The sequence below is a fragment of the Epinephelus lanceolatus genome, chromosome 19 (assembly GCF_041903045.1).
Source record: "Epinephelus lanceolatus isolate andai-2023 chromosome 19, ASM4190304v1, whole genome shotgun sequence".
NCBI lineage: Eukaryota > Metazoa > Chordata > Actinopteri > Perciformes > Serranidae > Epinephelus > Epinephelus lanceolatus.
Window position 1 is genome coordinate 18,614,377 of NC_135752.1, and position 70,553 is coordinate 18,684,929.

General features: G+C 41.8%; 6 protein-coding genes across 11 annotated transcripts in view; 4 read left to right on the plus strand and 2 right to left on the minus strand.

Annotated features, from left to right (window-relative positions):
- Positions 1 to 2,179: 2,179 nt before the first annotated feature.
- tmem141 (transmembrane protein 141) lies at positions 2,180 to 5,218 on the plus strand. Its single transcript, XM_033646476.2, has 5 exons — positions 2,180 to 2,341; positions 2,546 to 2,612; positions 3,650 to 3,733; positions 3,839 to 3,949; positions 4,168 to 5,218. The coding sequence occupies exons 1-5, from the start codon at positions 2,288 to 2,290 to the stop codon at positions 4,227 to 4,229; spliced, it is 378 nt and encodes a 125-aa protein (XP_033502367.1). The 5' UTR covers positions 2,180 to 2,287; the 3' UTR covers positions 4,230 to 5,218.
- A 5,530-nt stretch (positions 5,219 to 10,748) lies between these two features.
- On the plus strand, positions 10,749 to 24,665 carry sapcd2 (suppressor APC domain containing 2). Of its 2 annotated transcripts, none has more exons than XM_033647708.2 (6): positions 10,749 to 11,756; positions 15,452 to 15,585; positions 20,360 to 20,506; positions 21,503 to 21,604; positions 22,849 to 22,959; positions 23,045 to 24,665. In XM_033647708.2, the coding sequence occupies exons 1-6, from the start codon at positions 10,973 to 10,975 to the stop codon at positions 23,171 to 23,173; spliced, it is 1,407 nt and encodes a 468-aa protein (XP_033503599.1). In that variant the 5' UTR covers positions 10,749 to 10,972; the 3' UTR covers positions 23,174 to 24,665. The 2 variants fall into 2 exon arrangements, with proteins under 2 accessions (XP_033503599.1, XP_033503600.1); XM_033647709.2 differs by having other exon boundaries at positions 22,852 to 22,959.
- Positions 24,666 to 31,555: 6,890 nt separating this feature from the next.
- hcar2 (hydroxycarboxylic acid receptor 2-) lies at positions 31,556 to 32,448 on the plus strand. The gene has a single exon (XM_033647271.2). It carries the CDS (start codon positions 31,564 to 31,566, stop codon positions 32,410 to 32,412), a length of 849 nt encoding a protein of 282 aa, XP_033503162.2. The 5' UTR covers positions 31,556 to 31,563; the 3' UTR covers positions 32,413 to 32,448.
- A 1,725-nt stretch (positions 32,449 to 34,173) lies between these two features.
- On the minus strand, positions 34,174 to 40,058 carry LOC117269226 (uncharacterized). The gene is made up of 2 exons (XM_033646114.2): positions 39,719 to 40,058; positions 34,174 to 37,947 (listed from the first exon to the last, which is right to left on the minus strand). Exons 1-2 carry the CDS (start codon positions 39,915 to 39,917, stop codon positions 36,305 to 36,307), a joined length of 1,842 nt encoding a protein of 613 aa, XP_033502005.1. The 5' UTR covers positions 39,918 to 40,058; the 3' UTR covers positions 34,174 to 36,304.
- Positions 40,059 to 41,496: 1,438 nt separating this feature from the next.
- On the plus strand, positions 41,497 to 53,712 carry LOC117270240 (uncharacterized). Of its 2 annotated transcripts, none has more exons than XM_078161857.1 (16): positions 41,497 to 41,906; positions 43,771 to 44,477; positions 44,823 to 44,904; positions 45,003 to 45,336; positions 46,315 to 47,325; positions 48,914 to 48,994; positions 49,108 to 49,220; positions 49,329 to 49,387; positions 49,493 to 49,582; positions 49,674 to 49,717; positions 49,802 to 49,974; positions 50,268 to 50,338; positions 50,455 to 50,600; positions 50,738 to 50,882; positions 52,173 to 52,319; positions 52,407 to 53,712. In XM_078161857.1, the coding sequence occupies exons 2-16, from the start codon at positions 43,953 to 43,955 to the stop codon at positions 52,692 to 52,694; spliced, it is 3,309 nt and encodes a 1,102-aa protein (XP_078017983.1). In that variant the 5' UTR covers positions 41,497 to 41,906; positions 43,771 to 43,952; the 3' UTR covers positions 52,695 to 53,712. The 2 variants fall into 2 exon arrangements, with proteins under 2 accessions (XP_078017983.1, XP_033503670.2); XM_033647779.2 differs by lacking the exon at positions 41,497 to 41,906 and adding an exon at positions 43,144 to 43,353.
- A 12,522-nt stretch (positions 53,713 to 66,234) lies between these two features.
- pax8 (paired box 8) overlaps positions 66,235 to 70,553 on the minus strand; it is a 13,945-nt gene continuing 9,626 nt past the window's right edge. For 3 of the 4 annotated variants that reach the window (XM_033645966.2, XM_033645970.2, XM_033645964.2), the window contains 3 exons: positions 70,335 to 70,436; positions 69,181 to 69,273; positions 66,235 to 67,217 (listed from right to left, as the gene is read on the minus strand). In XM_033645966.2, coding sequence (XP_033501857.1) covers positions 67,147 to 67,217; positions 69,181 to 69,273; positions 70,335 to 70,436 — 266 coding nt within the window. In that variant the 3' untranslated portion in view covers positions 66,235 to 67,146. The remainder of the gene's footprint in view (positions 67,218 to 69,180; positions 69,274 to 70,334; positions 70,437 to 70,553) is intronic. The other variant, XM_033645965.2, reaches the window with a different exon arrangement.

The window sequence follows — 70,553 nt, forward strand, 5'->3', positions numbered from 1 at the left end:
AACTTTTTCCACTTAAAGGAATAGTTCTTACATTCTGAAAAATACACATATTTGCTTTCAAGTGGGATAAAGATCTGAGAAAATCGATACCTACTACTTTCACTACTAGTGCTTCAATTTGAAAGCGAAGAAGCATATTTCCCAAAATGTCACACAGTTGCTGTTAACAAAAAAGTTTGAGGCTGAGGAAACACATGCTACACCTCTCTTCTCCCATTTCCCCCATGTATATGATTTTCCTTTCCATTTTCCAGTCTCATTAAATAGCCAAATGCAGAGTGCATTCTTTCAACATCTGAGAAGCTGTGATTAATGCCAAGTCTCCTCTGTGTATAAAAATACGAGCCTACATAGTTTCTCTGGTCGTCTCTTTTCTCGTGTCCCCTCCCTCTGTAGAGGTCAGTTGCAGTTGAGTCTATGCTTGTGTTTCTCATATTCTCAGATTCACAGTGTTTGAAAACGTCTTCAGGAGGAACACTGCATTCCCATGATCATTAATCACAAACAGGGGTGTGTCTAAGATTTGAGGACATTGGAGACTTAGCCCAGACCTCTGTGGGGGGATTTTTAAAAGAACAAGCTCTATTTTGATGCCTTTTATGCATTTTGGCAACTTACTTACCAGATTAATTATGAATTGTTGATGATTGTGATGTTAAAAATATTAGTAGTTGTCTAAACTAATCACAAAAACTGTGTGATAGTTTGTACTGACAGTAGAATACTTTGATAATTTCATCACCAGATGCAAGGATCCCAAATACACCCTGAATTCATATGTTATGAAAAAAAGTTAATCATGCACATTAAGAGGCAATTTTCCAATATTAGTCTTAAAAAGTCACAGCTATTTATGGTATTAATATACCCTTAAAATAGCCTAATAGTTCAATCTTTTGGCAAGAAAGTGAATAAGCATATTTTTTTCGTGATAAGACTTTCATAGCCTACCTGTACATGAAGCTACAGACACAAAGGCTGGAAAAAGAAAGAAACAGATAGCCTGGCTCTGCCCAAAGCTAACAAAATCCACCTTCAAGTAACTCTTAAAATAACTTATTAACATGCTGTTTTTGTTTCCCCCCTACCTCCAGTCTATATGTCAGACTAAGCTAAGCAGTTCCTGGCTGTCCTGGACAAATATCTATTCTTTCTGCTGTGTAACAAGTAACAGATGTCTGGTAACTTAAGCCTCTGTGTTATAGCTTGTGTCTCAGCAACAGTTGGATTTTCTCCATCTGCCTCTTCTTCTTCTTCCCGCTCATCTCCAGCCTCCAGCAATCTCATCCCCTCACTGAGGTCACCGTGGTGTCAAAGGTCAACAGAGGGGTCGCTGGGTTTAGCAGACTGTGCTGTTGTGGCAGGCCTGAGGTCACACTTGGCATGTAACAGACACAAAGACAGGCTACTATGATGACTTGATGTGTTAATCTGTTTACGGGGTCCTAAAATTAATGCTGTGGTAGGTAACAGTTTACATTTTTTTGCTGGTATAGCAACCAAAAAATAAGTATCCTTGTTTAATGGCCAAGGATGAGCGAGATAGGCTTATTGCAATTTCAAAATCATTCGATTCTCTCCTTGAGGTTTTCCTTGGTTAACAACTTAATTTTAGCGTTAGCCATTGGATCCCTACAAGTTTCATGAGTATACCTTTATTTTGTTGGCTTTAAGACAAAATTTAATACAAAATGTGAAATTTAAAAAAAATAAAAATCACTTTGAGAGTTAGTGCACTGAATTTTCATGAACTTAAGCTTTATTCAAAGAGCCAAACTAATTAAATGTATATATTATAACCCTCTCTGTGTGTGTGTCTTTTGTAGCATTTGTTTGACTGTTACCAGCAGTCGATACAGACTATTAAAATATTTTTATAATATTGTCTTGTCTATTTTATACTGATGTGTTTCATAATTAATTCCTTGCACTTTTAGCCTCGTTGATCTTTTTGATTTCAATTGTTATTATCTTATTTCTTTTATGTGAGATTTCTCTGAAAATCTAAGCAGAACAATCTCTCTTTTTGTTCAGTAATGTTAATATTTTTGTGTTTTGTTCCCTTTCCAAATCAACTTTTCTTTGGCGTACGCCTGCAGTACCACCTCCTCTCCATTAGGTGTCGCTACTGTTCTATACAAACGTCTGTGTCTTCTTCTCTCTGCCTCTCTTGGCTCACAGCACGGAAGTTTTATAACAGCTGAGTTATGTACACAGCAGTCTCACCATGAGCTAATGTTATTTTCCATTTAAAACTTAAAGTTTAAGCTTCACAACAGCCAACAAAATGGTAAACCTCGGTCTCACCAAAGTGGACGACGCTCTGGCAGCAAAACACCCGGTGGGTTCTTTGTTTTTAACTTTTGTTCCTCATCTCTGCATCCTGCTGATCTCTGGAGGACACTGACATTCAAATGAATGAGCTGCTGCACACATTGTAACCTTTGCAATGTGATGGAAATTGGATAGACATGTTTAATTGTTTATACAGGGTAAATCATGTAGGTAAAGCTGTTGTGGTTTGTTTTCTCATTTTGTCTTTCAGGGTTTACAGAGTTATGCTGCCTGTCAGTCTCATGCCTTCATGAAGGGGACTGGGACCTTTATACTTGGTGAGTGATGATATGTAATATTTCCACACAGCAAAATACACTTTCTTGTCTTTTTATTTATTCTATCAACATCAATGAATTGTCATACATTATAAAATAACAAAGATATTGGACTTATATCTATTTTTACACTCTCTCTTTCAGTGCTTTTAAGTAAGTAACTGAACTAATGAATCTATGAGGTAATTTTACAGAGCTAAATTCCTTCGCGTCTGTAGACAAATACTAAGTAAGAAGAAGTGAAGGAGACCAATAAAATTGCAGACACAATATTATTTTGACCAGTGTTAACCACAGGAGGGAGCTGTATTTTGCAAATGTTTCTGGTACCAATAAAGCAGTGTGTTTGGTGCACACTGAACTCACAGAGTGATGACAGTTTTATAGTACATACATTATTTGTAAACGATCTATGAAAATACACAAGACAGCCAGCTGAAAATGTGAGTTTGGCCTATTACAGTGAAGTGTAACATGATGAACTTCAGACATCTGTGATTTCACATATCGTACCCTTAGCAGGTATTATACTATTTAAAGTTTATTGACATTGGAAGAAGGACATTAGGACATGGAAATGTTTGTGTTTTTGTCCATATTGCTGTTTACTGCAATATCCTGACACTGGTTATTGTTGGCGGATACTGTCATTGCTGCTATAATCCTATTTTCCACTGCAGGATCTTTAGCTGCAATCTGGAAATTATGGACATGTACACCAATTTCATCCTGAAAAACTTCTAGGACTGTGCACACATCACATGCAGGTGCATGGGTATTGGAAATTTGTACAGATGAAAAGAGTAAAGCCTGCAGCTTAAATCCAAACCATAATAGACAAAGTTTTGATCCTAGTTGGACCCGGAGATGGAAAAGCGAAACAAAAAGTGTAGGTGCAAGAGGACGATAATGTTACAAAACCTGTGAAAAAATAAAAATGAGTGTTATTGATATGGAATAAGTCACAGAAATGTTTATGTTTATCATTGTTGCTCCTTAGATGTGCCCATGACATGTGTCCTGTGTTGCTTTTACAGGTGCTGGTGGTTTATTTGCCATTCAGAAACTTCTTCAGAAGAGGCTGCCTTATCCTCTTCAATGGAACCTGCTCATTTCAATAGGTGAGAAATAAAACATGAACTTAACATAGACTGTTAAGTCACTCATACTTCCCCCCCACCTTACCTCTCTACTCTCTTTAACCTTGCCTCCTTATTGTCTCTCAGTGGCATCCTCAGTGGGAAGCTATGCAGTGACTCGCTGGGAAACGCAGAAATGCTCAGATCTCTGGTTGCTGCTGGAAACAGGCAAAGTTCCAGACAGATCGCCACCGCAGGGTGAGTCCAGTGTGCGGCTGCAGACCTGCTCGCCACCCCTCATGGCTCAAAATTATGTAATGTGGATGTGTATGTGGCAGCAACTGTCTTCTATCATCTTTAAATAGAAAGCAAAAGTTTTATGGAGCAGATTTATCAATGTCAGCTCTGTTCCTCAGTCATGATGAACCGAATGAAGACAGATTTTAATGCTGTCCATCTGTCTGTTTGTCTTTCAGTGTCTCAACCAGAGGTACCAAAGGGACCTGAGAAGACAAAATATGGCGATGTGATGGAGTGAAGTTTTAAATGAATTGTGTATCTACTGTATATAACTACACATTTTCAGAAAATGTACCCTGGTGGAGATATTCAGACAAGCTGGGATGGTGCTGGTCGTGAGATAGTTCACACTGTTTAATTGCATCCCAGTTTTTTTTTTCCACCTCCATTTTTGCACCACATAAATGAAGTGCCATTTTTTTCCAGTTTCAGAGTTTGTGGAGCTTTTGAATTTCATAACAGCATTACTGTGTGGATAAACAGATGAGTTTCCCAAATCAGAGGTCAGTTATTAGTCGGGGTTTTTAGGAGGAATCCCATGTTAAGCTTGTGATCCGGTATTATTTTTTGGATGTGTTTGTTTGACATGCAACAGAATTAATGCGGCACTACCAAAACCAGCCACTAGTTGTCACTGTATACCTCATGGGATCAGCAAAGCTGTATGTTGTACTCATTGGTGAGTGAACCAAAGTGGTACATGACCAGTCTCTGTTTTCAAGCTATCTAACTGGCTATGACAGTTTTAATCATATGCTTTGGACAACAATAACTGATATGATTTATTTATCTTTTTAAAGAGATCAGCATTCGTAGCTATTTAATAAAATGCTCTGGGCAGCAGTGTAATCCACATGAAATCATTTACTGTTGTTGCTTTAATCACTGCATGTTCATTCATCAGTATTCAGTTCAGCGATGCTGTAATGAACCCTGCAATGTCAGGATGACTAAATATTAATCCTGTTTGGATTTATGTCAATTTTGCATCTGTGCATAAATAAATTATTTGAGGTTAGGTGCTAATTTAGAGTGCACATGAGCAGTGGGTTTGAATATGAAAAAATGGGACAAAACATGTAGATGCCATTGCAAATAGTCACTGGATTTAGTCAGAAGTAAACGTGTTCTCCTGTGAGAGTCTATCTCCATCCTGCTGAAAGCTGCCTTCTGATTATTTTACTCATGAATTTGCTTTATGAAGACATAAAAAGATTCACATACCCAGCCTTTATCATGTTTATTTTTTTGTTATTCAGAAGTAAAAAGTTATTTTAAAAAAAGAATACAGAACATATTGCCAACATACTTTATACTACATATGCTGTATATTTAGACATCTGGTTCTGATTTCTTTTGAGTTTGACTTGACTTACTGCAAGTTGCTTTGGACAAAAGTGTCAGTTGAATGAATTATCATGTAATTTGTTAGTAATGCTGACATATAGAGTTTAAAGACACCACACTAATTCATCCTCCCCTCATCCACATACACACAAACACCCACATGTTCATGCTTTTAACAGAGCTAGAGGGGAAAATAGGACACTACACCATGAAAACAGAAGTGCAGCTGGTGATTTGGCTTGTATTGACATGTCATGATGCTTTATTGGAATTGCATAGAAGGGTGTTGAAAATAACAAGTATTGTCAAGACCAAGACCAGACCAGACCAGTGCAAGTCCCACATTGCATGACACCATAAAATGTGTTACGTGCAAACAATTGGTGCTCCTCAAATTAATCTGAACGATCCACATTTTCATAAAAACACCTACAGAAAACAAATGAAGATTCTTCTTCATCATACTGTGTGTGTATGTATGAGTGTACCATGAGAAGTGTCTTGATAAAATATCCAAAAGGCATTGCAGAGGTGATTTTATGTATGGGAAATTCCCTTTGTGAGCAAACAAATACAGACACTAAGGAGCTGAAATCAACATAACCATCATTTTTCACCACTGCTTTTTTTCTTTAAATTATTGCCCTTACCAACAGTGAGCAGGCAATTAACACTGCAAAACAAAATTGCCTGGAGAGTAGGTTTTACCCAACATAAATGCACACATGGATGAAGATTCATCATACAGCATGAGAAGACACACAGCTACCCATGCATACACCCTCCATGGACATAATTATACACATCCAACCATACACACACGTAAACATTACTCACATACATACATATTACACATATACGTACCTGTACACACAAATATATGCATGTGAATCTACAAAGAATTAACCTCAAAATGATAACTAAAAAAGGGTTTTCTAACCAAGGTAATCAGCACTCCTTTTTTACTCAGGAAATTTATAATATCCCTGCAGTTGAGGTCTTCTTGACCGGTCTTAAAATAAAATTTCCGACTCTCTTGTTGTCCAAGACTGAGACAAAACTTTGTTAAAATGTGATTGATTGATAAAACTGAGACCTTTAAAAAGTGGTCTAGGGACCAATCCCAAGTATAACAACACTGAAAATTACTAAACAGAGATTTTAAAAAGTGATATGAGCCACACACTGCTTCATAGACATGTACCATACACAGGGGGAGATAAAGCTGATCCTGCCATGGAAAGTACTCAGATTCCATTTCCATATCATATAAAAAACACAGAGACATGCAAAATTATGATTTCACATGGTTGAATGTTGACTAGAGGCCAAGTTTGGAAGGTTGAAAATGGCTCTTAGGGCATTTTCATGAGATCTTTCATTTTAAAATTGTACATAAAAGTGTAGAAATCTCTAATAACATTTAGGCTGTCGATACAGACTAATTTTGTGTTCATAAAACAAGGAAAATGTGCCTATCATTACATTCTGCTTTTCTTGGGCCTCCAGTTTATATGCACAGCTAAAGTAGTTTGTGTAATAAGGTGCTAATGACGTTAATTCTGCACCATGCAGTGCAGGTCATTGAAACAATGGAGTCTTTCAAGCTTTAACGCTTCCAGTGAATGCAGCGTCCAAAGTCCAGCTTTTGATTAATGGAAAACAATCCAAAGACATTCTGAGAGCTAAAACCACAAGCTCATATCAGCGGGAAACATTTTTACAGTGTGTGTAAAAGAAAAACGTCTCCCAATAGAGGCAATCTGAATGACGGAAGATAAGATTTTAATGTTCCTTTTTTTTTCCCTCTCCATCTTTGTGCAGGCTGAATCCTCCCCCACTCTCGCTTCCCCTCGCTCTCGTCCTCCCACTGTAATTCAAATCTGATTTAACACCTCTGAGATATGAAGGTTTTGAATTCCTTTTCAGTGTCTATCTCCATCCAAAAAAAAAGCAGGCTCCATGAACTGAATAAGCTTTCAAATCATTTGTCACATGCACACTGATACTGCTAAAGGGACTCAAGAGAAACAGAGAGCAAACAGGAGATAATGAGTGAGGGAGAAGTGAGTGTGTGTGTGTGTGTGTGTGTGTGTGTGTGTGTGTGCAAGCGTGTTACATGAGAGCACTGGCTGTCCAGTGGAGCCGAGGATCTGTACATGTCCAATAACTCAAACAAACAGTGGTATGGACTGGCCTTTTGGCACGCTCTGCGACCACTGGCACGGTTTCTGAAGTGTGTGTGAGTGTTTGGCAGCGGTACATGTGCGTGACATGAGAAAGAGAGATGAGGAGAGCAGGAGTGAGCCCTCAGTTGTCTGACCCTGTGAGTCGAATGATCACACTGAGCCGGGCTGCGACTGGACAGTGAGTGTTCTCCTCTTTCTTACAGTTTCTGTCTTCCTTAGGTTATGTAACAGGCAAGCCTGAGATGCAAGTCCTAAAAAAGCCCCAAAACAAAAATATTTCAAGCTTCTTTTTTTAAAAAAATCGTAGCCCCACATTGGGTGAGGCTAATCACCATAGATCTAAATCTATACTCTGAAACACTATGTATTTGAACATGTGCTCTATTTTGCCCTCCTCTACAGCCCCGAGTCAAAGTCAATTGCCACAAATTGATGTGTTGACAAGAACAACTGGTGTGTGATTGACTGTCAGAGCGAGGGGGAACACATATGTTTGCTGTGAGGGCATTTATTGATTGTGTGGCCTCTTCTCTCATACAGAAAAATGTACAGAACATTTGGTGATAGGGAAACATGTGATTCAATACCTGGTCTGACAGGTAAGATAACAGAATAACACCTACGAGGCAGTTGGGAAATTACAGGGAGTCCTTTGTGAGAGTGTGACAGCATCTTAACACTAATCAGTGCTAAAGGTTTTGGAGATGATGATGGGATGGCAGCTCATGTCTGGGCAGGTCAAAGATAAACATGGGTCTGTGCAGGGACAGAGAGTTTCTCCTATGTGACTCATCGCTGAAGGAGGAGAAGCAGAACAAGTGTCCCTGAAGTGCCAGAAATGGGTGTGATGTGTTTTGACTTTGTGGAAGTTGGATGCATGTTGTGTGCAGGGATGCGGAGCAGGGTGAATGCAGCTTTCCAGCCAGGCTGAGAGAAAACTTTGATATACATTACATTACATCACATCGAAACTGATGCACGATGATAGGATCTTTGGAAGGAGGAGGAAACACAATTGACTCTTTGTTTAGATGGATTATAAAGAGTCATCCTTGTCTCTTGATGGTAGCTTAACAGTACATCAAGTTACTGTGATCTAGCAGTATGCTGCTGTAGAATTAACACTTTGAACTGGGATTTTGCTGTAAAATCCGCAGCAAATTACTATAATATATCTTAAAGGGGAACACCACTTAAGTTAAGAATTCCAAGATATTATTTCCATGGCCGAGGAAAGTTCAATCAATATCTGTGAACATGATCTACTCTCTCTGGGAGGCAGAAACCAGAGAAGTTATGCTGCATTCAGCTCTCATATGTTCCTATTTCATTTCATTTGTTGATAATAGTTTGAAGCTTAATATTACAAAGTGATTTTGTCCCAGGCTCATTGCTGCACCAGCATATCCCCTAAAATACCTACTGAACACCTACTGAAATATTGTTTTACCCCACTAATGCTAATAAATAACCTTTCTTACTAATCACGGTCACTCTACATGGACAGTTACAACTTTATCATATTACAAATTACATGTGAGTAAAATATTGACCTGCAACTGAAGTGAACTAATAAAAAGCTTATTACAATCAACCAAACATTTCTTTTTCAAACGCCATATTGCTGCATATATGACTTCAACTTGTCAAATCCTTATTCCAGCACCATATGAAGGGTCAGGTCATCTATAACACCTTTCCCAATGGAGTGCCCCAGGGATGAGTCCTAAAACCTGGTAATGAGTTTGCATTTTAGCACTCCCATTTCCCTCATCTTGAAGTCTATGGGTTTTTTTGAATGGGTTGTCAGTTAGATCCCCGAAATAAGTTCTGTGGTTAACACCAGCTTATGAGACTTATGTGATCACACTGAATGTGGCTTTATAGCCTTGTTGTGGTGGTGACGTTGAAGTCATGCGACCATGGTGTAATTCGTTTATAGCCTGACATTAGCTTTTTATCCCTGTCAATTACATTTAGACTTCAAAAATCATGAAAGCGGTGTTAATTTCTGAAGATTATCTTGCAATTTCATGGACATGAATAACCCATTTATGAAGCTCATCCCAGTAATGATCATATTTGGGATACGGTGTTTACATGGGCACAGAGAAATCGGGTTATTTATATTCCCCATATTCATCCCAATTTCTTTCAGGGTACTCCGGCTGGCAATATTTGGGTTTCTCATGGTGTTTACATGCTCAAACACATAAACAGGGTACTCAAAAAACCTGATCATAAACGGGTTATTCATGTTCATGTAAACGCACTTGTTGTTTGTTGCCGCAGAACTTATTTTCTGCAACAATTCAAAATCCATTGTAAAAATCCCATTGGCTTTTTAACAAAGGAACCAGGGTGATGCTAACTTCCATGTTGGCCTACAGAAAAACGTCACCTACACTATCCATTGTCTGCAAAGCAGTTCCAGATTTTATTCATGATGACATCACTGATTTAAATTTCAGCACTCTAGTTTTTGGATTCAGGAAAGATTTCATGTTTACTAGTATTTTTGGATTGTCTTTGATCATAGGAACTCACCTGGCACATGACCGACCTTCAACCTTGAAATGTGGTTGAAATTATGTGAGTTGTTGTTTCAGCATTGAAACAACATTGAACAAAGTTGTGAAAAGGTTAACAAAATTCTCATGAATCAACATTGGAATTTTATAAAGACCTGTTTCAACGGTGAAACATTTTTTAAACAACATTGTGAAATCAACCTTGATTCATCTTTCAAAATCAAAACATAATTCAACAGTGAATAAACATTAGAATGCCAGCTGAGAATAACATGTATGAGTTTAGAAAATGGGCGTGTGTACCCTTTAAATCTTTCTGAGAAAGATGATGGTAAAGTTTGAGACTTAAAACCAACATAGGTAAATTGTTTACATATTAAAATTACATATTCCACCCCATCCAAAATGTAAGGTTATTTAATTAAGTGAAACAAAGGGCCTCTGTTCCCCATTACGCTTGTGTGTGTGGCTGTAAGGTGATAGTTTACCCAGCTCTTTCTGATTATATGGAGGCTTTATGAATAACGTCTCTGCATTAGTAATAACAAAAGCACAACTCAAACTGGAGCCTACCTCACGCCTCCGCCAATCAGAGCTGAGCTCGTGCACACCGCGGCCAATGGCTGGTCCCGGGACCCTCGCGCACAGCCGTTTGAAGGGCGGTCCTCGCTAGAAAAAGGAAAGTATGGATCACACAGCAGCGGAGTTTCGAGCTGGGAAGGTAGACGGTGAAAACGGTGAAACATAGGAATAATTTTAGGCTAAAAGGCGTTAATAGGAGATGTATGTTGTTGTTCTGTAAACGTTTATTTATTTTATCACTCTGTATGTCCCGGAGTGTGTTTACATGAAGTGAGCCAACTTGTGTTGGTGTGTTTCTGATTGATTAGTCGCCGGAGATTAGCAGCACATTCATGGCTTTGATAGCGACCGAGCAGGGGTGCAAGCTGAACGGGACGTCGGCGATTTACGGCCGAGTTGGCCCGAGAAAAGAGGTGCTCCAGGGCAAGACTGAGAGCTTTAAAGCTGCCAAAATGCAGCCCAAAGAGACGGAGTATTCAACAGATGGCCTGCCCAAAGCCTTCCTGCACAGCCTGAGGACCCTGTTTGACATTTTGGATGATGCTGGACGGGGCTATGTCCACATCTCGGAGATAGAGAGCCGCTGGCAGGGGGCAGACACCCGGGACCTGCCCGGCGGGGTGCTGAACTGCCTCAGGCGGGTCACGCCACCGCATGGCTGCCTCACCTTTGAGCGGTTCGTAGCGGGGCTGCGGTACTCCATGCTGAACCCGGAGCACAGCGCCCACTTCAAGGCCCAGGCTGCTGTGCACCCACACCCACAGCAGCCCCAGAAACCCGCCCCGCTGTCCACATGCAGTGTCGGGACACGGGTGGAGAACAAGGTCCGTCCGCTGGGGCCGAGCAACGTGACCAACACCCAGCAGCACCGGGCGTCCTCACTACAAAGCCGGGCCAGGCCGGAGGAGGGGCCCGGGTACCCCGCGTGTGGACCGGTGCGGTACAGCTCGGGCTTTGAGAGGTCCGGGCGGAGTTTGGAGCGGAATTCTGTCGCTCCGGGGGGCGGGTGTTACCGGGCCGACCCGGGCCATGCCACCAAGCCGACACAGCCTCAGCAGAGCCGGGTCAGGTCCATTGAGTCGCTCGCTCTGGAGTCACCGCAGCTCCAAGGACCAAGTAAGCGGTGCCATGAAAGCTATATGTGAAAAGTCCTTTATGATGTGCATGCGAGTGTGTGGAGGAGTTTGGGGACAGTTCATTGAGTTTATGATTATTGAGCTCATTGATAAGTTAAAAATCCATAACAACACACACTAACATACATCAGCTCTGATCTCATCTGCCAATCAGCAGCTCATGCAAGATGTTGTCATGCAGTTGTGATTTTGACCTATTGATGTTTAGCTCATAAAATGTCAGGAAGCAGTGAATAATGCCCATCACAGTTTCCCAAAGTCCAAGATGAAGTCTTTAAGTAGCTTGTTTGTCTGAACAATAATCCAAAAGTCAAAGATAAATTTACAGTGATAGGAAACAGAGGACTTAACCACTTTTGCCTTTAAAAGACTCAGTTTTAATTTGCTACTGTTTCTGCCGACTTAAAACTCAAAATCTTATCTGGACACCAAAAAAATGTGCATGAGGATGGGTTAAAAGTAGAGCCCCTGCATCTCTGAATACCCACTCCAACACATAACCCAGTCGAGACTGAATTCCCATGAGCAAGCCATTTGATTGCATGCACAACTAGAGTTGATAATGTCCGCTGCGGTCTTCCAGCTTCGATCTCATATTCTAATTTAATTGGATGCAGTGATCCATGTAGTACACACAAGTGCACAATGTTTGCAGAGTGCTTGCATTTGCATGCTGGTGGCTGTAATCCAGAGGAAGCCCTGCAAAGGTAAAAATTGTGAGTTTAAAAGGGAGAATTTACCTAAATCTCAGTGGGGCTCAACAACAGTTATTGTTGGGTTTTGACAAGACATGTTAAGGTATCAGTATTATGTCACAGCTTAAACAGGACCTGTTTAAGGGCCTCTGCTGCAACCTAGTTTACTAATTGCCGTTGTTAACCCCAGGTCAGGTCAGAGGTCATGTCAGAAATTCCAGCAGAAATGTATCTATCTCAAGGGTTCGCCTCATGAAGGGAGCACAGTTATCCCCACCATGGCCCCTCTGACTGGGGAACGTGGGATGGTCAGTTGTGTGCATGTTCATTTGTTCGGTTTTTCCCCGGTGAGGCGGATGTAGGTTGGAGGAGCTGCTGCTGAGAAATTCCCAGTTTGCCTGCTCATTATCTTGTTCATACATAGAGGCTCTCGCTCTCATACAAACTCACTTTTGTTCTTCGTTCTCTTGCAGTCATATAAGAGTTAGTTCACATGCTCTGTCTCTCTTGCTCACACACACACTCAACTAGAGTCTGTCCGAGTTTGCCTGATCTCTGTACAGCCAGGCCTGTCTGGAGCTATAAGAGTGACACTCTCTCTGTAGAGCCCTCAGGGCTTTCACTGCTTACACCACTTGCATTAAACTAGTGCAGTGTTTCGTTCAGATAGATGGATGGATAGAATGAAATCGAGTGAAAGGAAATCATATACAACTATATAATATGACAATGCCCGTGTGCACAAAGCGAGGTCCATGGAAAAACTGAGTTTGGTGATGTAGTACTAGCACCTGCACCTCAACCCCATCCAACACCTCTGGAGTGAATTGCCCAACATAAGTCGCTCTTGTGGCTCAGTGGGAGCAAATCCCTGCAGCCAGGTTCCCAAAATCTTGTGGTTAAGCAGCTATTACAGCAGCATATTAATGCCCATAGTTATGGGATGAGATCCTGCATCCAAAAAATCACATATGTGTCTAACATTATGTCCACATGCAGACCAGCAGTGTCGGTGCTGTAATCTCTCACATGCAGCCAAACCCTGTTGGATTAGGCAAGATTACAGCAGACAGGCCAGGGCCTGCTGAATCACGGCAGCGGTGAAATCCTCCCCAACACCCTGGACATCACCACAAAGTCTTGCCACTCTCCTTCACTTTCTTGTGGTTCTGGTAAAGCAGCAGCGGTGTTCACTTAAAAAAAAATCTGATAATGATAAAATATGTGGGGAATGCAATTGCAAATATACCACTGAGATGCTTTGCCAAGTTTACACACAATTCAGAAGGCTTGGAGTTCATCTTTCACTCCATCAGACCTGCATGTCTTTCAGCTGTGATAGGAAATCCTCAGGAACCCATCGAAAACGTACACACACAAAGCAGCAAAGATTGAATGAGAGTTGAAGGGGAGTGGGCAGAGAATTCTTTTTGTATGTTATCTTTGGAATAACTGAGTTTCACAGTTTGTCATTGAGCTTGGAGACAGCAGCTGACAAAGCAAACTCAGCATATGGCCTATTTAGTAGCTGCTTTGGAGCTTTCTTGGCAGATGGGGTTTGCAGTTGAAGTTAGTTTGAATCTCAGCACCTCTCTGTCATTCCCTTGATCTCAACAAACCCTGCCAAAAAATCAGAAAGTGTTACTTACTCCCCACTGATTCACTAAAGACTTGCTTTAGGTTTCATTAATTCAAGGAGGTTGCCCCGTGTTGTTGAGATTTCTGAGACGGGCTCTCCAAAGTGTGTGTTCAAGCTCAGATACTTCACATATTTCCGTCTGCTCCACTGAGCTCATCTTCAGGCAAGTAATCAAACAAGGGGCCGCGATTGAGTTCAGTGCCGAGACACATTTGCAGAGTACAGCTCCCTCCTGTGGTATGCACTGGCAACTTAAATGCATCACCGGACTAAAATAATGTTTAGTCTCTAGTTTTCTTGGTCTTCTTCATTACTGTCTGTCTACAGACGTAGACAGTGTAATAACATTAGATAAATTTTATCTCATATTTGCTAGATCACGGGCTGATTTAGAATGATGAATGGATTTGCAAAATCCATGAAATGCATTAACTGAAAATTTAAAACTGATAAATGTCTCATACACTAATAATCATGCCTCAATTTTATAAGTGTTAATAATTTTTCAGCTATTAAAGCTGTACATTGTGGCCAGAAGTATGTTATATTCTGCAACAAATATTTGAGTATTTTTAATTGCTGACATTATTAGGGAGAGTGTTTCAAAGAATACAAAGTGTTTTTTAAGGATAGACCAGTACATCGGCTGGCCGATATATTGGGCCGATATTTGAGTTTTTTTACTTGTATCGGCATTGGCCGATACGCGCGTGGGTTCGCGGATTTATTTTTCCCTGGCATGATTTACAGACAGGCATCCACAGGCAGCTCTGTATTGCCAGAAGACCCTGCAGCGCACATGCAGCGAATCCTACTGTGTACAGTAGTTGTTGTTTTATTTATGCTTCAGCTTAAATATTTGTTTATTTTATAAAGACATTACTGGAAGATTTAAGAGCACTGAACTCTTTTTTTTATTTGAATGTATAATAATAATAATAATAATATTCTACCTGTTCTACCTCAACTTTCCATCTTGTTTTAGTATTTTTTACTGTTCAATAAATGTTTCTTATTTTAAACTTGAGACCTGTAATATTTGTTATCATTGTGTCATTTTTTTGATGTAAATTGAGGGAGCAAAAGCAGTATTGGCCCCAAATATCGGCTCAAGAAAATCGGCAGTCCATAATCAGTCGTCGGCTAAGGGTGATGGAAAAAAATCGGTATCGGCACCGGCCCTAAAAAATCCGTATTGGTCTATCCCTAGTGTTTTTTCCCCCTATACTGTTACTACAGCTATGTTCAACAGGCAACCAGTAAGTCTGCAGTGATTACAGAGAGCATACCAGACTGCAGTGTTGAAATTGATCATAATCTGTCTGTTTCCCATTTGTTAAGGTGTTGTGAAATCAGGTTTACCAAGATCCCAGAGTGAATCAGCAACAGGATTTACTGGAGGCTCCAGGCGACACGGGCGGAGTCGGGAAGAGCAGAGGCGGCATACCATATCCAACGGAGTGGATTACGGCATGGTTGGTACACACATGCAAACACACACACACACACTGGAACAGTCTCGACAAAGCATACCTGTCAAAGTTTCATCAAGGGGCCACGCCTCGGCCAGGTTTCAGTTAGAAACGTTTCTGACTGTCAGTGCTGTACATGCATGTGGTTTTTCATTAATAGCTGGTTAAATGGCAAACTAGGTTATAGGTCGACATTACATGTAATGATGGGTGGGTCTGCGGTGGATACGCCCAGTTTTTAGTAACTTCCCCACAACAGATCCAGCTGTTTGTTACTAGACAGATGCACCCACCATTTTAAACTCCTTTAATTTGAAACTCTCTGGTCTTCATAGGTGACTTGCACGTCACTAGTTTACATTTAAACGTCATACTCAAGCTCATACTTGGATTATAAACCAAGGTCTGGGCAATGTGTGGCTGATTCTAATATAGAAGACATTACTGCAGCTTGGAAATATTTCTTTTTACTTCTGGTTTAGATTACAGCATTAGCAGTAGCAGTTGAGCACGTCTGCTATAGTAGTAGCTCTCTGTAGTAGTCCTGGGACTACAGTATCATTTCACTGCTGTGTGTTTTTATTCTTACACTCATATTCTCCATCCCTATGGGTATTTTGTTCTTTTGTATTTTTAGTATGCAACGTGTAATAAGCTACAGGGGAACTTAATTTCCCTCAGGATTAAAGCGTCTATTTATCTATTTACAGCACAAAAGAATAAAGCAGTTTGGCAGCAATCAGTAGGTTCTGTTACAATGTCTACTGAGATCATCATATCGTTCTACTGTTTTAGAATTTACACAGCCTTCAGTCAATGGTGATTTCAAGTTGAGATAATACTCTGGATTTTTAATTTTTTATTTTATTTAAATTTATATATATTTTTAATTTAATTTTATTTTATTTTATTTTATTTTATTTTATTTATAGTAGGTCATCTATTATCGAGATGGTGTCAATTAGTTGACTGACAAAAGATTAATCAGAAACAATTATAATTAATAGCAAAAGTGCCAAAAGAAATGTCCAGCTTCTCAATTCTAAGATTTTCTGCTTTTCTTTGTCTGATAGGATGGTAAATTGATTTTTTTTTGGCTATTGGACCTTTGGTTGGGAAAAAAAACCCATTATAATATGTTGTCTTTGGCTCAGTAAAGTTTCTCACTTCTTTTATGTTTTTTACATTTCTTTAGAATAGTCTTTAATATCCAGTATTTTTGTGCCAGTTGTTAAAACTGACAAAGTGTGACACATTGTTCTTTAGTATCTATCTGTATTTTAGTTGTGTTAAGTTGGAAAAAGAGTCAGTGGATCAGAGAGATATACTCTGCATTCCTAATCACATACTTTTCTTTTTACTTTTGGTACATGCTGCAGCTCCCCTTACAAAGTACATACTGTTACTTGGAGTATGCTCACAGTTGGAACATACTACTTTGTCATAACATTGCCAAATTTGGAGTAATGTGTATGTGATTTGGAACGCAGCTTAATGTCATTGGTTAACGTCACCTTGGAAAAACAACAAAACACCAGTTGCTGGATTTGCCAGGTACGGAGATGAAGCTTGGGAGCTCTACTGTTCTTTCTTTGCAGTGTATGTAGTTTTAACTTTTAGTTAGTTATATTTGCATGCATTGTATATTGTCTGAAATTGATTGACTACAGTCACTGCAGCTTCTGTCAGCTGTCAATGAGCTGTCATCTGTCTGCACTGTGGGTTAGTACAGCCAGAGAAGCAAGCTGGCTTTCACACTACAAAATGCTACAGGATGCAATAGCATGCATGCTGCATTTTGCATGTTTTATACTGTATCAGGACTTACTGAAACTTTTTCTGACATACTAAATATTATAGAACAGGGACTGATATGTCGGAACATTATTTTCATATCAAAGTAAACTGTAGAAGCATGAATATTCAAGGAAAATGAGAAGGGGAAAAAAGAAGGTGGCCTATTAGAGGCTCTTCTCCATTTCACTCTCTATTGGCACTCTCCCCTCCCATCCCTCTGCCCGCTGCCTCCCCCTCACTCTGCCCCTCCCACCCTCCAGTTGGGAGCTCATGCCTCCCTTCACTCTCCGTCTCTCCCCCTGCCTCACCATTTCTCACTCTCTCCAACTCGCCTCCTCTCTCCCTCTTTCTTTCCCCGTTTGTGTCGCCGTCTCCGTCTCTTTCCCCCCTCGGCCTCTGTGTCTGGAGAGGCTGACTGACCGACTCCCCTCCTTCTCCCTCCCTCCCTGCCCCTCTCCTCCTCCCCCTTCCCTCCGGCCCTCCCACCCAGGCCGACTTGGCCCGCTGCTGCCCTGATGGTAGTGAGCCGGGTCGGGCCCAGGGGCCTGGGTGAAGTAGAGGACTCGCTTGGCCGGCCCAGCCCAGCCTGGACAGCTGTGTTGGCTGCTTACACTACCGTCTTCATCCCCCTCAGCAGTAGTCTCTACAGCAGCAAGGCTCTGCATTTTTTCCTCTGGGTGAGTAGGACGAGAGGGACGGAGACGTACAGGGAGAGATGGTTGTAGTGGAGGAAATTAAAGTTTGTCTTTGAGATGAGTGTATTTTAGGATTTGATGTGCATCAGGTTGTTTTGAGACAAATAGAAAGTTCAACTGTTATTTCAGTGTGTATGTTGAACAGGATACTGTAAACTATTTATTTGTGCTATTTTTAGGGACTTTGGGGCTTGTTTGTTGGCTCTTACTGTCAAGCTTCAGGGTTTGCACTCGTGCTGAGACAAGAAATGAATTGCTTATTAGACTGAAATACTTAATTGACAGCAATGTTTCAAGTGGTTTCTCAAGAAAAAATGACATTTGTTTGCTAGTAACAGTTTCTCAGATGTGAGGATGTTGTATTTTTACAATTTTATACCATTGTAAGTTGGATATCTACAGTTTTTTAGACAAAACAGGTTATTGGGAGAAGTTGATGGGCATTTTTCAGTCTTTTCTAAATTTTAATTAACTAAATGTTTAATTGATTAATTAGATCAATAATGAAAAGAAAAAAAAATCTCTTTAAGGGACTTGTTTTTGTTGTGTAACAAGTTGTGGTATTGTAGAGCTTTAGGTTATGGACAATGCTGAAAAGAGTCAATTGATGTTGTTAAATGTGTGGATTTGCTGCTTTTGTCTCTTTATTATGAACCTAAATTTAATATCTTTTGGTTTCAAGTTTGTTGGACAAAGCAAGCATTTTCAAGATGTAAAGTTTGACTCTGAAACTTCTGATGGGCACTTCTTTGTATAGCCTTTGCTGGAAGAATAAATGTATTAAATTATTTCACCTGAAGACAGAGTGCCTTGGGGATTTTTCCCATGGTTTTTGCAGTAAGTTGAGACTTCTGGGTTGTTGTTTTTGGCATTTTCTTTTATTTTCTGACATTTTATAAAATAAACAATTATTTAACTCATCAGAAAAAAGTGGAATGATAAACCCTTGTAAATAGTATCAGTAAACCGTCCTTTTTTAAGGCACTTGCACATTCTACTGCCCCTGGCCTCCTGCTGTATTAGCCTTCAAGGTTCAAAACATACTGTTTCACAGTGCTTTGTAGTTACACTCTGAAAGGCTGTTATGTTCTTCTTTGTGCTCAACAGCTCATGCAACGGGTGTCATGTTATTGTATGTGCGTTGTTGTGTGTATTCATGTCTGTTCATTCAGCTAACACACACACACACACACACACACACATACACACACACACACACACATGCACAGACTTTTCCATAACCTTTCAGCCACTCGCTGCTCTGCTCCCTCTCTGTGTGTATTTTCTCTTTCTCATTTTTTAAACAGTGGGTTTTCCTGCACATTCATGCAGCCTGACACTGGGTCGTGCTTCATTCTAGACACGGACCCCTACCCCTCCGACCTCCTTCTCTTCCCCTAAACCCCCCCCCACCCCCCCCCCCCCCCCCCCTTCCTCTCTTCCTCTGTGTGTACTCTCACTACAGGCTCTCTGGGAAAGAGCACAAATATGTTAAAGAGGGTTTGATATGAGACACTTAAATCTTTTGTCCTGTTTTAGTTTGCTCTTACAAAACGTATCCCTGTGAGTGTTCTAAACAACAGAGATGAGCGATGATCGCAGGAATGTACTGAGCTACACAGGGGACGCAGGGATGGAGTGATGGGTGGATAGAAAGATGACACACCAGGTGGCTGAATGCCAGCAATGAGGCCTGGACTGTGGCAGTGTGCCGCATGGACAGCCTGGTCAGCACAACTCAATGCAGCCTTGCTGGGGTGCACACACACACACACACACACACACACACACACACACACACACACACACACATCTCTCTTTCTCTTTCACATACACACGCTGGGGTGGCCATAGCTGAAGTTCTGTTTACCCCATTCTTAGGTTGCTGTGCGGTTGCCATGACGCTGGACTGATTGCTCCTCTAAACATTGTTCAGGATGGGAGAGAGTCCGGCACAATTGGTATGGCGCCATTGTCTCCGCCGGCACAAAAGAGTTTGCAGATGCCCTTGTGAAAAGATGGGAGTTTGTCTACCATGCGGGCTGTTGGCAGCCAGAAATCAATAATTACATTTAATCTTGGCAGCGATCTGAATGCTGTCTCAGTGATGGCATGGGAAATACCGAAATTAAATGTCCCTATGTGAGATCTGCGCGGAGAGTGACTTCAGGCGAGTTTGTTTTTGTCTGTTCTTAATCACATTTTTTCTCTTCCACCCCTTTCCTGTCCCCCTCCTCTTCACTCTGCAACAACATACCCTCCTTTTTAACTTTCAACTCACACAGTTGAAGCAAATGAAAGAACTGGAGCAGGAGAAGGACTCCCTGCTGGCGGGCCTGGAAGTGGTGGAGCGGGCCCGCGAGTGGTACCAGGGCCAAATCCACAATGTCACAGAGAGACAGCGGCAGGTTGGCCAGAGCTCCCACTGCACGGTCAGTTCACACACTGGTCTAAAACTGGTAAAAGTAGTGACGATGAAACTTGTTGTACTATATACAATACAGATTTATAGCCGTTTAACTTGTTCTTTTTATAATTTCAAATAAAACAACATTAACAAACAATCTGACAATAAAAAAAAAATGAATGATGGTTGTCAAAATATTGATTTTTTTTTAATACCACGTGTTTAAAACCATACAATTTCCATTAATTATACATTCGTTGGTATCGAATGGTGTTTGTTCAGTAACATTATCTGTTCGAGCACTGTGCGCGAGTTGTACATTTAAAAAAATTATCCTGTTAAATGTGCCGAGGACTTATTTTCCTCTTTGTCTTGGTATGAAAGAGGTATCGAATATCATTTTTTATACTTGTATTACGTTAAAGTCTAAATTTTAGTATTGTGACAATATTACTATGAACTATTTATCTGTTGGGAGAGGTTTATAGTTTGCCCTAAATATAAAGTATCAGATTTTGGTGTCAGTCCCACAGAACAGAAAATTAAGGGCTACATATTTCAGTTGTTTTTAATCACATTCAGCAGTTGGGGTAAAATACCTTGCAGCAGAAGAAGAGGCAGACATTTTTTCTTCCCACAGTAGCCTCAGTAATCGGTCATGGGTTTTTTTTCCAGTATGAACTGGTGGTTGTAAAAGAATATGATCTAAAGTATTGAAAAAAAAAGATTTGACAGTGTTCTTCCTCAGATTATCCCTTAATGTTTTGCTCGATTTGAACAAGACTGACTTGATTGTTAGAAAACAACCTGATAGCAAAGCACCAGCTGGTGTTAATTTGTCTTGTTGTGTGTTTTGACTGAGTCATGTAACTGTTCCCTCTTTATTTGCTGTTTTAAATTGCCTTTAACCAAAGCTTGTCCTGGGTTTGTCAGGTCTTCGTCCCTTCTTGTCATGACATTTTTCAGACCTTTAACTACTCTCTTTAATTTCACAATTGTCTTTTATCTTCTCTCCACTCAGGATTTCTTCACAGAAGCCAATCAGAGTCGCATGAATGTTCTAATACCCAAACTGCAAGAAGTCAACCGCTGCCTTAATGACCTTATAACCTGCTCTGGGATGGTGAGTGTTTGCTGCCCCACTGACTCTTGCATTAAAACCTACAGATTGAGATTGGTCAAGTATTTGTCAGTGTCTCACAATCTCACGATAATGTAAATGTGGATGTTTTTACAGATGTTTCGATACTTGTTCACTGCTATATTCAATACTGTGATTCACTGCTGTACAAAACTAGAACTTTCCAATGTATTGATGAATGGATTTTGGAGAGACTGGAACTGGATCTGATCAGTATCTGCTCCACTCCAGCTTGGTGGTACTAAAAGACCCTCTAAGGAGTTGTATGTTCAGCTTTTCTGAAGAAGTATATTTTGTTTTGATGGTTTTAAGCCTGCATTAGTATTATCACAGTTAACCATAGCTGTAAATGCAGCGTGCTAACAACTAGAGGGGTTAGCTCTGTCGTGTCGTCCAAATATGGCTCTGGAGCCCCCAAAAATGGTATTCGGGATAGCCCAATAATATATTTGGACCATGGTCAATCTTAGAACCCACTGGCTATCGACTGACGACAATAAAGCTTCTGGGGGCAATGGCCAATATTTTGGGACATCCAGTGAAGACAGCAGATATATGGGCGAAGACCCTCCTCTGTGTTCCGCTCATTGTTAACAGTTCAATTAGCAACTGCAGTGGTTAGCATTGTAGCCTCACAGCAAGAGGGTTCCTGGTTCGAACCCTGGGGTGGGGGAGCCTTTCTGTGCGGAGTTTGCATGTTCTCCCCGTGTCAGCATTGGGTACTCCAGCTCCCTCCCACAATCCAAAGACATGCAGGTTAATTGGTGACTCTAAGTTGACCGTAGGTGTGAATGTGTGTGTGAATGGTTGTCTATGTCTACATGTTAGCCCTCCAAAAGTCTGGCCACCTGTCCAGGGTGTACCCCGCCTCTTCCAATACCAAAATCTTGTACCATTGCCTACGTACATGCAGATATGTGTTCATAGAGATTAGACCATGCAAAATACCTTTTAAACATCAGCATTGTCACTATGAGCATGTTAGTATGCTGACGTTAGCATTCAGCTCATGGCACAGTAGGTTGGCCGTAGACAATGTTAAAATGCCGACATGGTTTAGCTGTAAACCAAATAATTGTTACTGGGAAATTTGTGTGACTCAAAGCTAAAATATTCAGGGAAATTCTGAAACTGAAATAGACAAAGTGGGTTATGATAAGCTGGGTCTACCAGACATGTAAATTATGACTCTTTCCATTTAACACTGTTTCCTCTTTGTCTCTCAGCAGTCATTTCCTTCCAGCGCTGCACAGACAGCCGCTAACCCCCAGCCTCCTGGTCCAGCTCCTCCACAAGCCATCCAGAGACTGAAAGACCAGAACCGACTCCTCACACAGGTCTGACACAGTCTACACGCTGCCAATAGCCTCTAAGAGTTACCACCAGTCACTCATCTCATTTATTTTCCTTCTTCTCATTAAGGAGGTGACAGAGAGGAGCGAGCGGATCGCCCAGCTGGAGCAGGAGAAGTCTGCCTTGATAAAACAGCTTTTCGAGGCTCGGGCCCGCAGCGCACAAGACACCAGCACCATGGACTCCACCTTCATCTGAAAACAATTACACTCCACCCAGCACCATAGCATGTTAGCGCCACTTTTCAGCTGGAAGTCATCATGACGCTGGTTCTGGAGCAAAACTTTTATAAGTTGACTGTTGTTTACCCACACATGTAGCAGTGATGCACCTTTTTTTAGCCATGAGACGCCAACACACCCGAGTGAAGCATGTGACCACTCCACCCCAAACCGAAACATGCACTACCTAGATGTGAACTCTCCCAGGAAGACGTGACCCCGAATGACTTAACCTGAGAGTCTTTTTACTTGCTGCCTTTTACTTTTCCTGCATAAACGAAGCTGAAAAGCCTGGGACACTATCAAGAAACCAGACGGGTCTCGTGAGATCTCATCACTCCAGTTCTTGCGGATTACAGCATCTGCAAGATCTCCACTCCCACAAGACTTTTTTTTAACTTCTGCTGCTCGTCTGCACAGGCATCATAAAGAAAACATGAACTCAGTGGGGGGATGATTTCTGTTGGAATAAAACGCCATATTCTTACAGTTTAATATGAAAACAAATCATAAGCTGCATCTGCTTGCTGTGACCTATCAATTACATTTTTGTTAGTTTGGTACTTTGAGCTAAATGATAATAAGATGATGATGATAATTTTCCCATGTCTATCAGTATTTCCTTATTTTTAATGTAACTGAATGCAATGTTTACCTGACATTGGCTTTCTGGGTTTTAGTTTTTTTTTTCTTTCAAACACATAGATACAGGAATTACTGAAAAGAACTGTTTTTATATTACAGTAGCATGTTTAATGTTAAGACCGTTAATGAATTTTGACGTTTTTTTTAAATTTTGAAAAGAAAAAAAGAGATGGGAGGACAGCCTACAAGCCATCGAGATGTAGAGGCAGAGACGGACGAGAGAAGTTTGGAAGTTTGCACGTAGAAGAGGGCTGAGGAGGACAAACATGTCAGACGATGAATGTGTCAGAGCCCGAGCTGCTTGGTTGGGAGAAATAAAAAAAAAGGAAATCACTTTGGCTATCTAGTGCTACATCCCCTGTATGTCTTTTTACAGTGGCTTCTTTGCATGGCTCATGTTTTCAGCTCCAAAGTATTTATCCTCTGAAGAGATTTCTGTTTGAAACCTGGAGATTAAATGTTAGCACAGATGTTAAAACCCATTTTGTCCTCGTTAAGTGTCTCTTTTAACCAGGATCAGCCTGGAGGTGGTTGGCTTTAGGACTAAAACTGTAAAAACACTCAGCCATCCACAAAGTTTACAAGAGAAATATTTAGTTAGTGGGTGGCGGTAGAATAAAAAAACATTGTAGTTTTATAACGGATCTGTATGGTACTGCTGGGATGTTTGCACATAACATATTGTTAATGTCTTTCCCACTTGTTTGATTGTATGTTTCTTGCTGCTCAAACTACATTATGTGTGAGTGAAACTCTTTTCCTTCAGCTTTCTATCGAGAGTACTCAAATTCAGATAAAATGTAAAATAATAAATACGACCAAACAATGTCGACTGCAGTGCGGTGGTTTGTTGCAACGTGTGTTTAGCAGGGTCTGGATTTCTGTCACAACTTTACATACTTCCAAGGTGCGTGGAGAAGGGAGTGTAAAGAGGTCAAAACTCCAACAATTAAGTGGTTCTTTATGCTACAAATGTTGCTGGAGCTGTGACCTCTTTTGCTATTTGTTTTTCTCAGTATCTGTACAAAGCTGTCATACACATACACAAGAACACATAAAGCTGGGGGGAAAATCTGGAGAATCTGAAAACACACCCTTCTCCTGCAGCTCTCCCCTCTCTGCCCCAAGCCCCTCCCACCATACAAGCATGGTACGCGTTTCATACAGTAACCCAGTATTTCATGTACATTGATTTGTTAAATCTCATGTCATTGTACAGTTCAGTTGTACAGTTCATCCGCTCCACCCGTTTCCCATTTATCAGACCACAAATAAGACAAGATTAGCTAGGTCAGTGGTTCCCAACTGGTCCAGCCACAGGATCCAGTTTTCTCCTTAGACATTAGTTCAAGGTCCACACCGTTTAATATATTTAGCACCATACTTGCATTTAGCTGTGTCATCAAGCTAGTTTGCTGTCCGTCAAGTAGCTGTCCACTAGTCACTGAGTCTACAGGAAGAAACAGCACTTCAAAAGAAAAGCTCTGTGCCAGAAATTCAATATACTGCAAAATAAAGTGTGTTTTTTACAAACTTGACACATTCGTGAATCACCCTCGGTCCATTCACAATGGATCCATGACCCTCTTTTAGGCCCCGACCCACCAGTTGGGAACCCCTGAGCTAGACAGCGCACCCATAGGTCCCTCCACCTCGCTTCCCGCCACTCTAGACTGCTACCCTGGGAGGAGAACAGCCCAAACCCCCTAGTTCTTGGTGTCGCAGCAGGCTGGTAACTATCAGCAGCACTGGGTCTAACCTGTGTAACAGCAGCAACAGAAAGTTTGCAGATTCGGCGGAGATTAAGGGCTGTCTGGGATTTGCGCTGGCTGGTTTCGGGTTGCTGTGGCCAGTGACTGGGGGTCAGTCTCTGGAGCTGCTGCTCGCTCTCCTCCCAGTGAGCTGGTCTGTAGCAGCACAAAGTGAGGTGAAGGACACACTGTGATTCGAGGCTCTTGCTAAGGTTAGCTACATAAACATAAACTTGAAACCGCAGCCACGAGACTTAAGCTTGGTTAGCAGAAGGCTAAACTATTAGTAACATTTTCTCTCTATCTCTGAAACACCTTGCTAATATTGACATGTTATATATCATTTATTGTCAGATTTTCTTTTTGCCTCGCTTTTTGATAAGTCAGTCTTCCTTTTTTTGGGCTGCTTGCAATGTAGACAGTTGTTGGCAATGCTAAAATAGCAACTTCTTCTGTGAGATTGTCTGCCATTAAATCAGACTTTCACCGAATGGACATGCACGTGCATCTGCATTTGTAGGACAGCCAATAGGAACATTAGAAAAGCTTATTATGTTTTTTTTTAATAAGGTTGTACAGATGTTAGGGTAAAAGATAAATCTGTTTCTATCAAAAGGTCCCTCTGTTCTCAACATTAAACTCCTTAACTTAGCAACTCTAACCATTAAGTGGTTTTACTTGTCTGCTTTCTTATTTTGATAAGCATGAATGGTCATGTGAAGTGTTTGCCATTTTATACACAGTGTCTAAAGAGCTGTTTAAAAGAAAAAGAATCTCAACTATCCGTAAATAAAGGATCTTGGTATTTCAAGGATGGTCTGTTCTGCTTAGTTCTGTTATGATTTTCCTGTCTTGAATTATTAAGGATATGTCCCTAGATAGTGAGACTGATCTGATGTAATTCATGCACCACATTTCCACTTCACCCTCAGATGTGATTAGCTCTGCTCGGTTTTAATGAGGAGTATAACTGTAAACCTGCACAGTGGGTGCAGTGAATCATGGAGGGGTACAGCTGAAAACTCAAGAAACTACATAATCACAAATAACATCTTCATTTATCCTACAACTTTAATAATTTTTTCCTACAAAAATCTGCATGTTTGTTCCCATTTTTTTCATCACAGCACTGACCTATCTAAATTCCCCCCTCTGCTCAAAAATGAGTTTTATTTGTTGTTAGGTCACGTGGATGTTTGAGCTTCACTGTGCAGAATGTGACATGAGAAGGCTGATTTCACATCCATTGGCCAAACAGGAAGAGTTTGTTTTAAACATGACTTTAAAGACGTGCACATTTGAGATTTTGATGATTTTGTGATATTGCAGCTTGTAAACTAATAGACAACTTAACACAAATATGATGTGGAAACATAAAACCCTCACTGACATTATACATTTTTTAAGCCCCTGAAAACTTAGTTTCAAATTTGAAATGTATTTCTTTAAAACATCATCTTACTCATATTATAGTTGGTCTGTGTCTTTTTCAAATTCCCTTCTCAAAATGTATGATTTCTCAGTCTTTCTGAAACATCTGTATTCTCTTTTATCAACTGAGTAACTTCTGTTTTATGGTTTAGACATCATAGCTTACTCTGAATTACTGTTTCATGAATTTGCTGTGCTGGTCAACGTTATACTTCCTTTGTTCCCACGGCCAGAAGTGTTTCCTGTTACCTTGTCTGATGTTTTGTGGTTAAGTGCAATATTATTATTAAAAGTGCTATGCAGCATATTTACACAGGAACAGTATCAATAGCCTGTGGCATTTATAGTCTTCAATATGACAGGGCAAAATAGTTTATGACTGTACAATCATTTTATCATGTCGCTACACATCTTGTATGTCGGTCTATCAGAGATTTAAAATGAGGTTTGACTAAATCTCAAATCTAGCTGCTAAAAGACTGAATTAGTCTTTAATCTGGATCTGTGTATAGCTGAGTGGAGCTCTAGATAGATTCCAACGTCAAGAAGCTCCAGTGACCTCTGACATGAGCCTGTTTGGACAAAAGCGGCTGTGTGCTGTCCTGTGTGTGTGTGTGTGTGTGTGTGTGTGTGTGTGTTTCTACTCTGATGCAGAATTTGACAAACCTGTGAGAATCCTCCACCTTATAGGAGGGAGACACATCTCCTGTGAACCTGACACCAATGCAAACAAGTTCAGAGATGGACACACAAAGGTAAACGAACCCTGGTCGAGTTTCATCAATCATCTCGTCAAGCTGTTCAAACAATAGAGTGTAATATATTGACCATGTTCACACTGATTAGTGTTGTTATTGCCACACAGCCGACTTTTATATCACTAAGTGGATTAACTCAAGTACTGTACTCAAGTACAATTTTGAAGTACTTTACTCAAGTATATCATTTTCTGTTCCCTTACATTTCTACTCTACGACATTAATTACCTAAGTTTAGTTAGCTAGCTGTTTAAGAACACAAAATATAATCAACAATTTAGGTATCTTTATATCAATAAGACTTTATTGCTCCTAAAAGGAAATTTACAAGCAGTAAATAAAGTAAACTTTATATTTTGATGCTCATTACTTTTGTATTTTTATTTAAAGCAGCCACAAGTTGCTTTTATTTTATGTTGTTTTTGGTGGCCACTGTGGACAAAAGCAGTTGTAAAGATCTTGATCTGGTAAGCATGTTCATTTGACTTGGAATGGAGTAAAATAAAAAGCTGCAACTTATTTTAAATGCTGTTTTTCTTTATAAAGCACGGGTGTTTGCAGGACAGATAGCAATGAGGTAATGGCTCTCTTTGTGGCGTTGTAAGATTATGAGCTGTAGGGGTGTCGGTAGCATAGTGGATAGTGCCAGCACCCCATGTACAGAGGCATCGCCTCGCTGCAACGGCCGCAGGTTCGAATCCGGCTTGCGGCCCTTTGCTGCATGTCAGTCCCCACTCTCTGTCTCCCCATTTCACTCTCTGTCCTGTCAATAAAGGCAAAAAGCCCATAAAAATAATCTTAAAAAAGATTATGAGCTGTAATGTGACGATGATGAAACAAACTGATGAAACTGTTTTAGTGAAATTCGCACACGTATGTTACATGTAAGCCTATGACGAACACACTTGGTTGCTGGTTGGTAATAATATTTTGAACTTCTAGTACTTGCTACTTGTTGAGAAGCTAAAGTTATCAACATTCTCCAGTTATGTTATGTCTTTACAACATTAAGTCAACACCCAAGGTTGACCCGTGTTTTTGCCCCTGCTCTTTCCTGCCTCAGTATCAGCCTTTACCACGAAATATAACATCAAAAATAAAATTCATCTCGTCCTGCTTCCTTTTGTCCGGCTAACGTACAACTCCCAAACTTTGCCTGGGAAAGTGTAAACATAAAGGCTCTTTCAGTTTCTTCTGATTTCACAGGGAACCGGACCCGGGGACAAACACTAAGAGTCATTAGATAGAGATAGTTGGTCGCCAGTGGTCTCTTTTGCTTATCTAGGTCATATGGAGCGGCAGCACTGTGGCACAGTGGTTAGCAGTGTTGCCTTGCAGCAAGAGGGTTCCTTGTTTAAACCCGGGGTGCTCGAACCCCGGGGTGGGGGAGCCCTTCTGTGTTCTTCAAGTGTCAGCATGGGTTTTCTCCAGTTACTCCGGTGTGTCAGCCCTGTGATAGTCTGGCGACCTGTCCAGGGTGTACCCCGCCTCTTGCCCAATGTCAGCTGGGATAAGCTTCAGCCCCCCCGCGACCCCCAACAGGATAACCAGTTACAAAAAACGAATGAATGTTTCTTAACTGATTATAAACTCCTTGCAGCTTGTAAACTTTACTTGTAACAGAGTATTTCTGATCAGTGGTATTGCTACTTTTACCTTTACTACAAGTTCTGAGTGCTTTTTCCACTAATGATTTTTACAGTCTAATTAAATAGGAGTAAAAGGTCAAAGGTCACCTGAGAGGTCATTCAATAACCCTCAAAAACCATGCCATCTGTAGATCACTGGAACAAGCTAACACTCAGAAAGCACACTTAAAAACAGTGAGGGTGAACGGTGGCGTCAGGTGATCTGTAGTTCTCAGCAGAGACACACGTCCCTGCTCTGCATGCTGGGTGCAGCTCAAACCTGCAGACGGACATTACACCTCAACACATGTCAGCCTCACGTAACATATTACACATTGTTACACTGAATTGAATCAGAAGTGATTGTCTGGACTGTTGCATCAGTTGTTTACTGACGATTTTCCGTCAGGCACCATCGGTTTGTTGCATCATTGCCAATCAGTGTGAATGGATGATGGCTTGCCATAACACGTCCTCCACACAACCCTGTATTAGATTTCACTGCCCCTGCCCCTGCTCCCCCAACTCACTTCCACAGTTTTATATCTCTCATCTTTATCTTTGTCTCATATTATTTTATTCTTAATTTTAAATGTGCGTGATAAATGTGCGGGGGCCAACAAGACATGGTGGCATCCAGGGGGAGCTCCTCAGCTTCCACACCCTCGTCTCAACGCTGTGATTGGATGATCAGGATCCCTGAAGTGTTGTGTCATCTTCCAAAAGATGTTTCCCATTCATTTTGAGGTGAGGGCTGACTATTTGCTCACAGTGGGACGGACGTACACAGCAGTCACACAAGGATTCATTGGAGACTGGGGACACAAGGTGCTGCAGTATCCTGTTGAACAGGTGAGTGTCATTTTGAGTTCTTCAGTCGTGTTGCGGTGTCTTCTACTATGGCAATACTCTGCAGACTTTATTAGATAATATGTTCTGCAGGAGACAAGGCCCTCTTATAGTCAGTTTGCACATTTACATGTCGCCCATAGATACAGAGATAGTGGAACGAGCCGCCTGTTGACATGGTGGAAACATATAGGAAGATATGCAAATAAATCTGCAAGGCCTTTCATAAAGCTACACCCGACTTAATGCCATATGATGCAGATGTACCTTAATTATGTGAAGAGGAAATGGGTTGAGGAGACTGCAGAGTGTGACAGAGTGACAGAGTGACAGAGCTGGTTGAGGGCAGAGGAGTTCACTATATGATTAAGCAGCAGTTCAAGGTAAGAGGCTTCACTTACAGCACAAAACTCCACTGGAAAAAAAAAAAAATTTACATATGTTTGTGGTGGTTTGAGAGTTAGAAAGCCATTTTTTTCTTGAATGTTAGCACTTTAGTTCCAGCAGAAAATAAAGCAGACTGATACATGGTTTGATATCACTGTACTATGTTTGCTTTTTCTCTTTTTGATCCAGTGCTAAAATGTGCATTTATCTTTATGATTTTTTCTAAGTGAGCATGCCTCAGATTCATTTTTATTATTGTTTTACTACGGTTAGACAGCGTCATTAATATGCTTTGCTTGATGAGTGAGGAAATCTATCTTGATAGATGTTGTTTAGGGGAAGTATATTTCTGAGAGCAACAGTGGGATTCCCGATAAAACTAAGTTTAACAAGCCACAGTCCACTTCCACTTAAGTTCTGGTATTTGAATTTCCCCTGTGTAACTGCAATGAATCTCATAAAGGGTCCAAAGAGTTCATTTGTGGTGCAATACATCTGTATTAACAGTTAATGTGACAATATTCAGGAACAGTGTGGTGCTTTTAAATGGAATTTCACCTAAACCTGGAGTGGGTGATGTGCAAGGGCCGTGGTGTAAATAAAGAGCCAAGTTTAGGAACTGTGTCACATGGCACTTCCTTTGAAGCATTTCAAAAAACACATCAATCACATTGTTGTAATGTGCAGCGAGGTTAAAAGAACAACTGCACCAGTACAACCTTACACATATTTGCATCTTTGATACTGGATGATTATTGATCCTTATCTCATAGCTAACTAACTCTGTTTTCATTATCCCTGTCACAACTGCTACTAACCACTGAACCTGCTATGTTCTCTTTATTTGACAGGTCTTTGTTCCTCTGGCTGCTGACCTCTGACCTCGCCGACATGGAGGTTTTATACCTCAACTCCTCAATGCTCTTCGTCTCCCACAGACCCATCAACTACACCATCGGTGACAAGACAGTGTACGAGCGCTGCAAAGACATGCCTGCTGTCATCATTTGGTACCTGGGCCTGCAGTTCATCAACATGTTCCTCGGCATTCCGGCCAACCTCATGGTGCTGTGGCTCATTCACAAGAACAAGGGGGACTCCTCCACCTCAGATATCTTCATCCTCCATCTGGCGATTCTGGACGTACTCTTCTGTCTCATCCCTCCCCTTGAGCTCGCCAACATAGTCTTCCTCACCACCACCAGCACCTGGTATGTGCTGCGCTTCTTCTACGGCATCAAAGACTCCTCGCCTCTCTTCCTCTCCTGCATCTGCCTGGACCGCTACATGGCTGTCGTCCACCCCATCACCTTCACTGAGCTCAAGGACCATCAGCACAGAACAGTCCTGGCCATCGTGGTCTGGCTGATCACTCTGGCCTATGCTGCTGCTAAATGTGTTGGCAACATTGTCAACTTCGAAAAGGTCTTCACGGGGATGATTCTGGCAGCGTTTATCTTCATGGTGTACTGCAACATAGCGATCCTCTGGGTGCTGAGGCAATCTGGGCCCGGCAGAGATGAAATGCATCCTGTGAAGAAGAGAGCCTTTAAGATGGTCCTCATCATCCTGGCCATTATTGTGTTCAACTACTTCCCACCTGTCGCGCTCTTCCCCTTCCAGCATTACTTCTCTCCTGACGTGTTCCGTTGCTACATTCACTACGTCGCATTCGGCTTGATGGACTTCAGCAGCAGCATTCAGCCGATGCTCTATCTGTCCAAGGAAAAGATCAACTGCTGTCAGAGCTGCACGACGCAAAACTAATAAGGATACGTGTTTGCTTTCATGTTAATGTACTGTTGTTGTATGATATAGGAAAATATTAAGTTCTTCTTCTTGTTTGATCTGATTTTGAAAATGCTGATTGTTGAGAAGATGTGCTGTGCAGTGGTTCCAGTTCAGGCACCAGAAGAACATGTCAGCATGTTAAATGTTTCTACAAACCACGTACACCTTACATTCGCTCGTCTCTTAGGTATCATATCAACGTTTCTAAAGTGCAATAGTAAGGAGCTAATTTCATCACCCAGAGGTGGAGGGTATGATGAACGGCGTGTCACCTAGGCGAGATGGCTGCCAAACTGTAGACCAGTGAGCCCAAAATTGGAGACAGCAGAACCAGTTGTTTTTTAATGAGGTATTGCTGTGTTTCCAGCAGCTTTTTAGCTCCCAAACATGAGTGTTTTTCAAAGCAACCCATTGCTCATCACTAGCAGGGATAGTGCCATGAAAATGGGTTGCTTTGTACCAAAACATTGCTGCCTTTCCAGCGCAGTCTGAGCCCCCAAAAGTGAATATATCAAGCCAAAACATGTTTCCTACCCATAACCAAATCTTTTTTTTTTTAGCCTAAACCTAAGCACACGTTCACCACAGCGTTGTTGAAATATAAAGTTGCAGCATATCCGCTATAAAATGTGCAAATGTAAGGTTTCCATGGTTTTCAGAAATGTACAATGTCAACATTTTTCTTGGCTGTTGGGTTGGTGGTTCCCAACTGCCGATCTGGGTCCCCAAACATTGACTTTAAATATTAAGATTTGTGCCTGCTCTGATGCTGATAAAATATGCACAAAATGAATTAATAGTATATTGTTTAGATGTATAGATTTCTTACAAAGTCTCTCTGCCAGGGAACTTTTAAGCATGTGTTACATTTTTTAATAAATGGCCAAAAAAAAAAAAAAAATCCTCTGTTACCTCAGGTGGTGTATAACCATACAGATAGTTTGTATCCAGATTTAGAGATACAAGAGCTGAAATAATTAATCATTTGATGCAAAAAAAGAGTAATTGTCAACTTTTTAATAATTGTCATTAATGATCAAAATATTTTTAAGGCGTACAATGCAAAAAAAGGAAAAAATAACCTCCTTTTTCTTGTCTTTATGGTGAATTAATTCTCGACTTTTGTTTACATAGACAATAATTTTGAAGAGATTACCTGGAGCACTGAGGAACTGCAATGGTCATTTTTCACGAGTTTATTTTTCATTTTCCACACTCAACTTTTTTAATTAATTGATTCATTTCAAAAATAATCAACTCAATTGCTAATAAAAATAATTGTTGTAGCTCTATGAAATACCGATCCTCAAGCACCTACACTCTCAATCAATTAGTGATACATCTCATACTGCTGTGGAGACAGCTGTCACATGTAGCATCCTCGGCCATCAAAGCATCTTTCTAGTATAATAATGTGTGTAATAATGTATTCTACATTGAGTTGCCTTAACTTTAGCTTTATGGACAGGCAGGACACCTCTCCATCATCTATCCATGGCAATAAACTAAACCTTTGTGCCTGCTTTATGTGTCAAGGAACAATCACTGGGGCCCATTGCATCATGCAGGCACTTATCCATATAAACTGTTATATTGGCTTTTCTGGTTGCACTAAATGTGAAAAAAGAATGTATTTTAATAAATTTGTACTCTTGTGAAAATGTTCTTTTTTTGCACATTGCTTTTCATTTCAAATAAATATTCCTATAAAGTATAAATAAGACATACAAACATCTCTCGGTTAATGTTTCTCTTTAATTTAGACACAAATCACACAAAAGTAGGTCACATTAAACTCCTAGTAGCAAACACTGAGTTTAATATACATTGCTGTGCAGGTATATCAACCAGTTGCCACAACAAACAGTAGCCCTATCATCATAAACATGACGTCTCACCCCTGTGTGTCAGTTTCAGACGTGTTTCCTGGCAGCACAGTGAGGAACCTAAAACACATCCTCTAAAAGCTCGACATTCTTTGAGATCAGCATGGCTTACAAAACAATTATTAATTTACTATTAAAAGCAGGTCGATCAGTACTGAATATCTGCAGTAACGTTATTACACAAATACATTCGTGTCAGTTCGATGGATCAGACTGCTGACTGTAGAGTTAAAGCTATATACAGCAATATATTAATGATCTTCACCTTAAGTCACTGTTGCAGCACACATTTCTAACCCTCGGGCTACTACAAAGTGAATACATGTGCAAGAAGCATCTTCAGTCTAAAACAATTATATTGTTATAGTTTACTGACCCCTGTGGGGGAAACTTATTTTCTCCACAGGGAGGTCAAAGGTCAGGACCAGCTGCAAGACAGAAACCTGGACCAGGGATTCAGTGACTTGCTTCAGCAGGGTGGTAGAAACCACGAGCACCTCCTGTCACTCCGACAGACATTGCATTCAGTATTTCTTTTCCTTTAAAGCATTTTAAAAACACACTACCAACATTTTGGTAACAAACAGCATGTTTAAAAGAACATCTGTTCTTTTAGGGTCCCGTTTTCTGTCTCTTTACACCGTGTTGAGACGACTACAAGAGAAATATTATTGTTTATCAATGAAAATAAAAGTCATTAATTGTAAGGAATTGCTAAATATTTGGACCTATATCACAGCAAAGATTAGACAACAGTGTATTGCACTGTACCACAAACATCACATACAGTTTGGAGCATGAGAGCTCATCCTTGACCTCGGGAACAGCAGTTAGACAAAAACAATCAATACTTCACTTCTTAAATGAGCATTTGTATATCAATTACTCACCCCATGTTATGGTGAATTTTCTCACATGCCACCGTGGTGAATGAAAAATCCAAAAACGGAAAAATATCCTGATGAATCTAACTATTTAACAACAGCAAAACTGTATCAAAACATACGTTTACAAACCCATACAACTCGTGCAGTATAATCCCAGCCTCATTTATCCAGTCTTTTGCTCAGTAGTTCGCAAACAGTGCACCATTTCCAGCGGGGAACTGTGCGGAAAGTGAAACTTAATTGAAGCTCCTTCCAATGCCAGACTCCGTTGACAAAAACAGTAATTTTACCTCGCTGAATGCAGGAGCTACTGGTCTACCACTGCATCGCTCAGTTAGTTTGTTTGTGTTACTGTGTGACTTTGGTGTTTTTACGGGTTAGTTTGGATTCACCAAAGTCACACAATTACAGGAACAAACTACCTGATCGAGGCAGTGGAGGACCAGAAGACCTGGTATTCAGTGAGGTAAAATTACTGTTTTTGTCAATGGGGTCTGGCATTGAAGAGAGCATCAGTAAGATTCACTTTCTGTTCAGTTCCTTGTTGGAATGGGCTGTCTGTTTGGGAGGTACTGAGCATACGACTGGATAAATGGGACTTGAATTATATGGCATGAGGTGTGTGAGAGTTTGTCATGGATGTTTTGGTCTAGTTTTGCTGTTGTTAAACCCCTATGACCTCAATTCATCTAGAATTTTCTCAATTTTGGAATTCTTCATTCACTTGCGACATGGGAGAAAAACATACAAATGGTCATTTGGGGGTTGAAGTATTTCTTTAACTAAAGCTCCACTTGCTAGCTTTTTCTGGAGCTTTTCAACCACAGCACACAACCTTAGTGGACTGAAAACAACGCTGCACTAAAACAGCACAGGTGGGTGGATGTTGTTTAAGGTACTGGAGAGACGATGAAAGATGATTCAGGAAGTCCAATTTGAGCAACAGTTTGAAGAGTTTGGACACTTATTAGACACAAAAATACTGCACAACAGTTTGTAATACCCTGTTGATGTAGGCTGTGAGATGAGTTTCTATAATAGCTATAACATGAGCTTGATGTACAGCCAATATACTCATCTTTTAAGAATTTGGTTCTAATTCCTATCAGTGTCTGAAAGTGTCTCTGAGGCTGAGGGTCGGTTTGTTTCAGCCTCGCTGGTGCCCCCATCGCTTTGAGCCTTCTGCTCCTTGGCTGCGTGCATCTTCAGGTGCTTCTTAAGCGAGGACTGGTCGGTGTAGGTCTTCCCACACTGGCTGCAGAGGAAGACCTTCTCTTTGGTGTGGACCAGCTCGTGTCTCTTCAGGTGGCCCGACCTGCTGAAGCTCTTGCTGCAGTACGAGCAGCTGTACTCCTTCTCGCCTGTGTGAGTCCTCTGGTGCAGCTTGAGGCTGCTGGCCACCGTGAACTTCTTGCCGCACTCGTTGCAGCTGTACGGTCTTTCTCCCGTGTGCATCCGCATGTGTATGGTGAGGTGGCCCGCCTGGCTGAAGGTCTTCTTGCACAGCTCGCAGCTGTAGGGCCGCTCTCCAGTGTGAATCCTGTAGTGTGTCTTGAGGTCGCCCAAGCCATTGAACCTTTTCCCGCACTGAGCGCAGCAGTATGGCTTCTCACCGGTGTGGATCCTCTCGTGTATACGCAGGTTGCCCGCGTTGCTGAACGTTTTGCCACACTCCTGGCAGCTGTACGGCCTCTCCCCAGTGTGTGTCCGCAAGTGGACTTTGAGCTGGTTGTGCTCGTTGAAGCACTTCCCACAGTGTGAGCAGGAATAAGGCTTCTCCCCAGTGTGGACACGTTTGTGTATCCTAAGCTGACTGGGATGGGCGTACGTTTTACTGCAGATGTTGCAGCTATAGGGTCTTTCTCCTGTGTGGGTGCGCTTGTGCGATTTGAGAAGATCCGCCCGGCCGAAGCGCTTGCCACAGTAGCTGCAGCTGTGGGCCTTCTCAGCGCTGTGTGTCTTGATGTGGATGTTGAGCGAGGCTGCTCTACTAAACGTTTTGGGACAAGAGGGACAGCGCAAAAAATTGTCACGGATCTCCAAATACTCATCTGGGGGAACAGCAGCGTTTTCCTCATGCGATACCACCTCTGGCTCCACATCCTGTCTGCTCTCTGCATCAGGATCTATTCCTGATTCAGGGTAAAACCTCAACACATGCTTCAACTCTTGCTTGGAGAAACAGTCATTGTCACTATAATCCAACACCCCGTTCTGCTCCTCCTCCTCCTCCTCCTCCTCCGTCTTAATGAACTGTCCATCCTGCATGTAAGTGTCTGAAACAATGGTGACTTTAACTTCACTGTCGCTGCCTCTGGAGTCCTGTTCCAGGCCTGTAGATGGCGGCAGCGGTGCATACGCATCATGACTGTCAAAACTGACCTCTGTGCTCTCGTTTTTAATCGGCCTCATAGTCAGATTGAGAAGCGAGGGAGGCTGGGAGAGGTCAATAGCTCCGTTTTCATCCAGGCAAGGCTCTGTTTTTACAGATATCAAGTTCTGGGTGGACATGCCTGCCTCTGCTGTGTTCACACATGGGCTTTCTACCATACGATCAGTCTGCAGTAAAAAGGGGGAAGAAGACGTGCTCTCCCTCATCTTGTCTTTCTGCTTCCTCCTGGTGCTCTTCTTGTCACTGCTGCATATAGACACCTTGAACGTGCTCTGGGTGGAGCTGATGGCATGATTGTTCCATTCTGATGTCGAAAACTTTTCAGTGGCGTCTTGTTCATGAACATCTGTGGGGGAAAAAAAAGCCAAAGCCAAAGGTGATACAAACCTACAGTACAGGTAAAATGTTTGATTAACTGGCAGTCACTAGTTTAAGAAGGAAAAAACATGAAATGACACTGTGGAAGCAACAAAACAGCCTCAACAAACTTAACTGATGTATAATTTAAAGTTGCATCAAATGATTTTTTGGTTACATGGCAAATGTAAGTCCAATATTCACTCTCCATTTCTCTCCGTTTACTAACTCTTGAGGGAACTATCTGGCTCTATAGCTGCTAAATGCTCCACTATGTTTACCAGCTCCCTGCTAGCTTTGCCTGTCTGTCATTTGGTGTTGGACAGGTAGTGTACAACAGGCTGATCGCAGCTTCTTTTTTTTTTTTTTTCCAGAACTTGCTGCCTGTTACAACTGGAAATGAGGTAAATCTGAGTGAAGCTTAATCCGAGTGGGCAAGAAAACAAAAATAACAGACTGAAAGACACTGTTCTACAAAGCTGAGGGGTCACTGCAAGCGACCTTTTCATCATTACACAGTCATTTCATGCATTTCCAACATTAAGATGTTGGTTAGGGCAGCGTTAACAAGAGGATGCCTTAAGGCACCTTATTCAGTTTTATTTTTAACACAATATGGGTATTATTATTAAGGCTGAACTGAACATGTTGAATGCATTTCACTTAAGGGGATATTACATATTATATATTACAACATGTAAAATATAGTCTATAACATTATCAACATAATGTCTGGTGCAATACTAAAGCAGTGACATTAACGTTGTTATTTATGTCTATAAGACATAAATAGACTCTAAGTAATTAGATATACACTGTTTTATCTCAGCTATCTATGAATGACTGAAGCTTATAGAAGGATTCAGTGGACCAGAACTGGACTGCCAAAGGGTCCAATCCGGGAAGCAGGACAACTTTGCACATCTAATTTTGATGCAGTGTAAAGGCTAAGAGGTGGCAGGTTTCAGGAGCAAGTAAAACAGTAAGTAGCCTGCTTCATATAAAGTGCGGCTTCGGAGGCTTTTCCACTCTGACCAGAATACAGATCTCTGCAAAAACAATGAATACTTATTGCAGTCACATTCAAAGATACTGAATTCTGTGCAAAATATTATCAATCAGCAGCTTCAGTACAAAAGAATCTGTATCAGACTTATATGTTAAAACTATATTTGGACCCTATTGCTAAGACACTGCCAAAACGTTTGATGTTTAGATAGTTTGTAAGGCAGGAGATTACTTAACCTGCTTCGTCAATAGCTTCCACTTTAGTATGATGTTGTGTGGCCAGCATTACTACACAAGAGTAGAAACATATGGAAAGATGCACATGACAGTGAGTAGACTGACTGCATGTGGAAAAACTAAGACGTACTGTTGAAATTGTGATAGTTTTTCTTTTAACATTTCAGGCTGTTCATCATCTGTTTTGAAAATGAAGGTTTTCAGAACATAAATGTGCTCTTTTTACACTAAAAATGGTGTCACTGGTCTGGCCCATTTGAGATCAAACCGGGCTGTATATGGCCAATGAACTAAAATAAGTTTTAAAAGTATAATTCAAAACAATCAATGTACTGAAACCTGAGTTGTTTATGTCTGCCTGTAATACTGTCTTATGCTGCCTTTAATTTATGCCTATATAAACACACACACACACACACACACACACACACACACACACACACACACAATCTGCTGACAGTGCAGGGGATGCATGAACAAAAGGACAGTAGCTGCATGTCGCGACAGAGCCTTACCCCTTGCAGCAGACTCGGTGCTCTTCTGTGCAAACAGCAGCCGCTTCAGGCCCTCATTTTCGGACTCGATCCTCCGTATTGTGCCCTGGTACTCGGACAGGGTCCGGTCCACTGAGTCCAGGATGTCGCTCACTGTGGCTTTAAAGATCTCGTTCAGAGAAGACTCCAGGAAGATCTTCAAATCACTCGACTTGGCCATGTTGGACCGGGTGGTTGCAGCTCTGGACACCTCGCCAGATGGTTTGTGTATATGGTTGCAAGTGTCTGGGAAAAAAAGTGGGTGTGTGTGAGTCTGCTGCTGCCGTGTGCGGAACAAACAAAGCAGACAGTCGCACGAAAGTGACGGCGAGGAAAAGCTGGTTTTGTTTTGCTAACAGGTCTTTAGCGCCCCTGCTGCTGTGGAGGGGAACCGTTGGATTAGCAGAGGCCAGAGCTAAAGTTACTATGATAGTGTTAACACAAGTTAAACACGGTGATAAATGGTGTTTAAATAACAAGAATTGCAAAACTAAAGCAACCCTAACGTTACTAATTTAATACTTAATACTACTAGCACCACTACTGCTAAATTATCTAGCCTACTACAACCACTAAGTCAGTCAGCAACTAACTCACTACCACTGCAAGGATGCTCACATAAATGCTAGGTAATGCTAATACTTTAATACTAACGGTTATGCTAATGCTAATCATGCTAACGACACTGTATAATGTCTACGTAGGTTAGCTACATCACTAGTAAAGCTAGTATGCTAATGCTGTTTTTATCATGTAAAAGCGTCATTAACGAATAACGAATAAGAAATAATGGTACATTATATAACTAATTTGGGTTAAGTAGACTTCCATTAATAGCTAATGTGCTAGTTAGTATGCTATAACTATGTGTTTTTTATTGTTCTAAGCAAAATGCTAACTATCACAATGCTAATGATATTCATGCTAAATGCTGCTACTTATAAAGCTAATAATGATTCGCAGCTGTTAATCATATACAGGTTATTCTGATGCAACTAAAATTCACATTTTTGTTGTTATAGCACTTTTTAAAGGTATCTTTGCATTTTTATCATACATTGTTCTATGCTATATTTGACCTCATGAGTATTGCAGTACTTTGCCTTATTTTTAACCTCTTAATAAGTTTATAGATTTTTAATGTATGCACCAAAAACCAAAGCAAAAATTCCATGTAAGTGGAAACCTAATTGACAATTTTGATTTTAATGATGATAGATGATGATAGCTATGTATTCACAATCAGTAATTCTAAAACTGATTAATAGGTCGTGACATTAATTTAATGATGTGTTACTCGGGTAAGGTTTTAAAGCAAATAACATTTAGAAATAGGAAACAGTATAGTAAAGAGGTATGCGGCCTACGTAGTGTTGTTTTTATTGGTAAGCCTTTGGAGAAACATGTTTGTGTTTAACAAGCTTTTCTGTCCACAGCCACACACTAACCCAGTAGAAGAGAGTAAACCAACAAAGAGAGGCACAGATAATTTAAGTACAGCTAATGACTTGTGCACATTGCACCTGGATACCTTCTGGTTTTACCACATCATTCCTGTTGTCATTTGCAGGAATGAAGCTGAGCCACTCCTCTCGCCTGACCTGTATGTGTGTGCTTGCAGGCCCTCAGGGCAGTGGGCGTGGACCAAGGCCTCTCAGGTGTCTCTGAGCTCTAGAGTCATCTGCCAATCACAATGTGCCTTTTTTTTCTTCCCCTTTGTAACCACTCAAATTCTCCTCTTCTTTTTTCCACAGCCATACCTGTTGAGTGACGAACAGGTCGTAGGGAGACTGAAGTCTGATCTTGATCTATCTAAAATGGACAGGAAGCGTGAAGAAGAAGGAGGAGGACCAGGGCCAGACTAGCACTTGTGACTTGCATGCATCGTTATGCGACACCACGGACTAGATGGCTGCTCGGCTTAAAAGAGAGCGGATGTGAGGCCTGTTTGTTGTGCGCAGCAGGTTCAGGCGTAATCAACTGAGGGTTATTTGTATGCTTGTGTGTGTGTGTGTGTGTGTGTGTGTGAGTGGATATGTCTGTGAGGGTGCAGCCCTCTTACAGTGGTGTAAACCCAGTATAACACAGTGGTGTGTCTTTGCCTCCCACAAGACTTAAAACCTCACAAGCCGGCTGATCATATGATGTTGCTTTAAAGAGCCTGTAGGGGGTAAGTCATGCTTCACAGTTGAAAAGATTTCTATTAATGAGATTTTTTTTGGTCTTTGAGGTTTAAAAATGCTCACATTCATGTGTGTGCCATGTCCACCGGTGTTAATGAATGACATTATATGTATACAGTCACATAGGTCATTTCACAACTTTCGCTTTACTCAGTGTGAGTGAGTTCCTCTTTTTATTTTATCCTCTCGGGTATGTTTTTTTTTAAATATTGTAACTTCTCCTTTAATATTTTAAACAGTATCCCAAGACTGCGGTGTGCTGTATAAACTTCCCATGCATAGTAAGCAACTTCTGGTATTGTCCACTAAGGGCAGTTTTTTGTGTGTGTAAAATTACATTTGACTGAAAGCATCCTAATTTATTCTTATTTTTTATGATCTTATCAGAGATCTCTGTAGTCATCTGAGCATTCCTTCCACAGTTTTTCTCATCAACAGTGCTGCTAAAGATACCAACACACACAGAGGATTAACTGTGTTATTATCTAAAACACAGTATTTTATCAAAGTGCAGCAAGCGATTGTAATCAGTACTGCATTATAACAAAATGTTTCACTTTATGTTTAAATTTAGTGAGCGAAACTTTCAGATTTTGGCATAAAACCCCCAAGAGACACAATACTCCCTATCAAAATTTTAATTTAAGTTTTAGTATCTCCACATTTTTAGTTTCAAACACAGTATCATTCATTTAACAGATGATCCTCTTTGTTAACCCTCGTTAACTCTCGTTGTACATGCACTGTAGCACTTGTTGCACCCTGACAGGAACTGAGAAGTGAGCACCCACACAGGAAATGTGGTCAAGGTCTGTCCCGGATGTTGGTTGCATGACGTGAATAGAATAATGAAGATAGACAGAGAAGTAGAGAAATATTTAAAATAAACTGTGACAAACAGGGGGAAAGCCAGATGAGGGTGAGATCAAATTAAAGATTAAAGTAGGTGGAAGAGATATGAGGTGTGACATTTTGACTGTGCTCATCACCAGCACAAACAGACATGATATTTTGTTTGCAGCCTTAGTTTGTGTTGACAACATGCAGTTCACATGTGGACTCGTGCGTTTATCCTTCGCCCAGAGTCACTGTGCTGCGTGATGATAAAATGATAAACACAGGACGCTGGCAGTTAAACTGTTCACCAGAAAAAGCCCCTTAACCCCACCCTCTTTGCATCTTTCTTAATCGGCACGGTACACCTCTACCTCTTTTTCTTTTTCTATCTCTCCTGCTTGCTCGATCGGCTGATTTTCTGTGTCTGTGGTCAGGAAGTACAAACACGCTTCTATGACATTTCACTAAAAGTCTATTGCACTGCACACCTGCAGTGCCACACCAAGTAGATAAAAACAATTGACAAATGAGCAGCGCGGGCTAAAAAACACCAGACAAAAACCTTCCTTCAGGCTGGATTGTGTTGACATACAAGTGGTGAGTGTTTGGAGTATTTTTGCGTCATCAGGGCCATAAATAGCTTTATGTCAGTTTGGTTTTTGCTAGTCTGTAATTTAGAATACTTTCTTCTTCAGTGGTTTTAAATGTACTATTTCTCATGGATGAATAGAAATAAAGAGCCAAAAGCCAACACATGATTCATCACTATTACTCGACAACCAAATATAGTAGAGTCCTGTGAATAGCTTTTTTGTCTCTCGGCTAATCAGATGTTCCTCGTGGAAGTTACCCAAAAAGTTGTTTTCATTTCACAAAGAACCAGTTAAACAGAACAACTCTGCATTTGTTGGTACATGATGTTACAGCTCACATAATTTTAGGGAAGAATTTCTCGTGCTGCTTTAGATGGGGTTGTTGTAAAATATCTTTCAACATTTTTCTTTCTCTTTACAGATCTGTGAATGGCGCCACTGAAAGTTTTAACATGCTGCAGGATTTCACATTTATGGGATCTTACAAAATGATCATCCTTCATATGTCAGAGGAGGACATTTTGTAGCAACAGTCAGAGCTACAGCATCTTTTATCAAAACCCACAAACGCCCCAACAACGGAACTGACAGAGTTACACGCTAATGGAGGAGGAAAACTTGAACTCCTCTCTGCCAGACATCACAGCCTCAGTCCTTCAGCAGCCTGAACAAGACACATGGACCTCTATCGACCACCAGTTCATCAATGGAGAGCAGGAGACTGTTGTGTGGGGCAACACAGAAGTGCAGATAAATCAGGCACACGGGACAGATGTACTCAGTCTCTCCCCGAAGGCAGGAGGAGAGATGCCTGAGGAGGCAGAACCGTGGGAGCAGATAATATGGCCGGTGCGCCCCGTGACCTGCGGTGCTCCGCTTTCCTTCGCCACAGTGCAGTGGGATATGCCTGATCCCTTTGCTGCAGAGACGCCCTCACTCATGACTGACAGCAGCTTGGCCAATGAGCTGGACTCTGGCAGCGTGACGAGTCAAGACACCACTTCCCCGTCGCTTCAATCTCAAGACGTTAATGCAGGGGTTTTTATACAGGAGGGCAGAGAGGAAGACGATGGGTTTGATTCACAGCCTCTCAGCTCAAAACTAGAATGGACAGGAAACAGCTCTGAGGTATGTACTGTATGTGAGGGGATACAAAGCAAGGTGTGATGTTGTCATGCTGCCATTATTTATAAGTCTATTTCTGTGTGTCTAATGTGAGCATATACAGCTTCAGATACAGTTTCCTGTGTCATTACACTTCCTTCACTGAGCGTTGACTTGACTCTGGCCTCACCACCTCAGTCTTTATCTCTTCAGAGACACGTGTTTGAGCTTCTGTAGTAGGTTGGGGAATAGAATGGATATAATGTTGGTCATATGAGTGTGGCTTTTTTCTCATGAACCTACTGGCAATCACAAGCTTTCTCAGACAACTCATACTCATGATCAAATGGCCTGTGTTGCAATTTCCAGCCATGTGATGCTGCAGATGTGCAAGAGCTGCCGACACAGGAAAGGGAAGATCCAATACATGAGGTGATAGACAGTAATAACGGTACGTATTACTCTGAGAGACAACTTTAATTAGGTGTTTTTCTGTTTGTTCCATTTCAGTTTGAGAATTCATGATTCAACTTTTTCAAAATCTTTCAGAAGTCCCACTCAGAACAGACTCAGAAGAAGAGGAGGAGGGACGCTCAGCAACGTCGGATCCTGTCGAAACCGTGGACTTAATTGATACTCTCGAAGAGACTGACGTCTCAGATGATGAGGCGGACACTTTTGTAGATGTAAAACTAGAAGAGGAACGGGAGGAGCCCGATGTTCTGCTGACTGGACAGGAAGACTCAGAGGAAGAGCAAACTTTAACGAACGGTGTTGAGACTGAAGCTGAGAGCGAAGTGGGAGAAGAGGAGCTGAGTGTGACAAACGTGTCCTGTGCTGAAGAAAGTGAAGAGGCAAAAGCTGTCAGTTGTCTGAGTGATGTGTGAGTATCATGGATTTAACTTGAGAAAGTAACAGGAAGTGTTTATTAAAGGAATATGTCACCCACCAAATGACCGTTTGTGTAGCAGTTACTCAGCCAGTGTTGAATTTGTGAAGAAACTTCTCTCACATGCCTCCACGGTAAACAAAGAATCTAAAAACGGAGGGAGATTCTTGATGAATAGAAGTCATAGACAACTGCATATAACGATAGCAAGACTCTATTAAAACATCCATTATAATCCAAGTCTCAATTACCCAGTCGTATGCTCAGTACTTCCCAAACAGACAGCCCTCTTTGACAAAGGGAACTGAACTGAAAGTGGAACAAGCGGACAGTGAGCCAGACTCCATTGACAAAAACAATAATTTTACGTTGCTGAACACAGGAGCTGCTGGTCTACAGCTGCATTGATCAGTTAGTCTGTTTGTGTTACTGTGTGTCTTTGGTTAATCTGAACTAACTGTTAAAACATAAAAGTCACTCAGTAACACACACTAACTAACTGATTGAGGCAGCTGTGGACCATAAGCTCCCATGTTTAGCTAGGTAAAATTACTGTTTTTGTCAATGGAGTCTGGCTTTAAAGAGAGCATAGATAAGTTTCACTTGTCGGTCAGTTTCCTGTTGGAAAGGGGGGTCTGTTTGGGAAGTATTGAGGACACAACTGGATAAACGAGACTTGGATTACACGGCATAAGTTGCGTGAATGTTTTTAAATTGAATTGATGTAGTTGTGATGTTGTTAAACGCGGACCCTGATTACTTCAATTCATCAAGAACGTCCTCCATTTTTTGACTAACTTCACTCATCATGGAGGCATGTGAGTAAAACAGAGGGTTATTTAACAAATTCAGTGTGACATGGGGTGAGTAATTAATATACAAATGTTCATTTGTAGGGTGAAGTATTCCTTTAACATGATCATGTGCTGTTTTAAAATTAACTACAGTGCATATTTCAAACATACTTTGTAGGGCGCTTCCTGCCGAGCCACTACAAACTGACGATACTGGACCAACCCGAAACACAGATAAGCTAATTGATCTGCCGCAGCCAGAGCTTTTAGAGGAAGAGAAGCACTCAGGGGCTGAAGAGGACATAGAGATACAACAACGGTTACATGAAGATTCCACAGGTCAGACTGAAGAGCCAGAAATGTGCGAAGATGTAGATGAGAACGTGGACCCGGAACAGTCAGCAGCTGCAGAAGCGGCAGGTACTGCAGAGAAGATAGAAAACTCAGCAGAGATAGTAGAGCTGACTGTAAACCTCGAGGAGACGAGTTGTTTAGAGCAACAAGATTGTAACCAAACGACGTCACAGGACGCAGAGCTGTCACCACAGCCTCAACCCGCTGAGTCCCAACAGCTTGAGATGACCGAAGAGTCAGAGCATATCCAAGCAGAGGTGTCACAAGACTCTGACCAACATCTGGAACAGTCACCAGAGATGGAACTGACCGAAGAGTCAACCCAACCTGAAACTGCGAACCTGCCAGAGGAGTCCACTCAGTCAGAGCAGTCAGTTTGTGTCGAAGCTAAAGACCCCGGCGTGGTGGAGCAACAAGAACAGACGGAGCCATCGGAGCAGAATGAGCAGACGCTGCAAACGGCCAACTTGTCTCAGCCAGCGCTCTGTGAGCAGCTTGTGCAGCCAGAGACAGATGAGTCAGGGATAACAGAGTATCTGTCTCCTGAGACCGAGGTCACACAGCAGACAGCGGAGGCCAAGTTCAACCTGGTAGACAAACAGGCTGAGGCGTCACATCAGGGTGAAGAAGAAGAAGAAGAAGAAGTAGGAGGCGGTGAGGATGGGTCCATGCAAACAGTTGTTGCAAATGGAGAGCAACCTAAACCCCCCGAGACAGCAGTACCTCATATGAATGGAGACGAGGTGAACAGAGAGATGGCCCGCCGCCTCGCTGAAAGGCTGTATAAGTTGGATGGCATCCAACGTGTGGACGTGGTGAAGCACTTAGACAAAGAGTAAGCACATATTATATATATATTTTATCTTCCTTTAGTTTAAACTCTGTAAACCCACAACTCGCCATTGGAGCTGAAGAGGCTTTTCTGCTGCTGTAGGTGCTGCTCAGCATGATATAACTGTTGTATAACATCTTCTGTAGCTTTGGAGGAGCTTTTTAAAGTCAGAGAAAATAACCCTGGTGATGTCGTCAGGATTATCTTTGCTACCAATTAAGCACAGACAGTCTGTGTTACAAATTGGGGTCTTAGAGATAAGGCTTTGGCATTTACCAGACATGGAGGGCCCTATTTAAACAATCTATAGCGCATGGTCTAAAGTCCCTGGAGCACGTGCATGTAGGGCTTGTCTAACTAAACACATAGGGGTTGTATTTAGTCCCTTAATTAATCATAGGTGTGTTTTAGGCGTACCATGAATCCAATCGATGAAGTTGAGTTGCTCCTTGTGCATAATTGCACACAGTGTGTCTCATCATTTAAGACCTTGTATTCAGTCAAACAATCAAACAAATGTCTGATTTTTTCGCACAAAACAAACAGTTGTTGTCTGTGCTATTGACTTTAGACCAGGTTTTTCTTTGTTGATGACACAATCACTTTCTGTTACCTCAAAATAGAAACGTGCCTGACCACACCACATTGCAAGACCTACACACCCATCAGCGCACAGATGGTCGCAAGTACAGTTGGTTCCTATTTTTGGAACTTGACTCAAAAAGCAACGTTTTATTGCGTCTCTGGTTGCACACGTCATATGGGGTTTTGGGTATGTCATCATAATATTGAGATTTAGCTAAAATATAATAAGTGACTGGTCACACTACAGTTAATTTGTACAGTTTTGTGGAGCTTTTGACAGTTTAAGTTGAGTGACATGAACACTGAGTTCCTCTATATGCTTTGCCGTGACATTTAAGCCGCCATCTAACATTTAATTCAGACCACATCATCTTCCTTTGCCTCCAGTTTCGATTAAATAGTAATAACCATCCTTAAAAAAATATTGTCATTTTGAGACCATTTACACCCATATAATGATAGTATAATGGCATAGTAATGCAAATACACCATGCAAAAAACAATTAACTTTTAATTCCCTGAGAATATTCAGTCATTGGAATTGAAATGTAAAAAAAAGATCCTAAATTTCATAAATAAATCAAACATAAATATTTGTGTGTAGGAGGTGAGCCCCGCCCACACTGAAACTCTGACACAGAGAGCAGACAAGAGGACTGAAGCTGCACGACTAGAAACATGATTAGACAGCAGAACATGTCTCAGCATAGGTTTGTTTGTTCATTAGGCTCAGGGGCTGTGAAAAACAAAAACACTTAGGTGCTGCGCATAGGTCCTGCAGTGGTCGGGTAAACACTGCTGTTTATTCCAGCATCATGTTGGCTAAAATGTTGCTGACTTTCTTATGTAAACAAACACAGATATAAACACAAGTGCTAAAATATGGACATGACCTTGATCATTTTTGCTGACTTCGATATTTCAATGACATAATCAGCATGACAGTCCTTTCTAATAAACAAAGCTGTGGTAACTCTGACACAGAATGTGTTTCGTCTCTGTTTAGTAATGACTTCAGTCGTGCTGTTGGGGAGGAATACCTCAAACACTTTGACTTCACCGAGCAGAGTCTCGATCATGCCCTGAGGTGAGAATTACAGAGGTGGAGCTTGGATGGCACACAGTAACATCTTTCACAAAGCATGCTCATAAAACCTCCCATAATCTTTTTTATTTCCCTGTGGTTTCTCTCCCTCCCAGGTCTTTTCTGAAAGTGGTGGTGCTGATAGGAGAGACCCAGGAGAGAGAGCGCGTGCTGCAGCATTTCGCCTGCCACTTCCATCAGTGCAACCCTGACTCCTTCCCCTCTTCAGGTGAGCCTCAGTCATGCTTTGCGTTTTGTTTTCTGCTCAAAGATACAGCAGTGAGTTCTTAGATGTGATGGATGAGTGGATCATTTTCCTTTGTTTTTATGTCCTCAGAGTCTGTGTTGGCTCTCACATGTGCTTTGATGCTTCTCAACACTGACCTGCACGGACAGGTGGGACACATTTTTGACTATTTACATCTTAAGTTTTGCTCTGACATGACACCGTGTTACCAGATGATCTCTGTGAGTCAACCGTTTTTTTGTGTGTTTTAACAGAATGTAGGAAAATCCATGTCCTCGTCGAAGTTTGTGTCCAACCTGGATGGGATGAATGAAGATGAAAACTTCAGCAAGGATCTCTTGAAGGTAGTAACTGCTGCTGATCTCTGTCAGAAAGCAAACTCAAACCATTGTTGGTGACCATTATTTAACCCTTTCTCCTCCATCTCTACTGCAGACTCTTTACAATTCCATTAAGAATGAACCGCTGGAGTGGGCTGTGTAAGTGCACTGAGTTAAACACTCTTCTTCTCCACTCATCACATTTATTATCACAAACATACAGTAAGAATCTCTCTGTTACAGTGATGAGGAGGAACTAAAGAGCAGTGTGCTGTTGGATGAAGACACAGGAGAAGATGCGCCGCTGCGTTCAAAAGCCAACCCTTTCCAGGACGTTCCTCACGACAAAACAGCCTCTGTGGTCAAACAGGGATTCCTCCAGAGGAAGCTGCATGCTGACATCGACGGCAAACGCAGTGAGTGAGACACAAACACAATTTCTTTTGTTTTTTATTCATCATTCTTTAATGTTTTACCCTATATTATCCTGTTAAGTGTTTTCTGTGGTAACTTAATCAGCAGTTCTCATTATCATATGAACTATGCCATGGGTTAGTGCTCTTAAGCGCTCTTAATTAAGAGAATGTGTAAAATGTCAACTAATAATATGTATAAAGATGAACCCTGCATGAGCTGCCTCGATCATGTTGGGCTTTAATATGAGTGGAGTCTAATTTTCATACACCCACTGACTGTTTTTGTGTGGCAGCTCCGTGGGGGAAGAGAGGATGGAAGACTTTCTACGGAGTGCTGAGGGGAATGGTCCTTTACCTACAGAAGGTCAGTAACTCACCTCTATATCCAACATGATTCTCCTCAATATCAGTATTAACAGTGTGTTTTCCTACTGTATACATGCTTAGAATTTAATGACTGTGTGTGTATGTGTGTGTCAGGATGATTACAGGAAGGACCAGCCGACTAACGAAGAGGTGGTGAGTGTGCACCACTCTCTGGCCGAGCCAGCAGCCGACTACACCAAGAAGCCGCATGTCTTCCGTTTGCAGACGGCTGACTGGAGGGTTTTCCTCTTTCAGGCCTCGTAAGTCAGAGCACAGCTGGAGTGTGTTTGTGTGTGTGTGTGTGTGTGTGTGTGTGTGTGTGTGTGTGTGTGTGTGTGTGTGAGTGTGAAAGAGTCTGACATTCAGTGTCACAACTCACTGTTTGATTTCCCAACAGATCCAAAGTGGAGATGAATTCATGGATCAACCGCATCAACCTGGTTTCAGCTCTTCAATCCTCACCTCCGTTCCCCGCTGCTGTCGGCTCTCAGAGGAGGTTCTTCAGACCGATCCTTCCCGCCTCGCGGTCTGCTCAAACTCTGGTACACACTCCTATTCTTTCTCTTTCTTAATGACCAAGTCATTTTTATATTATGGGTTTTTCTGTAGTTTTAAATGTTAAAGGTCTAGTTTGTAGGATTTAGTGGCACATAGCAGTGAGGCTGCAGAACTAAAACTTCTGCCATGTGCCAGTTGTGTGGGAGAATGATGGTGTATCTAGAGCAAGAGTTTGAATTGTCTGTTTTGGGGTACTGTAGAACAACATGATGGATTCCATGTAGGAGGATGCGCTCTATAAGTAGATGTAAGTGGCTCATTCTAACGTAACGAAATCACAGTGATTCATATTTTCAGGTGATTATACACTAATAAAAACATAGTTATCAATATTATATTACAGTCATGCCAAAAGATGCCTCTAAATCCTTCACACTGCACACACACTTCACAATGCATGTTAGTACAGTAAGATAAAAATGCCACAGGTTTGATTCCTTTCATGTAAGTCAAGCCACCACTTTACATGTTCTTCTGGGTACAAAACTCTCAATGTCTCATGACTTTGGATGTAGCTCATATTTTGCCTTCTCAGTCAACGATTACTTTTAGGTACTGGATTTGACTTCAACTCCAACTCACATTACAAGCAATTACCATAATACATGTAATACATGCACAACACCCACTGCTCTTGACATTAACTTCCTGAAATGGTTTCTGTTTGCTTTTTCTCTCTAATATCAGGAACAACCAGTAAAACTATCACGTGTATTTTTTAACAATTTCTTTTGTCCCATTAATGTGAGTCTATGTAACTTTAGCTGAAGAGGGGACACTGTGTCATCATGTGACAGTTACATGATACTGCCACAAATGCGATATCTATTGCCAGTTACATAGCAACACAAGCTAACATTAGCCTCCATAAGCTACTGGTCATAACAGACCAAAGACGGCTGTAGCAATAAAACCTGAGTGTACTGAACTGAGCAAAGGTGCATTTTCATTGCTCAGTCCTTTTTTTAAAAATGTTACATAGTCTCACTTTTAAATAAAATATACGTCCTCATGTGTTCTGATGACGCCTTCCTACATAATTAAGGAGGAAAATGCAGGTTTTTTTGCAACTTGGATAACAGTTAATACAGTGCAGAAATTAATCACATGATGCCCATTTCCCACGATACACATCAATGCTTCACCTCTGCAGCTGAAGTAAGACAGGAGGAATACTTTACAACAATTTTATCTGTGTGTTCTTCAGCAGAATTTTGCATCACATCGATTTGCATGACGCCTTTATCTGTTCTTCTCTTCTGTTCCCTGTGCAGGAACGTCAGCTGCAGTCTCATGCAGGAATGCTGGAGTCCTTCAAGGCAGACTTGTCGTACCTGCAGCAAAATCTGCCTGAGGGCAAAAAAGCCAAAGCCAAGGAGCTGGAGGAGCATCGCATCAGAATGGAGTACCTGACTCATGAGGTAATGAAGGCGCTGTGGGTGACAGTGTGTGTATACGAGTGTAAAAAAAAGACCCATAAGTGACCCTGTGTCTCTTCGACCCTGCAGATGTGTCGCTATGAGATCTACATCCAAGCGCTGGAGGCCTGGAAGAAAGTAAGGAGGGCAGGTGTTGGTAGGTTGAGCATCGCAGACCTGAACCTGTTTGATAAAGCCGTGTGTACAGACTCTCTGGAGGAGGAAGAGGAGGAGGAAGGAGGGCTGAAAAAGTCCCACTCCAGTCCGTCTCTGGACCTGGAGATGGCTCCTCCGCCCATGGTTAAAGTCAGACGCAACATCTCAGAAAGACGGACTTATCGCAGGACCATGATGCCCCGATGGCATAAAGATGTCTGAACGTTTTTTATGACCAGTTGAAAATGCAGATTTATTGTTTCTGCTGTATATTGACAGGACTTCAGTAAATTTTGTTAATGGAGGCACTGAACAGAAAACCAGAGAAACACCAGAGTTATACCTGCCTTAGAAAGTTATCCTTTTGTTGTTGACATCACCGCAACGACTAGTATTGTTTTCACCTTGTGAGTATGTGTGTGTGTGTGTTTGATCATGGCAAAATGTGGCCCTGGAGACAATTGTTACAGTGGGAAGTACCACAGAAGCGGTTTTGATTAGTTATGTGTCTTCCTGTCTGTCTGTTTGTCTGTGGACAGATTTTGTCAATGTGATAGTCTCGCAACCGTGCAAGATGCAGTCATGAAACGTTACAGGTGTTTAGTTGAGATCACAATTAAGACGGAGTTTGAAGATGGGTCTGGTTGGAGCAAGGGCGCTGGAAGTAGGTGGGAAGGAAGTAGGGAAGGAGCCAATGGCCCCCCACTTTATGCCCATTGCCCACGTTCGTTTTAAGTCTTGGACCGGCTGGAGTGATCCCATCTCACAACAGTGTCTCATTTTATTGTTTTTCTCCATTTTGATCTTGTGCACTTTTACAAAGACAAACCTCAGGGAATCCCAAACTCTCAGTGTCTCTCAGGATAGGAAGTGGGATCCTGATTCATTTGTTGAGTGACTCAAAGTGTCCGGACCTAATTTATTTAGTCTTGTTGTTCTGACTTTGGTATGTAGTGGTACTTAAAACAGAACAAAGTAACTCATGTTATTTTAACTGTGGGGAAAAAATGTGCCTTTAAAATGTAAACCACTAGAGGGGGCTGTAGTACAGCACAACTCTGAGTGAATGTAGGGAGACAGGATGTGCTGTTGCTATTTTTTATCCTAATTGCACTTTTTTGTTTTTAATATTGTGTGTGATATGTTGATATCACTGTTAAGTATTGTTTCAAATGAAGGGTAAATTTTGCATCATGTATTTTTTTCTCGTTGGGGAAAAATAAAATGTTACTTCTGTTAATCATTCAGTATGACACTTGTGGTTTGATGGTCTGTAGGCTCACAATGATGCAATGTAGTGATGGATGCAAATGTTTACTGTTTTTTTAACAAATTACATAAGAGGCGGGACATGTTGAAAGTCTTAGAAAATTTCCCTTTAATACCAACCTCAACCTCTTGGTAAAATCTTCTATAATTTTATTTATTTTTTATTGTATAAAACTCTCAGTGTTTCCCATTAATCTTTGAAACTGAGCTCTAATGGTGAAGGTTTTTAACGTATTATTCACAGGGCCACAGCGAGTGTTGCAGACTGATCAAACTGATAAATTAACTCAGAGTTAAATCGGTCTGAAGATCCAGTGGTCTGTAAAATTGTTCATTCAAATAATGGCGTTTCCTGGAAAAGTGTGATAACAGTTACTCTGCAGTCACCTTTTCTAAACGCTGTGCTTCTGAATTTAAATGATTCTCGTTGCGTGTCATCTCAACTACGAAAAAGACAGAAGATGGAGCAGACCTGGGAGTGTGTTCATGTGTTTGTTTGTGTGTGTGTGTGTGTGTGTGCGCATGTCTATGTGTGATCGCTCTCGGTGGCACGGGCCCCATTTTGTTCTCTTTCAGCCTGACATGTCGAGCAGCGGTCGACCTGGGGCGGTCAACAATAAGAGCAGGATGTCTAGTATTAAGCTCCCCCTCCCCACCTCCACACACACACAGGAATGTGATGTGACAATAGGAAACGCAATGAAGAACACAGACAATACAGGCGGGGACTGTTTGGGTGTCCAAGTAGGATCAAGGCACTGGACAAACCGGATGTTTCGTTAAAGCTGAAGCTTCTAGATCAGATTTATTTCAGACTTTTTTTCCTCCCGACAGACATCAGGTGAAACTGTGACGGATCATCTGTTTTGTTTAGTTAACATGATAATGCACAACTTCTCGTCCTATGAATGGAAGCAGTTTCCATTCATTCACAGGAAAAACAACAGCTCATTAAGATAAAGTCAGATTCTGCAGATGAGGGTGATTGATGGGCCACATGAGTGACAGCGGCCCAGGGCCGCCATAGCACCTTGAGAGGGCCTGGGAGGCGACGCTGAAAGGCGATGCCATCTTGGCTAACCTACATGCTCTCGGGGCTGTGACGAAATGTTACAGCAAGAGGCGGCCATCAGCGCCTCTTGTTCTGTGGATCAAATTGAAATGTTTAATAATGTTCTGGGACACAGTCTGTGCTGGAGGTGCTTGTTGTGTGCTGGCGTCACACAGGAGCTCTCGACCAAAAGCGTCTTCTCACATGGCCTACGGAGCATGACTTCAGCGGTGGCGGTGGCCTTGTTTTTGGAGTGCCATCTCTCTCCACCTCTCCTAACAACAATAATGAGCGGCTGGAGCAGCAGGGGCTGCATTAGCCGCTGGGTTCAGAGGGCATCCTTCCCAAGGAATTGGCCTGTTTTTGTTCCATCTGCGCCGCTCCATTCTCAAGCTTTGTGCGACTCAGTCAGGCCTGGGTGGGTAATTAAAAAGGCAAGAGCTCAAGTTGTGATCATTAGGGGCTTGTCCAGCATGGGCTCCAAAAAAAGACCCCGACATGTAGGGTCACTCCTGCTCCCTGTTTTTTCCGCTTTCGCCCTCACACACAACGTTGCTTTGAACATTGCTCAACATCCACTGAAATGCTCCGTAAATATAAGCACCTGCAGAACACTGCCAGCAAACATAAACTGTACTGTAAACACTCACATTCATCCCTGGGATTTTTTTCCTGCCCTCAATGCTCCTCCTGACGCACATTCTCCATCTGCTGCTGACGCCTCACACGCTCTACTTGTTACTTTTTCTCTTTTATCTGCACTAACACTTGATTTCTCCCACTCTGGCGATTGAAAAAAACATTTTTGTCTCCCTCTTGGTGACCCCCCCACCCTCCTCCTCCTCTGTTTCTGTCTCCATGCTTTGCTCTTGATTGCTGCTGTTGTGATTTTTACATCCAGGGCCCTCGAAGCCTCTCTGTGGTCCTTTCATGGGTTTTGTTCTTCCACTCAGACTCCGTCTGCCTCTTTCACTGAGACGTTAAACAATAACTCTTCTTATTCTCCTCAAGCGTTCACTTGTTCTGGACATCTTCTGTACTTTTTGTACAGCCGCAGTCGATATATTCCACACGAGTGCGATTTTTAGTAGGAAGTGATATTCTTTACTGCTGTACCTTGATTTAAAAGAAATGGGAGGCACTTAAGAAAAACATCCTCTCCGTCTTTATTCCTCTGCAGACTGAACTCATTAGTGTTGCTTCTCTCTCAGACATTTTCATTTTATTTGCCTATCAGACCCAAACATGAATCACTCTTTACATTGCATCAGTCCCGACCCTTCGAGACCCCTTTCACAAATGCAGGCTTTTTGTAGCAAAGGAGCCTCTCAATGAGGGAGTTAAGGCAAGTGCCTTGCTTAAGGGCATTTAAACGCATGACCTCCTTTTGCCCTCTCCTCTTCCACATACACTCCTGCCTCTGACAACACTCCTCGGGCACACACTCTGTGGCTTTTAAGATGCAGGACAAACATACCGGTCGGTGCTCTGTGAGTTAATGCAACGTATAGAGCAGGGCAAGAATGTTTGTGGAGTAATCTCCTCCATCTTTCATCTCGTACAGGAATCAATTTCAGCTACAGTCCAAATCTATGAATATTTGCATCTATTCTCTGTCTGATTGATAATCTTTAATCTACGGTGCAGTTCAGGGGTTAATCAGCAGTATCCATGATGTTGAATGAGCTGTGTGTTTGACTCTCCCGGTCTCCACAGGTCAACCCTCTCCCTCGGGGCAGTACCTGATACCTGGCAGATTTTATCCACCTCCTTATGTGTGTATAGTGTTGAATGTGTGTGTGCTTTGAAAGGTGCGTTTTTCTTGATGTCTTCCAGTCAATAGCAGCTTCCTGCCTTCAGGGCCCGTGTGTTGTTTAATAGGCTGGTCGGAAACACAGGGCACCTGTGTTCCTCCCTCCACCTGCTCCCACACAGAAACACCCTCTGTTTGGCCACTTTGCTCTGATAGACTGGTACATTTGTTCCAGGTGCATTATGGTTAGAGGTGGAGGAGATTAGGTAGCGTCTTGAAATTTGAGGAAGGTGGTGTCATTTGAAGTCCGCTCAGGTGTTCGGAGGCCTTTTTTCTGGACAGAATGTCTTTTACACCAACATTTGTTTGGTCAGTCGGCCATTGCTTAAGTCCAGACTGAAATATCTCAACAACTGTTTAATGAATTGACATAAAAATTTTGTCCAGACATTTTTGTTCCCCAGAGGATGAACCCCAATTAATTTCCTTATACTATGCCTCTTTATCTGGCACCACCAACAGGTGAAATGTTAAGTTAAATATCTCAACATTTACCAGATGGATTGGCACAAAATTTTCTTCAGTCATTCATATTTCCCAGAGAATGAATCCTACTGTCTTTGGTGATCTCACTTTTCCTCTACCGTCACCATAAGGTCGATACTTGTGTCTTTGAGGCCTTGTTCAGACTGCCAGATCAAATTTGATTTCAAACACTGGCATATCCAGAATGTTTCCAGATTGATTTTAGAAAGTCTGGACAAAGAGCAAATGGACTGGAATTGTACAGCGCCTCTCTAGTCTTTCGACCACTATGTCACATTCACCCATTCACACACACATTCATACACTGGTGGCTGAGGCTACTACACAAGGTGCCACCTGCTACTCAGTTTTTTTTCTCTTTAACATACTCACACACCGATGGAACAGCCATTGAGAGCAATGTGAGGTTCAGAATCTTGCTCAAGGATGCTTCAGCATACCGACTGGATAAGCCGCGCATTGCCGATCTTCCGATTAGTGGACGACCTGCTCTACATCCTGAGCCACAGCTGCCCAAACTATATTTGGAGGTTGTTTGAATACGATTCCAATCGGATTTCTACAGGTGTGTTTCAGTCTGTCTCTCGCTGCTTAAATCAGATTTCCAAATGTCTTTTGTGTGTGCTTAACCCTAACCCTAACCCTAACCCTAATCTGTCTCATAGATTTATAGTAATGTGGTGGTGCAATTTGACGAGATATGCTAAACGAACACAGATTTATAGTAATGTGGTGGTGCAATTTGACAAGAACATTGTAGCACTCACTCCAACGCGTAGTCCTCCGTCGATTCGTCCGTCTTCAACTGCTTGTCCTGATCCCCGAATAATTGCAAAAACAACTCAATCATTACAGAATCAAAAGGTGGTGACTAATCAATCTGTATGGTTACCTCTTCGGGGATACGGGGGGGACTTCACCCGTAAATCAACATCCGATGAGGAGAAAAGATAACATCATAGCCGACAATGGCAAGACTCAGATCACCTCACCTGTACGGTCTGAGGATGATTTTGATTTGCGGGTGAACCCCTCCCCATCTTCCCGCCCTCGACAGGAGCCTACGAGGCATAACAACACCCTGCAAAAGGGGAAGAATTGGTCGTGCAAAATAGTCAAACCGATAGTTGTTTTGGGCGACTCTAATTTGTCGAGAATTCCGCCTTGTGACGACGAACGAATCCAGGTCGATAGCTTCCCAGGGGCTGGTATTTACCACCTGTATAGCATCCTAAAGAAACTCTCACCGGCGAAAGAGGTTCAGGAAGTAATCCTTTCGATCGGATTGAATAACTGTTTAAGGGAGCTCTTGCCCACCACCACTGATAAGCAGCTGGGTCTACTGATGAGCCAGGCAAAACAGGTCTTCCCGAATGCAAGAATTCGCATTCCGGTGATTAATTATTCGGAGCGTTTGGACGGGAATAAACGATATCGCATTGACCATTTGAACCAAACAATTGTCAATAAATATAATTTCCTCACGGAGATTAATAAGTTGCACTTTAAAGTCGTTGAGAAAGATCAGATCCACTGGACACCAAAAACGGCCCAGCGCATTTTTAACCATTGGATGGACCAATTAAACTTTTAAGGGGGGAGGCGCAGGGCCCCCCTTCTGCCTATTCCAATGTCATGGTTTTGTGCTCGTCGTTTAAGCTCAGTGAGCAGGAACGTGTAGTGTTAGAACGCGGTTTGAGTTTCATTCCTACCCCCGATAAAATCGATTGGTTACAACTGAGGCAAGACCTTCACAACTACCACCGGAAAGTTAAGATACTGGATTACTTCGATTATAGCTCTGATTACCAACATGTGCCATTTGTTAATCCCTCTGTCTGGGAGCCGGAGGCTAATTCTGTCTCTGTTCAGATACAGAATTTAATCAGTCGCGATATAGCCACTTTTTCTATCTTTAGGGCCCCCCCCAGCTCAGGCTACTGCTAGATCTGCTAGCCATAGAGGTAACATCACTGGGGGCCAACGGCGTGCCCTTACAGCGCTTCGCAGACTTGATAATATCATCATCAAACCGGCCGACAAGGGGGGACAAATTGTGCTCCAAGACAGGACAGATTACCTGCGGGAGGCCAATAGGCAATTGGAGGATACAAATTACTATCAGAAGCTCCAGAGGCCACTGCAAATGGACACACAAAAGTTAATCAGAGCTATTATTGACCAACTGTATGTTGAAAAGTACATTAACTTTAAACAGAAAACCTATTTGTATGGTCCTGCCGACCCGCGCCCACGTCTATTTTACCTCTTGCCTAAAATTCATAAGCCGCCGGCTTCGTGGACGGTACCCTTCAAAGTCCCAGCGGGTCGCCCGATTGTGAGCGACTGCGGGTCAGAGTCGTATCGTGTGGCCGAGTTTATTGATTATTTCATCAATCCGCTCTCGCACCACCATCCGAGCTATGTCAAGGACACATATGATTTTGTACATAAGCTGCGTTCTTTGAGGGTGCCACCGAATACCTTTCTGTTTTCCATTGATGTTGACTCGTTGTACACTAACATCGAGACAGATAGGGGTCTCCTGGCCATTCAGAAGGCCTTTCAAAAGTCGCCGCGCCCCGATCGGCCGGATGCGGCGATTTTGAGACTGTTGGAGATTACATTAACCAGAAACGACTTTGAATTTAATGACGAGTATTACTTGCAGACATGTGGCTGTGCGATGGGGAGGAAATACTCACCAGCATATGCCGATATTTATATGGCCGACTGGGAACAGGAGGCCTTCAAGAAATGCGTGACATTACCGTTCTTATATCTGCGGTATTTGGACGATATTTTTGGATTGTGGGCCGATACGGTGGCCTCTTTTCAACAGTTTTTGGGGGTCCTGAACAGCCACCATCCAAAAATTAAGCTTAAGTGTAACATTCAGAAACAGAAAGTGGAATTTTTGGATACGCAGGTCTTTTTTGTGCCAGTGACAAATGGTGTGGAGAAAGGGCTAGCAACGAAAGTTTATTTCAAGGACACTGATCGCCATGCATTATTGTATAAGGCAAGTTATCATCCACAACATACGTTCCGAGGGATCATAAAATCTCAATTGATTCGGTTCCGTCGAATTTGTACTTACCCGGACGATGTGGAAGAGGCGACGAATATCTTATTCGCAGCCCTGAAGCATCGAGGCTACTCTGGCCGTTTCCTAAGAAAAATCAAAATTGACGTGAGCCAACAATTTCAAGATAATTACATGTACAGAAAGATGGAGTCGGACGTACGAGTGGTCCCTTGTGTTCAAACATTTTCTCATCAGTTGCAGGCATACAACACACAGCTTCGAACCCACTTTTCAGAGGCCCAACAACAGCACGAGCCTCTGCATGAGTTCAAATTCATTATCGCCTATAGGAGAAATAAGAATCTCAAGGATCTATTGGTCCATACGGCCTTGAACAAAAAGAGGGTGGGCAGCGATCCGTGGCTGCTTAATTTTGTGCCTTATTTGTTCAATGGCAGCTCGGGGAGGGGTCACTCGGTCAGAGAGAGGCTCTCACCTCAAACTCCCAACGTGATTTATGCTATTCAGTGTCAACATTGTAAGAAACTGTATGTGGGAGAAACGGGACGCAGGCTAAAAACCCGAATAATGGAGCATGTGAATAACATAAGGAAAGGTCACAAGGACACCATGTTATACACCCATTTCACCACCTATGGCTTGCAAAACTTTAAATATGTTGGCCTTGAGCATAACATCCTGTGGTCCAAAGCCCAGCGGCAAAGGCAGGAGAGCCTGCTTATTTTGAAATTGGACACCATTTCCCCTTCTGGCCTTAATGAAAGACCCTGATTTGGCATAATTTCTGGTTGTGGATTTCTTCAGTTGAAATTAAAGGATTAATTTGCCATATACTGTTTGATGAGGGACCCTCCTCACCTCTTGTGGTTACATCTATGGAGGACAGGGGATGACTCAATCCTAAATTTACTAATTGGTATTATTTGGCAGCTTCTTGTTGTTTGTTGGGTGGTGGAGAGACCGTCAGCAGTTTATGAATTTTTTCCTGATTTATTTATTTATGTATATGAATTAAATTTCATTATTCATTCTTGTGTTCCCTCTTGAGGCACACTGTATTCGTATAATTTTCTGAATTTTGATGTGTGCTTTGTGATTAATCTAAATTAATGAATTTGTTGATTTGCAGTGTGTAAAATAGGAGAGCTCTAAGAGCTCCCTTACTAGATTTATTTGTTGTTGTTTTTCTGATTTATTGCATGATTTCAGTACTTATTACTTTAGCACTTAATTTGGTTGTTTTTGTTCTTTTTTTGTGTGTTTGATTTATTTATTTATATATTTATTTATGTTTATTATTTAGGCTGATACTTGGTCTCTCCTTTCAACTCAACACCTTCTTGGTATTAATTAATGATTCTCTTATTTTTAGATAAGGCGTTACTTATTTGGGTGGGGCTGGGAGTGGGCGAGCAACACGAGGATGGGGCCTGAGGGCTTCTTTAGCCTTAATGGCGTCCTAATTAGCTCCTAATTTTGATTTGTGATTGCGATTATGTTGCACAAAAAAAAAAAAAAAAATTTCTTTGGTACATATTGTAAATAAATTAAGTTGATTTGCATGCATTATTGTTCTTTTTCTCATTGATTGACTGTTATTTGGGGGCTTATTTGATCCTGTTTTGATTTTGATATTTGATATCGACCTGCCTGCAGGTTCTCCCTCGGTTGCTTGTCACTCTACATGTACCTAAACCTAATTTGGAGAACTTTTTTAGGCTTTGGATTCCAATATTTAGTGCCTAATCCTAATTAAATTTTGGGTATGCCTAAACCTAATTAATCAGAGTCTAATTACCTGCTTCCCCTCCTTTTTTCCTTAACCTAACCCTCTTCCTTTATCCTAACCCTAATTTTTAAGGATTTAGGGGTGGAGGCGGGGGTTTCCTTCGCATCATTAATTTGGTGTTTTTCCTTATAACGAATATCCCTTAGGTTTCATTTTGGCCAGTTTTACCTAATCTTTCTTGGTTTCTGCTTTTTTTAGCAGACCTGATTAAATTTATGGAATGGTTGTCCATGTGACCTTTGACCTCTCCTTGGGCTGTCTGTATTTTTGTTTTTTTCTGGGTTTAGTTTTCCTTTTTTCAAGGGTTTAGTAGTTTTGTTATTTTTAGGTGCTTTGTTTGAGTTATAATGCCTATATTTCCTTGGAGCATCAGAAGGGGAATAAAAATCAATAGCTGTATCATCATATTTAAAGTGGAGAATCTGTGCCAGTGCCGATTGTACCCCTTCGGGGGATTCACACAATCCTCGTCCCATACTTACCCTAATCTGTCTCACCACCAAGCATTGAACAAGACTGATGGAAAAACAAACTAGTGATAATTGAAATTGACTCAATTTTGTACGCGTCATAATGTTACTAACATTAAATATCTCTGGAACGCTGCATGAGAAAGACTTACTTAATTTTGCCCAGAAGCTAATGCTAACCTTCATACAGCTCTAACGAGGGCTCTGGTGTGATCATATCCCTTTCAGAAGCTTTGTAAGAAGCCTTGGACTTCGGTGTCTTTTTGGAGACTTTGTAGAATAAATCTATAATAATATGGAAATGGAAAGCAGCGTCTCCAGCATAGCTACATGGTTACTGATGCCATGTTGTTGCCACAGCAACCCATTCAGAGAGGTTGGTTATGTCTGGACACAGAAATCCGATCTCATCATTTGCAAATAAAATTGCGGAGAGTCTTAACGATCTGATTTGAGACTTGTCTGCAGTCTGAACGGAGCCTTAGTGACACGTTGTGAGAGCTTTAGCTTGGAGGTTCATTTTTGAGCTCGGATACAGAAAAAAAAAGGTTGAGTCACAAGTTAACTTGTTGTCTCTGATGTTTTCAACCTAATCTGGAAGATTTTCCATTGAGGAACGTCATGAGATGGAGTTAAAAGCTGGAAAGTTGGACCTTGTTTGGTGAGACCATTTTGGATTGCCATGAGCTGTGGTGCAGATATTTATGTCCACCTGAAGATGAACTTTGGTGATTCCTTTACTTTTCATCGAGTAAAAAAAGTGATGGAAGTATTTTGAAGTGTAAAAAATGAAGAAAGAGAGCTTGAGAGAGAAGCTGAAATCTTGCTTTCTCATGTCTGTACCAGGCTGATTGCTGTGTAAAGCATCAGATTGTTGGTTTCGGACAGTTGCAAAAGTTGTCGGCTGCAGCTCCCACAGTTCGAACAGTCAAAAAGGTGTAGTTGGAGGGTGTTGAAGCATCCTGACACCTTCAGTCTTGTTGCATGAGGTGCATGAGGTGCTGGTGTTGGCAGAGTCAACGAAAGTCTCACACTCTGACAATGCTGCAAAATACTCAAAGCAAAAGAGGATGGTTCAATACAAAAGAAAGGTTCAGAATAATGAGCCAGGCTTCATCCAAAACAATTAACCATAAAGGTGATGGGTTCACTCACACAATCTGGGCTTTCTGGAGGGCCACAAAGAAGCCTGAGCCGGGCGGGGCCCACGCAGCAGCGCCGCCATTCGCAGTTTAAAACAACAGCGTGTTCTGCAGCTCATTTGGACGGACAAATTCTGTCAGCCTACATAATACTTATTTGCCGGGCTGAATTGGTTGGCCCAGTGTCTCGGGCCCAGAGATAAGTGGAGAACTTTCCAGATGACTGGCGCAGGACAACCCCGACCCGTCATCCCACTGATTGCCACACACTCCTCTGCTGCCTTTTTGGCAGCAATTTCTCCAGGGGCCCCCATTCTGTCTTTGAGTTTGTCCCCATAATGGTGATGGGACACATGCCTTCTCCTCCATCACACACACACACACACACACACACAGTGTTAGTATGGCTCTGTGTTAAATGTAGTAAGTCCCAGTCGCCCCGTCCTGCCAGCTTTGTCTGCCCTCAGCTGTTCCGGCCCGGTGCCTGTATTGTGCTGCCGGGCTCATTACCAGAAGCACTGTGGCCCGAAACCTCCTCACTAATAGGCCCAGAGAGAGACAGAGAGGAGTTATTTCTGCTGTGGCTTGTGTGTAGCAGTGTAATGTTTTGTTTTTTACGCTTTTGGCAGTGAGACTGTTAATGTTTAACGTTAACTGCTCTTGTTTCTCTGGCCGGCCATCAGCTGGCTCAGGAATTCGAAATTGGGTTCAATGGAAAGGTTTACCTCGTCCCTGTGAGGCGCATTGACTTGAAAGCTCCACTGTATGTATGAGTGTATATGGATGTGTGTGTTTCTGCATGCCTGAGCAGGGAACTGGAAAGAATGAGTGTCCAGTCAGTTGATGGGATGTCTGGAGTGGGCCAGGCCACTTGGACAACAATGGGATGAAGTGCAGCTATTGTTTAAAGTTTACAGGGTGTGTACAGTAGTGCGGCTGCAGGAGAGGGATACAAAGAGAGGGGTGTAAAGAGGTGAGTCAGGGAAATGGTGAAATGTGAGGAGAGGGGAGGCTCGGAGGGGCAGAGAGAAAGAGGAGTGCATACTGTAAACAGAAAGATGTCAGGGCTGATCTTCGTCAGCGGACAGATAGCGCTCTGACTGAACTGATATTGAGGACTTTAAGTGATTGTCTCAGAAGTCAGACAAAAGCCTTCATACAGTCGCATTCAGGAGTTGCATAATTAGGTTTGAGGGCTTTCTTTAATGATGAATTAGGCCATGAACCACACAGAAGTTCGTGAACTGAGAATTGCTGCAGAGGTTGCAGTGGTCTAATGAGATTAAACAGCTGAAAGTGGAGCAAGTTCAAGCACACATTTGTTTTCCCCTGCTGAGAGAAAACCTAAAGTTCATTCATATACAACTAACTTAAAAAGATATAAAAACCTGAAAAATGTGTTTCTAAGCAGGTCCAAAATGGATACTCAAAACGTGAATAAATGAGTAAAACATGACCAAAAACTATAAAAGCAAACAAAATCTAAGTTTAATAAATCCTTGACTTTTTTCTGGTCATATATATAAAATAATATATGGCTATACTGGTAAATATTTGGTCATAAAGACAATCTGTTGCCTAAAACACTTGGAAATTTCCACCTATATCCTATAAGTAGGTTTTTATACAATTTAAAAGTTGTCTTTATTTATTATTAAATATATAAAGTACATGTTTTATTGATTTATTACATATCTATCTGCTGAGGAAGACTGTTAGCTGTGCTCGAAAGCTCCATAAAAGCTACATAATTTAACAATAGCTGTTCTACATGGTGAGATTGGTTGTCCACTAGGCCTAAATTCATATTATAGTAACTTGTGCTACTAATAAACACATTTATGGTAAAATATACATACATATATATGTCTTTGACACTGTGAAAGCTGTTTTATATGATTTAGGTAGAGTGCATAAGCCTGTTTGGGCTTGTTTTCTCTACATACATTATAAATCCCATCGTTTTTTCCCCTTGTAATTCATTATTATATAAATAAAAACAAAAAAATTTTTTTTTTAAAAAAAAGCCTAAATAAAAGTCTAACCTCATATCTGATTATAAACCGCATTATTCTACAATTTTTTACAATAACCTACTGTGCAAAGCTTGTCTGAGCGCGCGCCTTAAAACACCCTGTTCCAACGTGCTGCAGGTCCCGGTGATGGAGCGCGCGCGGCCTCTCACTCTCCATCATCCCCGCGCCGTCCCGCGCGGCGGCACCAGGTGGGCCGCGGCACCGCCGAACCGTGGCGTCGTTAACGCGCCGCAATTATGAGGCCGCAAAGAGGGACGAAATAATTGCAAATAAAACTACATGATGCAGAAAATAAAAAAAGAAATTAGACAGATGCGCGTGTTTTCAGGATCGTTGCTTTTGTCCTTTTAAAATGCTGAAAGGTGCAGAAAAAATGTGCAACATTTCACCAGGCTTTTGGTGCGTAAGTCCCAGGCTATTATTACAAGTAATAATAATCATAATAATAATAATATAAGCAGATAATTAAAATCTGACACACTTGAAAATAAACGTCAGCTGCCATGTGACGTAACTGGTTACTTTAAACACTTAATAACATATTACTGTGAGCTCTACACCTATACAAAATATTATTTACACAACACATAAATTATTTGTTGTTAGTTTGTAAAATTCAAACCATGCTTTAAAAAAAGACGACAGCAAAAACAGCAGTAAATTTGTCATGCTTTAATTAAAATAATTCTTTAGAAATTCATTATTTACATCTGCAATAATATTAATAACAGTATAAGAAAAAATAGTCACAGTTCTTACCAAACATCAGAACATCGGCATGACAACAAACTAAATTTATTTTGAGCAAAACAAATGTATTTCAAGCCTTGTTGGTTTTTGTAGCCAAATCACCAGCGTCCCCCGCCCTCATCAGTCATTCTCTGACTAAAATTGCATCACTTCCCCATAAGTAATTCATCATTTACAATATGTACATATTGCTAGACAAATACATTAATTGTCTCTGAGGGGCATGTGTGGGCATTTTGTGATTTCAATTGTGATTCATCCTTTAGTCTATGTTTACTACAGGAAAAAGCTCTTGAATTTACAGGGAGAACAAGTCAGAGAAATCAATTTGCAAGCAGACACAGATCAAGAAGAAGGAATCAATTTGTTGATGATGGGACAAAAAAAAGCGTTGTAAACAAAAAGCAGGCATAGTTCAGTATAAAGAAGTTGCATATCCATAATTCACTGGGTCAGTGGTCAAGTTGCAGATGTGCAGAGAAACAAAGTCTTTGGCCAAAACAGCGTTAAAGAGCTCTATACTGAAAATATGCACTGTGACGGGAGACGTCAGGCTGAGTCTCTGGAAACAGGCCCTGCATGGGGGAAGTTTTAGCAATGTGTAAACGTGCATGAGTCAGAGTTACCGTGGGCAACGGTATCTGTAATGACAAATAAATAACATATGACTGGGTGTGGTAAAAAAAAAAAAAAGTGTTGCTGGTTCATCAGCAGAGTCTCAGATCCAGTTTTGACGTTCATGCCTTGGTCCATGTGTGTGTCAGCTGATGTGAAGCTCTCCAGTCTTGGTCCAGGTGGAGTCACAGGTCCAGCAGGGGACTAGAGGTGGTCGTAGGCGGCTGCAGACGGTGGAGCAGTGCGAGAGGCCGTGCTGTAGTAATAGGGTGAACCTGCGGGGGGAGACACAGATGGAGGCCTTCAGAACTGGGAGGTGTTGGTTGGTGATGGATCAGACTTTCTTTATCCATCTTATCCGAGGTTTTACAGTAGATGGTTGAGCTCACGGTCTGAGCTGCTTGGACTGTTTGTCCTGCGAGTGGATTGAGTCTTAAACCCTCTCATGACTCTCAAGAAGTAATCGAAAAGATGGGAGCAGTGCAGGACTTTCCTTTTTTGACCAGGAGGAAAAATCCCCAAACACTAAGCTGACATGAATCTGTACTTATGAAAAACATCTTCTAGACTCATATACACCAGTCACATGCTGCATCAGAGCTAACCATGTCTTTTTTAAAACCTGTCCTGCATTTGTTTTTGTGTAATTTCAAAACCCAGTTTTCAATTTTATAACTCTGCTAATGACATAAAGTGGTGCAGCGTGATCTTTCAATCATTACCTGTGACTACAAGAAATATTTTGGCTGTCTGTCAATGTCCGGTGAAACAACCACTGATTGTTGTGACACTTATTTTTGAAGGTGTCTCCTTGAGCCACTGTAGCTTGTACCTCATGATTCTTTGGACTAAAGGGTCCGCCAACTAAATAAATAAATGTGAATGTAATGATGTGAGAAGATGGGAAGGAACGCCTTCATACTTTCTGAAATTGTCTGAGAAAAGGAATTTAAGCTGAGTATCTGATTGTAAAATTGGTAGCTTTTTAGTTTTGTTTTATATGATGCCTGATTTTCTCTGCACGCTATGAAAGAGATTTCCAACTTTAATGGAACTTCATCAATTAAACAAAGGTTAAATAAGTGGCACAAACATTGAAATTAGAAGCCTTAAGTAAATCCCACCTCCAATGATTATGATTATGATTGTATTTATTGCTAGCATGAAATAGAACTTAGCTAACAAACAGTTATAATAAGTAACAAACAATAAGAGGGTACGGTATGTGCAAATTTGCTAATTTTGTCTTCCTGTTTTCCATACTGCTGGATGGTTTTTGCCTTTTCATTTTCTCATACTCTAATACACTCCACATCCACTCCACACCACCATTTTCCTCATGTAGAAGGAGACAACGTATCATCGTACAACTCTTTGTATGATGCCCTACAAATTAGTGCCCCAAGAATGACATTACTTCTTTCACATAAAGTTGTGTAATTATCGTAAAGTTATGGAGGTCAGATTTAGACAAGTAAGTTACTGTGGTTAGATTTCGGTGGAGAAACATAGTGACAGCATACCCTAAAATGACAAAGTTTACCCAAAGTTCACACGGCTCTGAACAGTAATGGGTGAAAGTCCTGTGTTTTGTGACCAATCCACCACCTTAACCTGCCTCCTTTATGGACCACTCGGGACCGCTTCGCTCTTTACCTCCTTCAGCGCATTGGTCATGTAATTGCAGCCTTCCTTTATGTGGGTTATACATGAATTTCTGGCTCATGACTACGTGGGACTTGTACGACTATTGGTGCTTTACTTTTTGTAGGAGAGAAGGGTGGAGGGGAATTCTGGTGGTTGGGGCCTAGGGAAGGATTCTGGCACCCCCCACCCCCACCCCCCCACCCCCCGGGTGGCACACTAGGCTACTGCTTATGTCTCCTATAGGTAGATCCACCACTGTTAGTTATGTGCTAATGGTTTTATATTGCGTGTGACTGAGGCAGTTTGCACGCCATTTCTTGGTGAGTCTCTCCTCCTTCCTGCAGCCGTTAATTTAAATTCTAGTCATGATGAAATGTTTGTGAATCATGGAGTCAGTACAAGTGAGGTATTTTAATTCTCAGGGGACTTTTATGAATTAAATTAATTAGTAATTTGTCTTTTATTGTGGAGGAGGAGGTCAAAATCATTACCTTATAGTACAACTAAATGTATTCAGATGTATTGTGCTGCATGAGGTTGTAAAAAAACAGCAGTAGTGACACTGCCAGCACCCAGTGTGTCCTTACTCACCCAGTATGCTGGAATTGGTGAACCTCCAGGCTTCACTGTAGGAGGTGTAGGGTGAATGGCTGTAGGTCTGACCCGAGTAGTCTGTGCCTGCTGCTAGACAGATACAAAAAAAACTTCATCAAACACCAGATAAAACACATCAACACAACAATTATTAAAAGCCAAAGCTAAGATGTCGCTGAGAGCTCTGTGGAGTTGGCTTGTTTGTGTGTGTGCCAGCGTCTGCTCGGGCTTAGCTCATAATTCACCAACAGTTAGTGCAGCCTGTAAACCATTAATCTGTGGTGCAGGTGGATGGCTGAGGGTAAAATCCCCCGGCCCAGTGGTGCATGCAGCTAGCCTCTACGCCCTCTCTCCTCAGCACTCGGCCCCTCGCATCGCTCCTCCTCCTCCTCTTCTCTCCACCCTACACTTCCTGCTTTAGCCTCTATGGCACTCCTTTCTTTCTTTTCTCTTTTTTAATATCTAATTGGTAATTATGTTGGTTGGAATGAATCCCTGCACCCCCCCCCCCCCCCCCCCAACCTCCTCCTCCTGTCCTAACCCCCCCTTTCACTCAGTAATTGTGTATCAACGCTTCCTCACAGCGAGCCCACCAGAAAAATAATAAATCAGACCCTCTCATTTCGCGCTTCGGAGGGCAGACTTCAAATAAAAAAAGGCACATCACACACACACTCTCTCTCTAGTTGTATGCAGGCATCCTGACGTAGACACACACACACTCACGCACACACACACACACACACACACACCACAAAGACCTCCTCCTCTTCGCTCATACCCAGACTTTACACCCCCTCCGCCCACCCTGCATCTCCCTCCTGGGCCCCCTGGTTCCCATGGCGATGTGTGGTCAGAGGTGTCTGGGTGGGGGGTGTGGGCAGCAGGGTGGAACCCCCAGCCTGTTCCCTGTATACCCCCTGGGCCCACATGCACCCGCGTACACACTCATACACACAACAGAGTTCACCACCCTGGCAAGACTACTCATTGACTCAGCCTGTCTTCTGTTAATCTACAAGCCTCCATCCCTGCCTCTCTTCCTGACTTCTTCCTCCGCCCTTCCTTTCTTCCTACCGCTCTGACTCATCTGCTGCTTTTTATTTTCAACCCTTGACTTTGTTAATGTAGGTAACAAATGTGCGTCTTACCTGCTACCATGCCCGTGATGGCAGAGGAAGAGTATCCTGACTGGGCAGGGGAGGGGATGTGAGGTGGGTAGCCTGGCAGGGTAGAGCTCACCATGTCACGCCCTGGAAACACACACCAAAAAAACACACTGAACATCACGTTAAGTTACTGTTTTACTTGGTGTTACAGTTACAAGATAATAATAAACTGTTAATCATTTGAATTATTTTTTTAGGGAA

Bases quoted from the DNA above. Each gene is read 5' to 3' on its own strand.
- tmem141 (XM_033646476.2), top strand. From the start codon at position 2,288: ATGGTAAACCTCGGTCTCACCAAAGTGGACGACGCTCTGGCAGCAAAA. The intron at 2,342-2,545 runs GTGGGTTCTTTG...TTTGTCTTTCAG, and splicing joins CTCTGGCAGCAAAACACCCG to GGTTTACAGAGTTATGCTGC. The intron at 2,613-3,649 runs GTGAGTGATGAT...TTGCTTTTACAG, and splicing joins GACTGGGACCTTTATACTTG to GTGCTGGTGGTTTATTTGCC.
- sapcd2 (XM_033647708.2), top strand. From the start codon at position 10,973: ATGGCTTTGATAGCGACCGAGCAGGGGTGCAAGCTGAACGGGACGTCG. The intron at 15,586-20,359 runs GTTGGTACACAC...CAACTCACACAG, and splicing joins ACGGAGTGGATTACGGCATG to TTGAAGCAAATGAAAGAACT. The intron at 22,960-23,044 runs GTCTGACACAGT...CTTCTCATTAAG, and splicing joins AGAACCGACTCCTCACACAG to GAGGTGACAGAGAGGAGCGA.
- hcar2 (XM_033647271.2), top strand. From the start codon at position 31,564: ATGCTCTTCGTCTCCCACAGACCCATCAACTACACCATCGGTGACAAG.
- LOC117269226 (XM_033646114.2), bottom strand. From the start codon at position 39,917: ATGGCCAAGTCGAGTGATTTGAAGATCTTCCTGGAGTCTTCTCTGAAC. The intron at 37,948-39,718 runs GTAAGGCTCTGT...TTTCCCCCACAG, and splicing joins CACCGAGTCTGCTGCAAGGG to ATGTTCATGAACAAGACGCC.
- LOC117270240 (XM_078161857.1), top strand. From the start codon at position 43,953: ATGGAGGAGGAAAACTTGAACTCCTCTCTGCCAGACATCACAGCCTCA. The intron at 44,905-45,002 runs GTACGTATTACT...AAAATCTTTCAG, and splicing joins GGTGATAGACAGTAATAACG to AAGTCCCACTCAGAACAGAC. The intron at 50,883-52,172 runs GTACACACTCCT...TTCCCTGTGCAG, and splicing joins CGCGGTCTGCTCAAACTCTG to GAACGTCAGCTGCAGTCTCA.